The sequence below is a fragment of the Leopardus geoffroyi genome, chromosome D1 (genome assembly GCF_018350155.1).
Source record: "Leopardus geoffroyi isolate Oge1 chromosome D1, O.geoffroyi_Oge1_pat1.0, whole genome shotgun sequence".
Lineage (NCBI taxonomy): Eukaryota > Metazoa > Chordata > Mammalia > Carnivora > Felidae > Leopardus > Leopardus geoffroyi.
Window position 1 is genome coordinate 62,855,536 of NC_059329.1, and position 72,089 is coordinate 62,927,624.

At 37.9% G+C, this 72,089-nt stretch overlaps 3 protein-coding genes and 2 pseudogenes across 3 annotated transcripts; 4 read left to right on the forward strand and 1 right to left on the reverse strand.

Moving 5' to 3' along the window:
- Positions 1-12,975: 12,975 nt before the first annotated feature.
- On the forward strand, positions 12,976-13,954 carry LOC123602548 (olfactory receptor 52E5). The gene has a single exon (XM_045487036.1). It carries the CDS (start codon positions 12,976-12,978, stop codon positions 13,915-13,917), a length of 942 nt encoding a protein of 313 aa, XP_045342992.1. The 3' UTR covers positions 13,918-13,954.
- Positions 13,955-38,955: 25,001 nt separating this feature from the next.
- Positions 38,956-39,909, forward strand: LOC123601276 (olfactory receptor 56A4). The gene has a single exon (XM_045484294.1). It carries the CDS (start codon positions 38,968-38,970, stop codon positions 39,907-39,909), a length of 942 nt encoding a protein of 313 aa, XP_045340250.1. The 5' UTR covers positions 38,956-38,967.
- Positions 39,910-50,581: 10,672 nt separating this feature from the next.
- On the forward strand, positions 50,582-51,511 carry LOC123600461 (annotated as a pseudogene).
- A 14,046-nt stretch (positions 51,512-65,557) lies between these two features.
- LOC123601267 (olfactory receptor 56A3-like) lies at positions 65,558-66,626 on the reverse strand. Its single transcript, XM_045484286.1, has one exon. It carries the CDS (start codon positions 66,624-66,626, stop codon positions 65,679-65,681), a length of 948 nt encoding a protein of 315 aa, XP_045340242.1. The 3' UTR covers positions 65,558-65,678.
- A 1,402-nt stretch (positions 66,627-68,028) lies between these two features.
- LOC123600462 overlaps positions 68,029-72,089 on the forward strand; it is an 18,728-nt pseudogene continuing 14,667 nt past the window's right edge.

A 72,089-nucleotide genomic window follows, 5' to 3' on the forward strand; every position in this document is an offset into this window, starting at 1 on the left:
ACTTTCAATCTATGTCCTATTTTATCTCCAATTGATATGATGACATGCTTTCTTGAGCCAATGTTAAGTAATGTCAGATGAGGTAGGGGCATTCCTTGTATGAATGGGAAGGTTCTCACTCTACCCACGTGCCTCACCTATACTCCAAGCTGGTGACACTGTGTAAAAGGGAGCAATGCAATCAGAACTGAAAAAGATCACTTTCTAGATATACAGTGATTAGGGACTAAATATTTCAGGTGTCTAAAAGATGTGTTTTTCTAAATTAATGTTATAAAATTCAAAAAAATAAATTTAACATGAACATAAAAAAACTATCATGCACATTTTCCTGAATGATCTGGTTAAGCCTGACATTTATGTTCATCACCTTGAAGGACAAGACAAACCTTTGAGAGATCATTAGAAGCAGCTATTCATAAGTAGTACAGTGAGTGATGCAGCATCTTAAGTAATGGTGCAATTAGTATTAAATAATTAGAATTGGAAATGCCAGAAGCAAGACAATCTATATTGTTTTGAAGAGCCATGGCATTGTAAGTAATAACAGTGTTAGTACCTTACCTTTGTGGCAGGAGAAATTAAATGGTCAGAATTGGTCTGTTTGACAGTTTAAAAAACATGAATAGAAAGTTAATGTAATGGAATAGAAAGAAGAAATTATCTGGAAACTATAAAGGATCTCCATGTGCAGTGATTGAACAACCAAGAATATATATATTTTCTACCCATTATCCTAAATCTTCATCAATAAATTATTATATATCACATATGTACATGAATTTTATAATAAATTTATAGTCAAATTGTTAATATATTCAGGAGCCTTACAAAAATATTTGTCCAGGCACTGCACACAGTGTAGGACAAGTCCTGCACACATTTTTATATCTAGTCTTAGTTTGCCCAAATTCTAACTTCCTTTTGCACTCTTGTGATGGGTGTCAAAATAATAATGCGCTGGACCTGGAGCATGATCCCAATGTCTTGGGAATAATCTGTATGCAGTTTGACTATTGGTTTGTGGATGAAACTATATGTATGTGTATGAATGTACACATGCTTATGTTTGTGTTAAATGTGGCATAAATTTACTAGTGTCTGTGATTATTAAATGCATTTCCACATAGGCTTAATATTAAATATGACATAAGAAGAAAAAAATATACAAAAAATAAAAATAATTGAGGAAATGATGAAAAAATACAATAACTTCCATGTTTAATGATATTTTATCAGATTAAATGTTTCAAGACAAAGCTGTTTTCTATAAACCTCCTCTGCCCTCCCAGTCACTCCTTCTTCTTGGGAATCCTTTATGCAACACCCAGTACTTTACAGAATATAGAAGCCAGTCTAGCTCATTGAATATCAGTACTGTTTATCTTCAATACTGTTATCCACCAAGACCTTAGAAGCAGACATAACTCAATCTCACATAAAGAAGTAAACGTTCATGAAATTTAAACCATATACAATATCTTCTCAAATCTGTTTCAAAGTTGACCTACTAAGTGGTTTTTCGATCCATAGATCATGATAATTTAGTCAGAGCCTTGATATTATCCTGCTTCAAAACAAAACAAAACAAATTCAAAACACACACACAAAAAAAAAAACACAAAAAAGCTCAACCAATCAAACAAACAAAAAAACCTTGTAAAAATTCCAGATGCCTGCAGACCCTTCCATTTTCCACATGCCAAGTTTTAAGAAAATTTCCAACAGTTTTCCTAAGTGGTTTCATGATTTTTACACCTGTACCAACAAATATGAGGGTTCCAAGCACTACATTCTCACCATTTGGTCTTTTTGGCCTTTTGAATTTTAGCTACTCTAGTGAGTGAAAATCAGTATATCATTATAGCTTCAATTTCCATTTTTCCCATGACAAATAATGTTGTTCATATGTTAGCAGAAACCATTTTTTCAAACTTTTGTGAAATGTGTTAGTCTTTTCCAAGAACTACAAAATAAACTACTTTGAGAAATATTTCAGTGTAGTTCAAAAGTCTTTTAGAAATTGGTGTTCAAATGAAAAATTGCTTATGTTAAAAGTAAAATAAGACCAGTAAAATTATATATAGCGTATGTAATATGAAATATCATATATTACATATGGTATATTATATAAAATAAAATTAAGTTTAAATAGAGGAATCTTCAGGAAAAGATAGGGCTGCCTGTTGGCTATATTAATCAGAGTTTTGGAAAAAGCGGTTGGCAAACACAAGCCGGGCCCCTTATATTACAACAAACTATTGGCACAAGGAATGATAAGGATAGTGCAGGTGAGGATATGTACAACTTCTTGGCCTGAAGACCAATTTAAACTCAGAGACTCAGAGAGCATTATGAAAAAGGCTGCCTGATAGGAGCTGAGATTTGTTTTGAAGGACTCACCCAGCGCATGATGACCTTCATGTCACCTGCAAGGAGAGAGGAGGTTGAAACCAGAATATCCTGACTTTACTTCTGTCCTATCCTCTTACGGCACTTTCTATTTTTTTTTTTAATTTTTTTTCAACGTTTATTTATTTTTGGGACAGAGAGAGACAGAGCATGAACGGGGGAGGGGCAGAGAGAGAGGGAGACACAGAATCGGAAACAGGCTCCAGGCTCTGAGCCATCAGCCCAGAGCCCGACGCGGGGCTCGAACTCACGGACCGCGAGATCGTGACCTGGCTGAAGTCGGACGCTTAACCGACTGCGCCATCCAGGCGCCCCATCACTTTCTATTTTTTTAACCCAACCAGATGCCAAAGGACAAGGGAGGATATGGATGCGGCGCATACTTGTGAGTACTCTAGGATACAGAATATGGAGTGCTCCTGGAGCAGCAAAGAGAAGATATCCAGCACATTGGCCCACATAAATGAAAAGCTGGAGGAAAATTCTGAACAAAATCTTCAAAGCCTGCATTCATATATATTTCCCTTTCAATTACTACTCTATATTCGTTTTTCAGGATTATATGTGTGTCATCAGATACTGTCTCTTTCTACTTCTTTTCAAATTTTTATTTAAAATATAGTGCACATACAGTGCACTACTGGTTTCAGAAATAGAATTCAGTGACTCATCATTTACATACAACACCCGGTGTTCATCATAACAAATGTCCTCCCAAATACCCGTCACATCACCCATCTAGACACCCCCACCCACCTCCCTCCATCAACCCTCAGTTTGTCCTCCATCATTAAGAGTCTCTCATGGTTTGTTTCCCTTCTCTTTTTCCCCCCTACCCTATGTTCATCTGTTTTCTTTCTTAAATTCCATATATGAGTGAAATCATAAGGTATTTTTCTTTTTCTGACTTATTTCACATAATACATCTAGCTCCATTCACATCGTTGCAAATAGCAAGATTTCATTCTTTTGATCACTGAGTAATATTCCATTGTGTGTGTATATACAGAATAGAATACTGTGATTGATGTGTGTCTGTGTATATACCACATCTTCTTTATCCATTTATCAGTTGATAGACATTTGGGCTCTTTCCATAATTTGGCTACTGTTGATAGTGGTGCTATAAACAACAGGGTGCATGTGCCCCTTCAAATCAGCACTTTTATATCTTTTGGATAAATACCTAGTAGTGTAATTGCTGGGTCCTATGGTAGTTCTATTTTTAACTTTCTGAGGAAACTTCATACTGTTTTACAGAGTGGCTGCCCCAGTTTGCATTCCCACCAACAGTGCAAAAGTGTTCCCCTTTCTCCATATCCTTGCCAACATCTTGTTTCCTGAGTTGTTAATGTTAGCCATTCTGACAGGTGTGAGGTGGTGTCTCATTGTGGTTTTGATTTGTATTTTCCTGATGATGAGTGATTTTGAGCATCTTTTCATATGTCTGCTAGCCATCTGAATGCCTTTTATTTCTTTTTGTTGTCTGATTGTTGAGGCTAAGACTTCTACGCTAAATAGTAATGGTGAGAGTGGACATCCCTGTCTTGTTCCTGGCCATATAGTAAAGGCTCTTAGTTTTTCCTCATTGAGGATGGCATTAGCTGTGAGTCTTTCATATATGGCCTTTACAATGTTGAGATATGTTCCATCTACCCCTACTTTGTTGAGGGTTTTTATCAAGAATGGATGCTATATTTCATCAAATGCTTTTTTTGCATCTATTTACAAGACCATATGGTACTTATCCTTTCTTTTATTAATGTGGTGTATCACTTTGATTGGTTTGTGAATATTGACTCATCCCCGAAGCCCAGGAATAAATTCCACTTGATCATGGTGAATAATTCTTTTAATATATTGTTGAATTTGATTTGCTGATACTCTCTTTTATTGTTCTCAGGGTTCCCTTAGAAGAGATTTAAATTTCCTTTTATGCTTTTAGCAAGACCAAGAGTTATGCAAAATAATGCTGATTTTAAAAAAAAATCATGTGGCCTAATACACTTTGAAGTCAAATATGGTATGTTTACCTTAAGGGTTAAAATTTAAAAAAAAAAAAAAAAAGAAGGAATGAAATAATCATGTAATTGCCACCCATGTTCTATGTTTGTGTTCCTAGGTATTTCCACATAATTTTAATACCACAGTGAAATTTAAAATGTAGGTAGGAAGCGTTAAGCCTCTGACTGGCTAGTGAGCTGGGACCTGTTTGAGGACAGTACTTGATGGAGGATGCAGATTGCTTATCATCTGTAACTAGAAGGTATTTCTAACCAGGAAACATAGAGCTCTACCTCAAGGATATGGAAAATTTCCATCCCATACTCCAGGCCCAGGGACATGGCCCATTGTGGCAGGCCCTTCTCAGGGGACTAGGCTCTTATATAACTCCTTGGCCCTGGCTATTGAGACTCAGTCACACGCAGCTTGCAGTCTGTGACATCCAGACTGCAATGACTTCTCAGATGCTGGGCAGAGGTAGGTGAGTCAGCTCCTGTATATGCTGGAAGAGGGTTCACAATGGCAGTAACAAAAGTGTTCGTGTGATGAGGGAGGTCTGCTGGCTCAGCCAGAGTCTCTGTAGCTGGGGCCATCTCCAAGCGGTGCAGCAAGAGAGAGAAGTTGTGGTGAGAACAACATGGATTCTTAGCTACACATCAGTCATTCCCACAGAATGACACTGCAAAACACTCACTAATAAATAATAAATAATAAACTGGTATCAACAAACCCAGGATCCCTATATGTATATACAAACATATAACAAAGAATGTCATATTCAAACATGAAGGAAAATATCAATGGTAACTCTCATTAGCTGGCCCAAATGAAATCTTTCCTTCCCTGCATCCTTCTATATTGTCATCTCGGAAGCGAATCTCTTACACTGGGCACAGCTATCCTAGTGAGAGAAGGCTACAGCATATCTAAGAAAGGGGAACAGATAGGTTGGAAGATGGAAAGCCTGGGAACCTGCTACAGAGGTTATTTAATTCTGCTGCAAAGAATGGAAGCCAGTCTAGTAGAAGTCCAATAGTTTACCAGAAATTTGAATGTCTGAAAGGAAAGAGAGAGGTTCAGAAAAGGAGAAGAAGAGAGAGCCCCAGAGAGTTATGTGAAGACAAACTTAGGAAATATACATGGAAGTGCTTATTACACAGAAAAAAATCAGTAAATGGGGAAGATGACTATGTAAGTAATCATAATGGTTACAATAGAGGCAATGATCTAAACAGACAATTTTTGCCAGTTATGAAAAGCTTATTGACTGGGGACATTGTGAACCTATAGTATATTTAGAATACCAAAGCACCTTTTGGGAAGTTTCCCTATAAAGACTGGTAAATAATGGAAGGATAACTATGACAGTAGAAAGCAAAATACTGGAATTAGTCGAATTTAAGATCAATGAAATTGGAGACTTCAAATGCATCCCTGCTGCATGCCCACATTTGGAATAATACTTGGCAAAGAGTAAGCACTCTATAAATATTCATCAAATGAATTAAAAGATTCATAACTGAGAACTTCTATAATAGATTAAGGCAGAGGGTGGTAGTAGTGGTAAGTTTGCAGATGATAATAAGTACAGAAGGTGAAAAAGTTATTGGGAGAAGTTATTAGAACATGTAACAATCTATAAGATTTTAGAGCTTTGATACGTGAGCTTAATATTTTATTGCAAGAATAATATAACAAACCCAACCAAGTGAAATAACCTCCACTCCCCGGCTCACCCTAAGTTACACCATGAGAAGTGAACAGAGGACATCTCAAACTGTTTATGAGCCCTCAATCCCTCTCCCCTGGTTCTGCACAGAGTCCCTTGCTCCTTTCTCTTAGGATGTGAATCGCTGCTTCTCAATCACATTTTATTAACAGGATTATATCGATTAGATATATGTTTTTCAAAAGAAAAAAATATTGAGGGCCATTGGTGAAGAGGGATAAATTATAGAAAATGTTAAGATAAAATATTATGGAAGTCTTAATTTACTCAATTATTGTAAACAGGAAGAAAAGTTAAATTTGACAGCTATTTCTGAAGACTAACCCTATTAAATTGTTATAAAGTTGACCTACTGCAATCCTTCTCCATCACTAATAGCATGGTACAGGATAACATCATCTCCAACCTGGATGTTTGTGATAAGTTTCTAACTGATCTGATTACAAATGCACTTCTTGCCCTGAATACATTTTGACAGTGAACCAGAGTGATTTTTTTGAAATGTAAATTGCATCATGTTACACTGTACCTTATAATCTTACAGTGTCTTCTCATTGCTTCTAGTATGAAGAGAAAATTCCTTAAAATTAACCATAAGTACCTACACAATCCCATCCCTCAGTTTTTGCACTTCCTGTTCCCATTAACTAGAAGTATTCTTCTCCACTCATTCCTCTCTTCCACTTACTGTTACTGGACTCTTATCTTTCAGCTATCAATTTAGTTAACACTTCTTCAGGAAAGCATTCCCCATGAACTCTGGTCAGGCTAAATGAGCTTTAGTATACAGTGACTCTTCTTTGTAGCCCAGTTGTTACTTTACACTATTTAAATGTATTTGGTTAAAATTGGTCTCTCTCACTAGACTAAATGATCCTGAGAAGAAGGCCTGGATTTGATTGAATTTGCCCACACAGTACTTTAAACACTAAGACTAGTCACCTAGTGGTTGCCCAATTACAGTTAACTGTGTTTAAACGGAGAATTTCCAGGATTTAATGCCTGTTTGGATGTGAAGCTTGAAGGAATATAGAGAAGAGAAAAGTACAGATGATGTCTCCAAGGTTTCTTGCCTGGGATACTGTGTATATAACACCATCAACTAAAATTCAGGAAAATGGAGAAATGGTTTTAGAGTAAAGATGATCAACCTACTACAGAACTTGGTGGATAAGATGTGCCTTAGTTATAATCAAGGCAGACATTCTGTAAAAGTATTTGGAGATGTATAGTGAACTGTGAAAGAAATGTTCTAGAAACGTACTTTGAGAAGCACCAGAGAAAAAATGTAGTGCTTACAGTTAGGAAAGTGAATGAAATCATTCTTAGGAGGCACCTGGGTGAGTAGAGACTGCAGACAAGGACAGAACACTACTTAAGAGATAAAGAAAGACAAGAGTAAGCACATTTCAAAAAGTATTCTGAGAGTTAGATGAAAAACACAAAGAAGTGTTTTAAAAGCCAAGAGAGATTTCTTGAAGAAGATTTCATGGAGATGAGGACATTAATAGATGATGAATTTACCATTCCTTGCTTGTAGGCATGCCACAGCCAGTTAACTTTAGTTATTTCTAGTCTCCAGGTAACAGGAAAGCTGGAGTTATAATGACTGTGTGAGATTCAGTCTCAAGCCCAGAAAAAAAAAAAATCAGAGCATGTATTCTCAAGTGACAGTTACTTAGAGTGAACTTAGATCTATAAGCTTTTCTGTAGTACACTAAAGTGTGTGTGTGTGTGTGTGTGTGTGTGTGCGCGCGCGCATGTGCCTGCATTGGAAGTGGGGATTATGTCTGATGCATCTCAGAAAGGTTGTTTTATTGAACTAGGAGTAAACATGAATTTTATTCAAAGCCACAGAGCGTAGCAAATTAATGTTTTGCCCCAACCATAGAGTTACAGAGAATATTTGCAAGTAGAGAAAGAAGACAGAGTGAGATGTGAGGTTTAAATGAAGAAAAATAAGTAAGGAAAGAATGTTTCCCAAGACTAAAGGATAAGATAAGGCCAAGGGAGAACAGAGACACAATGCCATCTGTAGCATGTACTATCGTATCTCTCCCAAATCTGCTTTTTAGGACCTACCCATCTATCCCTCGGCTGCTGGGGATATCAGATTCTGAGAGCTCACATCTGCACCCCGCCCTGGAAGGAACTACCTCATCCAAAGCTGTGCCCCATCACACAGGGTGGCCCATGGTCAATGACTAGATACCACGGGAATACAAATAACTGGCTTCCTTGCCTCATTGTGGGATAATTTAGAAGGGCTATTCCAGCTCCAAAGCTTCCCATTTTATCATGGGAGGTTTCAGATGCAACCTCACAAAAGGTCAGTTTCTCCTTTGAACAGATCCTACCTTATTGACATTTTCACAAGTATGTTTCCCCAGAAAACTCAAAATTCCTTCTGCACACCATTCTATATCCCAGTTCTGTTCCTATGGAATTTAATCTAAGACACTGTATATAACAGGAAAGATTGTTATTTCTACTCTATTTTCATTTGTTAATTATTGCTTGCCACTAATTAATGACCACAGCCTGTCACTGTATAAAGTATCATGATATCATGGAGATAAATCTGACACTGGCTTTGATGCCAAGGAAATTATACCCTAGTGGTAGATGTCTACCAGTTTCTCAAGCTGGAATGAGCATCAGAATCACCTGCTGGGTTTATTAGCAGATTATTGGACCTCACCCCCAGAGTTACTGGTTAGGTGGATTTGGAATATTGTCTAAGAATTTGCATTTATAACAAATTACCACATGATGCTGATACTCCTGGACTAGGGACACACTTTGAGAACCAGTGATAACTAACATAACAGAGAGATAGATAGACTTCTGGAAGAAAATAACAAAAAGTATAAGTAATCCTGAAATAAGTCAATTAGGGAAGGCACTGTGGATGGTATATCATTAAATCTGGGCTAAGAACTATTTTGTTGATTGGAGTTGTAGAGAAGATTTCCTCATTGAAAGAAATAAGAAGACATGAAGAAGAAAGTATTCAGAAAGTATGAAGTTCAATTTAACCGAAGTGTAGAGGTAAGACTATATAAGTGGGTCATAATTAGTGTTTAAGAGTCTTTGGTGTCATTTTATAAAGTATTGACTTTTTTTCACATAAGGCACTATTGCTGGTTTTATTCCTGTATGTCAGAGTTGGCAAACTTTCTCTATAAAGGGAGAAAGAATACATATTTTTAGCTTTGCTGGCCAGTAGTTCTTGAGCATAACTGCTCAACTCTGCCACTGTAAGGTGGAAACAGCCATAGAACACATGCAAATTAACAAGAATGTTTGTGTTCCAAAATATCTCTATTTACAAATGCAGATGGTGGGCCAGATTTGGCTCATAGCTCAGAGAATGGAGATCTCACTTGCTTATGATAATGAATCTGATAAAAATAAAATTTTTATTTTATTGGCACATTCACTAAAAAGGAGAAGCTAGCTTACACTTTGAGTCTGGAAATGATTTTTTTCACTCACAGGAGAATCTACACAATTCTTCAGTTGTTCAGCTTAATTATGACAAGAGCATTTAAGTCATTGTGAGACAATTGGTTAATTGTGACAATGTTAGTGAATACATACAAGAAGTTTAAAACTTCAAGAGAACAATATAACTCTTCAGAGCTAACATTTTAGAAAACGTAATTCCTGTAACAAACACATGATCTTAAGGTTAGAAATAACAGCCATCAAGTTGGAAGCTGCATATCACAGAAGAACCTGTGTTTATAGTCACAGGAACCGGTGAATATATAAAATAAACTTGAACACAAACTTTGTTCCTTTTGCTAATTCTTTCCCATTGAATTCTTATTTCCACCAAATTTAGGTATTCCATATTCTGTCCTATTTCACTGACAGATTAAATCATTTAGCCCTGAAGTTTAAGTTTTGTGCCAATGAAATGTTGTCTATAGTTTCCTAGTTAATACTATTGTGATTTATTATAACCTCTATTTTTCTTTTATCTTTCAAAATGGCCATGGACGAATTAAGTATTTTAAATGGTTTTTTTAATGTTTATTTATTTTTGAGAGACAGAGAGAGACAGAGCACAACTGGCGGAGTGGCAGAGCGATAGGGAGACACAGAATCCAAAGCAGGTTTCAGGCTCTGAGCTGTCAGCACAGAGCCTGACACAGGGCTCAAACCCTGAATGGCAACATTATGACCTGAGCCGAAGTGAGACAGACGCCCAACCGACCAAGCCACCCAGGAGCCCCAGGAATTAAGTATTTTAAACTAGTAATAATTATATCCCACAAGTAGGGGTGTGATTATCATATTGGCATTTATCATCGGTCCCTCTAGAAGCAGTAGATGGGAGGAAACACAAAAACTGAAAAACCAAGTAAGACAATTTGGTAATAGATCAGTTTCACAATGTTGGTCAGCCAAGATATATTGGCGAAAATAAAAATAGAAAAATATGAAAAAAATGAAGATAAAAACATAAATAGTATAAATTTCAAAAACAGAGCCAACAGTGCTTAATAATTAATTAGAAGAAATAATTAGGATGAATAAATTATTCATAGTTTTCAACTATTTGTTACTGAAAAGATACTACACATTAATAGAAATAAGTACATCGCATGAGAAATAATAGGGAATTCATGGCAGGAAGTGGCAAGTGGAATGGAAAGAGGTGGTCTCAGGAAATATTTCTCCTTCTTCTCCTCAGTGCTGACATTTACATAGAATCTCTATGCAGGGTAGAGTAGCAGCATCACGTGTCTACAACTTTGAATTCTCAGACCAGCCCACATGATCCGTGTTGTCACTCCCAATTTCCAATTTTTACAATTTGATGATTAATAGAAGCAATTATTAATTTGGATATAGTTTTTAATTCTTTCGCCTGAGCTCCATTTACCCTCTCTTTAAATGGGGACAATAGTGGTACTGATCTCAGACCTGTTTTAACCTTTATGCACAATAATACTTGCAAAGTACTGAGCGAGTACTTGGTGAATAATGTAGAGCTAGACTTTTTTCATCATAACACAACCTGAGTTATTTTTCTTCTTATTAGAAAGGAAAATGAAAAGAATTCTCCGACATATTAAAGGGTGCATAGACAGCTGAATCTAGTTAAATGTAATAGGGGGGGTGGAAGGTGTGGATATTGATTTTCATGGGATCAGACCCAATTAGAAGGAAAAAACTGGGGGCACCTAGGTGGCTCAGTTGGTTAATCGTCCAACTTCGGCTCAGGTCATGATCTGGCAGTTCATGAGTTTGAGCCCTGTGTTGGGCTCTGTGCTGACAGCTGAGATTCTGGAGCCTGCTTCAGATTCTGTCTCCCTCTCTCTCTGTCCCTCCCCCACTCATGTACCCCTCCCCCACTCATGTCTCTCTCTCTCTCTCTCTCTCCCTCTCTCAAAAATAAAATAAAAACATTTTTTTAAAAAGTAGGAAAAGACTGGACCAACACAATCCAGAGAGTGAACATCTCATAACGTATTTTCCCTCCTCCAGTAGGATTATAGCACATCTTTGAAAGCAACTCCACAGTACATTATTTTTAAAAATTAGACACAGTATGAACAAATCCCAATCTAAATGAGATATCATTATACCTCCAAAGCAGTTTTTGAGGCCTCTGTTAAAGCCACGTCATGGGAATTTCTGTAAAATTGGTACCACCATATCAGAACTCATTGCACTCTCAAAGGAACATCAGGGCAAAACATATGGCACTGCCTTAGATGTAGCACTGCCCACACTCAACAAGCCGAGTCACTGCAGGTATTTCACCCATGCCCCAGAGCACCCCACAGAACACACCCTGTAACAGAACAGTTTCTAATGGTTGGGCACATCCAAGAATCCCACAGCTCCACCATGTTACAGGTTACATCCATGGCACAGGGCCAGTTACAACACAGACTCAACCACAAGGCACACCAGACGGAGTCCATTGTTAGAGTAAATAAGCCTGATGCCAGCTTCAACACATAAGCTTTCATCACTATATAAGGGAAACTAGCGAAAGCACTAATATAACTTAACCTGTTCCCAAATGCAGGCAAGTATCTGGCCTTGGTACTGCTCTAACTGTAAAAAAAGATAGACATATTGTCACTATCCAGGCAGCATGAAGGATTATCCATTAATACGATGCATCATGAAGAAGGCAGAAAAGAAGATCAAAAATCACAAAAGGCTCTTCAAAATATCTGGGAACAACCAGTGTTAAACTGTTTAGGAATGAGAATGTGATTTAACCTATTGAATGATAAGACTTCTAGTAGGGGTATGACTTTGCTTGAATCACATAATAGTCTCCCAATGTGTCTAAATTTCTTAATCCATTCCTTAGCTCAGATCTAAGCACCAGCTATCCAGTCCCTCTATTTTGCAAGTATCATTTCCCTGAACCATCCATCTCATTCCAAGTCCTGTGATAGTACACACACACACACACACACACACACACACACACACAACATCTTGTTTATGCTTTACATCCTTGTTTATGATTAACAGACAAAACTGATAATAAATATTTGCATATGCAGATTCTTCCTTACACACGGAAGGGAAGAAACATGCAGGACTGCTGTATTTGGAAATTTTTTTACATGGTTTTCTACGTAGATGAGGCAAATACTTTGAAGTAAGAGTGCCTTTTTAACTGTGCTTCACATTGCCTCTTTAGGCTTCCTCTGCTGTATTATGGAATTAAAGAATGGATTTTCTGTTTCTCCAGAAAGTAGGCAACATGCTATGAAAGAGGTTAGGGTCTCTCCCTGGAAGTGAGAAAACTCCTGCAAGAAATGAGTCTATAACCAACTCCCACCAATATGCTGCATTCCAACAATACACAGTTTCACCCCTCTTCCTTCCTTCTGGTGGGGATTCCAGGACTAGAAGATGTGCACATCTGGATTGGCTTCCCCTTCTTTGCAGTGTATCTGACAGCCCTCCTAGGGAACATTACTATCCTGTTTGTGATCCAGACTGAACACAGCCTCCACCAACCCATGTTTTACTTCCTGGCCATGTTGGCCTGCACTGATCTTGGCCTGTCTACAGCCACCATCCCCAAGATGCTAGGAATTTTCTGGTTCAATCTCAGGGAGATTGGGTTTGGTGCTTGCATCACACAGATGTATACTATCCATATATGTACTGGCCTGGAGTCTGTGGTGCTGACAGTCATGGCTATAGATAGATACATTGCCATCTGTAACCCCCTGAGATATAGTATGATCCTCACCAATAAGGTGATAGCTATCCTGAGCATAGTCATCATAGTCAGGACTTTGGTGTTTGTGACTCCATTCATATTTCTCATCCTAAGATTGCCTTTCTGTGGTGTCCGGGTTATTCTTCACACCTACTGTGAACACATGGGTTTGGCAAAGTTGGCTTGTGCCAATATTAGGATCAATGTTGTCTATGGCTTGATTGCTTTCTCAGTGGGATACATCGACCTTTCTGTGATTGGATTCTCCTACGTTCAAATCCTCCGAGCAGTCTTCCATCTACCTTCCTGGGATGCCAGGCTCAAGGCACTTGGCACATGTGGCTCCCATGTCTGTGTCATGGTAGCTTTCTACCTACCAGCCCTCTTCTCCTTCATGACACATCGCTTTGGCCACAACATCCCTCATTACATCCACATTCTTCTGGCCAATCTGTACGTGGTTGTTCCCCCCGCTCTTAACCCTGTTATCTATGGGGTCAGGACAAAACAGATAAGAGAGCGTGTACTAAGGATGCTTAACCCTAAAGGCTATTGACATTTAGCCCTATAAGGATTTTTTATGACGGGTTAGGGAAATAATAATAAGATCAAAGCAGAAGTAAACATTGGGAATATTTTTGTAAAACTCCAGCACTCCCACACAGGACAATCACAATATATTTCCCCCATTCCTCCCAATTTGCAAAGCCACTGGAAGGAATATCTCAGAGATTCTAAAACTATCTCTTTACTTTGCCACAAGAAAAATACAAACAAAACAAAACCACTCACATTTAAACCCCACAGATATTACAAAATTCCTAAAGAGAGAATAAGATTTGCAAAAAGGTATGGCCCCAGTAACTGCCTTGAATAATTTCCTTCCACATTGAACTTCTCTTCATTCACATGTCAGAAGGTGAAGCTCATGTCTTAAAATGATGTGGGATTTCATCAATATCAAGTAGGATATAGTTGCAAAAGAAATTAACTTAGAGTCATAAGAGCCAGGTTTAAATTCAGGCTCTGCCCTTGACTGAAAGTTTTACCTGAGAATCTCACTTAAAGCTCTTTGAACTTCAGTATACATGCCAATAAAATGCTATAAAGCAATATTAATCTGGCACTGTGAACTCAAAAAAATGTTGAAAAAATCTTTGAAGTTTGTAAAACATGAAAAGATTTGGAAATAGTAAAAAAATGTATTTGTAGTGTGGTTGTTACTTCTAGCATATGTAGATTTAGCTTACTAAACCCAATTCTAGTATATAGTCACTGGTATGAGGTGAGGGGTCCGTTCTGGGTTACCTCAGTGCTTGGGGCTCTTAATGACCCTCATCCCTTACCTTGGTCAGAGGGTCTGTCTGTCAGGAGACTAGAAAGCCCAAAGAATTGTGAGGGCCCTATCTAGAACCCTCTTACCTTGTTGTTAAGAATGCAAACTGGTGCAGCCACTCTGGGAAACAGTATGGAGGTTCCTCAGAAAGTTAAAAATAACACTATCCTACAACCCAGCCAATTGAACGACTAGGCATTTACCCGAAGGATACAAAAATACTGATTTAAAGGGGCACATGCACCCTGATGCTTATAGCAGCATTATCAACAATAACCAAATTATGGAAAGAGCCCAAATGTCCATCAACTGATGAATGGATAAAGAAGAGATGGTATATATATACCATGGAATATTACTCAACCATCAAAATGAATGAAATTTTGCCATTTGCAACAACATGGATGGAGCTAGAGAGTATTATGCTAAGCAAAATAAGTCAGTCAGAGAAAGACAGATACCATATGATTCCACTCATATGTGAAATTTAAGAAAAAAAACAGATGAACATATGGGAAGGGAAGGAAAAATAAAATAAGATAAAAACAGAGAGGGTGGCAAACCATAAGAGACTCTTAGCTATAGAGAACAAACTGAGGGTTGATGGAGGAGAGGTGGATGGGGGATGGGTTAGATGAGTGATGGGCATTAAGCAGGGCACTTGGTGTGATGAGCACTGGGTGTTATATGTAAGTGACGAATCACTAAATTCTACTCCTGAAACCAATGCTACACTATATGTTAACTATAGAATTTAAATAAAAATTTGAAAAAATAAATAAAATAAAGCCATTTTGGTAAATTGGAAAAAAAAAAGAAGGCCCTATCTAGATTTGAGGTCTCAGGGAAACCCTGTTGCCCACAGTTCTTATTAGGGTAAGCTTTAGGACAAACTGTAATACAGTGGCTATTGACTTAATATAAAGTCATTCTTATTAGAGCATGTGAACTAGGTAAGGCAATTGATTTCTTTGGGTATTCTGGGAGCTCCAAAAATATGAAGCTGGCTTCTGTTTAGAAATGAGACTCTGGCTGAAACTCAAGGTAGGGGGAAGAAGAAATATGCAGAGAACTGGGATAAGGTGATGATAATGTAACTTAGAGAGGAAAAGAATGGAAAAAATGATATTTTGTGTCAAATATACTCAAATACATAAATAAATGGAAAAAGTGATCAGGAGATCATTTTCTAAATAGAAAGCATGAAATTGACACAAATAAGATTTAGAAAATTGACAGATCAAAATTGTGGTGAAAATGACATAAAAGGCATCACAGATTTTCTCCCAAGTAAGATGCCAGACCACAATAGCTTTTCATATTTCTTATGTTATACTAACTGCTTTGCAATACTAAATAAATTTGCAAAGCTTTCAAGATCATTTTAGAAAGTTAACATTATCATAATGGCAAAGTCAGAAAATAGAGAAGAAAGAAAATATAGAAGAAAAAATTCAGAATAAAGAAAACTACAGATCAACTACACATACAAATGCAGGTAAAAAAAAAGTGTAAATAAACTTGAAAAATAAATTTGGTTATATATTTTTAAAATGAAATAATGGATATTATTAGAAGAGTACATACATACTGAGTGCCAAGTGTTTTATTTTCATTACCTCATTCATTTTTAATAATCCTAAAATACAGACACTAGTATTAATATCAGTTTGTGTAAGTGAAAATTAAGACTTCAAAATGATAAATTTTGTCAGTAATTTCATGTATCTACTAAGTGTAATCTCTCCAGGTTCTAAGCCTATATCATCAACTACCCATATGGGACAATTATAGACAAGAACAATGGTTCAATATTAGAAAATATACAAATTAAATCCACTATATCGATAAATTAATGCATAAATATTATATAGTAAACTCCATAAATTTTGAGGCTAGTCAAAAAGTTCAAAATATTAACTCTTTTTAAAAAGGGGAATAACAAAAGTAAAAAGGCAGTCTATTAATGTGGAAGAAAAATTCTTCCTCTTTAAGTATATAATTCCTATTAAAATCGGAAACTAGTATAGGTTTCTCTAATAAGCTTTTTGAAATTATTTACTAAAACATTGTTTATATATCAACTTGATACAATGAAACTCAACTAGGAAATTAAAGAAACATGTTTTGTGTTGTTTTAACAATTTATTAAGTTTATTTATTTATTTTGAGAGAGAGAGACAGAGAGACAGAGAGGGCAGGGGATGGGGCAGAGAGAGAGGGAGAGAAAGAATCCTAAGCAGATTCCACACTGTCAGCACAGAGCTGGATGCAAGGCTCCATCCCATGAACCATGAGGTCATGACCTGAGCCAAAATCAACAGTCAGACACTTAACCGACTGAGCCACTCAGGCTCCCCAAGAAACTTGTTTTTTGAGAAAATTAAAACTCATCATTTTTTGTAGGTAATACAGTTTCCTTCAATTTTGACAGAATGATATGAAAAAAAAATTGTTAGTAACAAAGTCTTCAGTGTTACCAACTAAAAAGTATATAAAAACCCAGATATATCCAATGAAAAACAGTTACACATAATACCCAAGGTTCACATCAGGGTAACAACCACAAGCATAAATGTACATACTGTTGGAGGAAGTCATCAATAGGATGTGGCCACTAGTTGATCCATGAGCTAGACCTGGGCAATCAGAGGCTTCCCATCCCCTTCCTTGTCCATGGAATGTATCTTCCACTTATCTTCCCCACTCTCCTGCTCCAAGGACATAACCTTGAGATAGTAAATGTATTGTTGAGACCATCTGGATGGCATACGTGACTGAGCCCAGTAAGGTCTCTACATAAACTTTTAAGATTCTGGCAGGTGGGTACAGAGAGGTAATCTTACAGGACTCAAGATAAGCCCTGAATGTAAGTTCCCTTGCTTATTAAATCTGCCACCTATTGATCTGGATTGGTCTGCCTCTTTCTTCAGTCTCTCTTTGCTCTCTATGTGTGGGGACCAGTTTCAGACTTCACCTGGGGAACTCCCAAGGTTGCAAACCTAGACACACACACACACACACACACACACACACACACACACACACGTAGATGTAGAAGTAGAGGTAGAGGTAGAGGTAGGTATATATCTATGTTCTCATTGACCCTAGGAAAATGATGGCTGCTTTATTGTGAATCTTACCATACATACTCCCAAAAAAACATAACATCAGAAAGAGCATGAATAAAGTCACAATGGCCCATTCCTTCAATACTAATAGAAGACATAGGGTGGCATGATTTCAAATCATTTTAAGAAGAGAAAAAGAGTTATGGCTACAGATCCCACAGCTGCCACTGATGTTAGCTTCAGAGTACAGGTGGAGGGGAAATTAAAAGGCTATTTAGAAAAGAAGTGAGGGTGTGAAAGACATACACATGGAATAAATAAGAAATAAAGGGGAAAAAAGCTCCACTAAATCCTAAAATATTAAACACAGGTCAGGGATGTTATTGAAAACAGCACTGGATACAGGAAAGTAGTTTAAAAGCAAGAAGGACCAGAAGTGGCAGCCTCAGAAATGTACTGTGAAGAAGGAGGATAACCGGAGGAAAGGGGGGTCCTCCTTAGAGATATGGTAATAAAAAAGAAAGGAGGAAATCAGAGGGGAAATCAAAATCCTAAACAAACCAAGGAAAACCACAAGACATGGCAACATTTCCCTGCTCTCCTGGCAATGTTTTATTCCTCAAATAAACTGATCATGAAACTGACAACAGGGTGCTCTTTCAGCAAAATAATGAGAAATAGGAAAAATCAGTTCAAATCTATAAAATGCTACAGTAAGAAGTAAATAAAATTACACCACAAAAATTAATTAAAGATGTATCAAAAACCTAAATGTAGGAGCTAAAACTATAAAACTCCTAGGAGAAAACATAGGGATAAATCTTCCTAACCTTGCATTATGCAATGTTTTCTTAGTTATAACACAAAAAGAACAAGTGATTAAAGAAAAAAACAGATAAATGGGACTTCATTAAAATTTAAAACTTTATACCTCAAAGAACAGCATCAAAAAAGTGAAAAGATAACCCACAGAATGAGACAAATATCTGCAAATCATATACATGATAAGGTTCTAAAACTAGAGCATATAAAGTCTCTTACAGGTCAACAATAAAAACCAATTAACACAATTAAAAATGGACAGACATATTGTGGTTTAACCTCACAAATGAAATATTATTCAGCCATAATGAAATACTGACACAGACACAAATGGGTGAACCTTGAAAACATTAGCCCACGTGAAAAGCATAATGGCCATATGTTGTAAGAAGTCCATAATATACAAATCTACAGAGATGGAATGTAAATTAGTGATTACCAGGGACTGGAGCAGAAGAATGAGGACCTTACATTTGGGTCATTAACTTAAAAGGTTGGTGGGAGGGGGGGGGGTCTCAGATATTTGAGGACGGTGCTGCCTTGAACTGGTACTAGTGTCACAGTGATGTGGGAAACAAAGGCAGAAGGAAATGGCAGAAAAAATTAAATGTCCTTATAACCTGCAGCCCAGTGACAAATACTTGAGGCAGGCAGAGTAAAACTTTTCTCCAGGAACTCCCTACTGTCTTAATTCTAATGATTTGCCAGAGGGAAAAACAAATTTAGCTTGAGGATAGCTAGGCTTCCCATATCCTATGAGTTTTCTTTAGCATATGAAAATCTCATTGGAAACCTCCCCTGGACTTGACCTCCCCAATCCATAGTATTTGACCAGTCTCTCCTCAAGGCCCAGTGGCAGCTATTCCTGCCCATGGGTCCTGTCCCTGTACTTTAATAAAATCACCTTTTTGCACCAAAGACATCTTCAAGAATTCTTTCATGGCTGTCGGCTCCAGACCCCACGAACTCAACTATCACCACAAAAATCTCATCACAAACCAAACACAAACCCAAATCCCAATCAAACTCAAACCCAACACCCAACCAACGCTGGAGCCTAGCATCAACTCCACTGCCAGGTGAAGAATCATTGCTCAGGGATACTGACAAGATAGAAACGGACAGGAAGAAGCAAGTATCCCTTGCCCTGCTTCAGCTTTCTAATATTTTCCTGTTGTTCTCTGTGGGTGGAAACTAACAGGGAGCCAGCTGACAAAGAAGAGTGCCAGAGTCCAAGTCCCAGCATCCCAAAGCAGATCTGGATGGATGGGTTTGGGGCTAAGAGACAAGAGTTAACGACAATGAGACTCCTATCAGTTCTGACGGCTTATGACCACACAGAATCAAGTCCTCCTATGCAGGTACATGCAGAGACATGACACTAATTACATAATGTTACAGGGGAAGCTTTCATAGCTGTGAAAGAATTTGGAGTTAGCTGTCACCAGGAATAGAGAGTGATTTCATCACATTGTGGGGATTCCACAGAGTAACTGCAACTCAGTGCTGCTGTGGGCTCCAGAGCAGACTTCTACACTCAGTAATGGCAGGAAAGGAAAATGACATCCATTTGCTTACAAGAAGGGGCTCTTAATACCCTCAGGCTTGGCTCTCTTTTCCTCAAGCCCCAGCCACAGGTGTGACTCAGCATTTGTCATTTTCCACAAGAGAATTCTCTCCTAGGGCTCCCTCCATCTCATGGCTGTTAGAAGAGTTTTATCCACCACCACCTTCCTACTGTCCCTCAGAGGACAGAAGGGCCAACTTCAAACACGATGGCCTAAAATGATACTAATAATCTCAATGTTCTTATATACTGATAATAGTGATAGTCATGACAATGAAAATAAAAGCTCAAATGTTTTGAGCACTTGTAATTTGCCAGCATCTGTGCATAACATTAATTTTCAGAAAACACTTCTGTGGATGATAATAAAAACAAGCTTCTAAGAAAATCTAACAGAAAGGATACAATTCATAGGAACCTGATACATATTGTCAGGTGATATTGATGTGGAGAACAAGGGCAAAAGAAATGTAGATAAAATTAAATTTCCTTATAACCAGCAACCCACTGACAAATACTTGAGGCAGGCAGAGTGTAAAGTTTCTCTAGGAACTCCCAACTGTCACAATGTTAATGCTTTGCGAGAGGAAAAACAACCTTAGCTTGACATAGTGAGGTGTCCAGGATCCTGTAAGTCTTCTTTAACATGTGAAAAAGCCCTCTTGGAAATTCCTTTCTCTTTACTTCTCCCAAATCCATAGTATATAATCAGTATATAATCAGTCACTCCTCACAACTCCAGTGCCCCCAAATCTTGTCCCCATGCTTTAACTTTAATAAAAACACTTTTTTTTGCACCAAAAATCTCTCAAGAATTTTTCCTTGGCTGTTGTCTGTGAACTCAAACAGTTCAAACCACATGAATATTGTCCAGCATTTGGTCCACTCTGTTGGTCTCTCTAGGAGTGCTTTCTCTACCTCTGCTATGCTTCTCCCCGGTGCAAACCCAGAAGGGACTCAAAGAGGAATCGCTGTTAGTGGGTCATATTCAGATCTTAATTCCTGCATCAGGTTTCCCTAGATCAGTACAAACGGCCAACATAATTATAAGAAGTTTTACTCAAACTGGGTGTACACAGTTATAGAAACTACAACTTGTGTTAGGGGTTTGTAAGGGATGTAGGGGCCAGCACACCTGTTGCCATTTCTCACAATGATAAGCACAACCTAGGGCACATCAAGGGACTTAGTTTATGATATTGAAATGGCTAAGAGAAGAGTTAGCCAATAGTGTCTACAATTCATCTCTAGTTCCAAGTAGTAGATCCCTAAGTATAAGAACAGACAAGCCACATACTCAGTGTTGGCTCTCCCTTCTAATCCTTGGGAGACAAGTTAAGAGGACCACAGTTTCTCACAGAATTCTCAAGCCCAGGGCAGGTGGCTTAAGGAAGTGGACACAATAGTCCTAAGACAGGTTTTGGGATGAGTCCTCGTACATATAAAGTAGATGAGAGAACAGCATTACCCAAAGAGCCAGATCTTAAGGGGCAGATACACTTTGCCATGAAGTTCTTATAGCAAAAACAAACAAACAAAGAAAAACGTCCTCTTAGTACAGTCTTTGAACATGTCTTCTTGGTAGAATGAAGTAATATAAACTAAAGGCATTTTAAATTGGTAGAGTACAGATGTTTTGTCAGTTTAACTGAGAAAATCTGTGGAGCCGCTTGGCTAACAGAGACTGACTATGGCCAAGTTGTACTGGAAGGGGTTGTATTAAAAACATGAGAAGAGGGAAGGGAGGGGCCAACCAATAGTCACTCACCTCACCTTCTAGTTTGAAGATTAGGCACTTTAGAATGAGGAATATACATAAGGAGCACAGCCTTTTGAGAGAGATCTGTATATTTTGAACCAAATACTATCATTGAACACTGCCATTCAGGACCAGTGCAGACTTAAATCAAAACCCAGTAGCAAAAGGGAGCAAAAATTAAATATCTCTGGGAAAAAGGGAGTATATGCTGGTGACCAGTGCCCAAAACAAAGACCTAAACATTGTTGAGAAAACTAAACTACACTTTCCACATATAGTAATTTTTTTATGTTTTACTTATCATTTTTGAGAAAGAGAGACAGAATGAAAGCGAGAGAGGAGCAGAGAGAGAGGGAGATGCAGAATCCGAAGCAGGCTCCCAGCTCTGAGCTGTCAGCACAGACAAAGCCCGGTGCAGGGCTCGAACTCACCAACTGTGAGATCATGACCTGAGCCATAGTTGGACTCTTAACTGACTGAGCCAACCAGGAACCCCTCATTTTCCACATATAATAAAGCAGAGTTTGGGACCCTCTTAGTACATAGTCATCCTGATACACTATTGCTCTTCATTCTAAACATTTGGGTGTTAATAATGAGATCTGTGACCTGAGAGCTCCGGTGTCAGACATCAACACTGCAGCCACAAAGTCTACACAGCCTGGAGTTACTGCCATGAGTAAATAAATGCTTCATAGCTGCAAGTCAACACTGCTCTCTTGTGGTTACAGACAGGAAAAGCAATACTAGGGTGAATTCAGTTCTCAGCCTCTGCTTGGTGTGTGAAAGGGGGCTGACAATTCTGTTATGAAAATTCCTGGGATTTCGAACACATATAATGCAGTTAAACTGACAAAACATCTGTACTCTACCTATTTTATTTTTTTAACGTTTATTTATTTTTGAGACAGAGAGAGATAGAGCATGAACAGGGGAGGGTCAGAGAGAGGGAGACACAGAATCGGAAACAGGCTCCAGGCTCTGAGCTGTCAGCACAGAGCCCGACGCGGGGCTCGAACTCACAGACTGAGAGATCATGACCTGAGCCGAAGTCGGACGCTTAACCGACTGAGCCACCCAGGCGCCCCACCCTACCTATTTTAAGTGGCTTCAAGAAGAAGATACTGTACTTCTTGCTCATTAGGTATGTGGGGATTTGAATGATTGATTTAAAAATAAATTAATTGTCAATGATATCTAAGATCAATATCAAATCAATGACATGGGCCAGGTATTCATATTTACCTATATCTCTATATTTAATCAGAGGTTACTTTAGCACTACTGGCTAAAGACTATTTGTAATAATAACATTTATTAATACCTTTATCTACTAAACCAAAATTAGTTATTGGGTCTTTATATGTGATCAGCACAGAACGGATTAGCATAGATAATTACCAAAAGGTAACCTACTCTCAGAGTGATTATATTCAAAACAGCCCATGAATTATTATTATTCTCATTTTTGGAAATCAGATAACTGAGCAAAAGATAAATACTAATGGTCATTTAGCTACTAGGGACCAGAGACAGGAAAGAGAAATCAGGCATGTTTGCTAACTAAATCCATTTTGCCTATCACATTGTCTAGGGATTTAGCTATGTTTTTGGACTTCACCTGAACGGCTTTGTTGTTTTGTTTATTGTTTTCTGAAGTTTTTTGTGCTCTAGATTATACATGGCAAAGCCAGTGCACATCAAAATCCATCATATATTGAATTAGTCAATGCAGGCAAGGTTGATTACTACAACAAAGATACCACAGTAACATAACACAATAAAACTTTACTACTCATTCATAACCCATTCTAGTGCATAGGGGTTTGACTTCATGTCAACATTTAGGGACCCAACCTTCTTCCATATACAGATCCTTCATGTATCAAGCCCCTAGGGATCTCCTAAGGTACTTATGAATCTGGCTGACATAGAAGTGAAGGGATAAAATGTTCAGGATCTTGTAAGAGGTTTTAGGGGTTCAATCTGGGAAAGATTTACATCATTTTTTCTATCATCCCATTGGCCACATTCCTCACATACATCCAGCTGCCTACAGACAAGGCTGGGTCACTGAATATTCATTTCCTGAGAGAAATGATACAAGAGAGACTCTTGAATGTAAAATATACTTACCCTCAAGGAAGACCATCCAAGATCTCCTGCAGTCACTGTATGCAGCCCAAAGTCCAAGGTCTCCATCAATGAGTGCCTTCTGCATCAGGTCCTGATGTGATTCCTTGTGGACTCATCATTTCCCCCCTCACCACATATGTAATGGTGGAGCAGACACTGGTACCAGTCATTAAGATTCCCATTTGGAAGTGAGGTATGGGATTCATTTAGCAGGAGCTTGTCCACAGTAATGCTGGAATACATTGGGGGCAGGCACTGTAACATTTTTATCCACTGAAGTGGTGGAAGTACTCTGACTAGACACTGGTTATGTTCTCTGAGATGAACTTGCCATTGTTTCTATGACCCCTTGTTCTGCCTTTGGAGGGCTGCGTCTTCTTCATTGCCCTTCATGGCATTATGTCATGCTGTCATGCAGGCATTGGAACACGTGACTTCTTTCGTGTTACTACATTTGGAGCCTGTTTCCAGCTCATAAAATATTAAGATGAATAATTGTTTTAATTCTTGATCAAAAACTTTCTTTAAACGCCAGGATCAGGTGTCTTTGACAATAACCACCAGCTACACACATAATCTGTTCTCAAGGCTGGTTTCTATAAATCCTCATTTTTCAAAGACAATTTAAAACTTTCTCTTAACCTGTGCTCTTCCAAGGACAATTCTTCAAGACTCTGTATTTGTGGGTTTTCTCTATTATCATTAATTTCTGCCTGAAGACCAGCCAACTTTCTACTAAGTTCATTTGCTTATCATAATAACTTATCAATGGAAACAATTGTAAACACACATAATTATTTTCAATTGTACCTACCATTTCCCTAAGACTTACTATTTAGCACACATATCAGCTTTCCTAATTGTGTGATCTTTCTAGCATTGTCTGTCAATTTTCTCAGTGTCTGCAGCATTATCAGGATAGCTTTTTGGCTGTTGAAACAAACAATTCCAATATGTCAGTGGTTAAACACAACTTTCTTTCTTTCTTTCTTTCTTTCTTTCTTTCTTTCTTTCTTTCTTTCTTTCTTTTCTTTCCTTCTTTCTTTCTCTTTCTTTCTTTCTTTCTTTTTATTTTTTTCTTTCTTTCTTCTTCTTTCTTTCCTTCTTTCTTTCTCTTTCTTTCTTTTTCTTTCTTTCTTTCTTTATTATTTTTTTATGACATCCACCTAATGCACATGGAAGCGGAAGCTCTCCTCCATGCTGTCTTTCAGGGACCTAGTTTCCTTTTTCATTTCTAGGGCTTCATGTCTTCAGTGGATTAAGTGAAACTGGCCAGAGGTCGGGGGGAAAGAGTATAGGAGACATCAAGGAGGCTATAAAGGTTGTACCTGGAAGAGATGCATGCCACCTCCTTGGCCAGATTCAGTCTTACAGCCCCATCTAACTAAAGGGGGGTCCTGGAAAATGTAAGTTTATTTGTGTATCTAGAAGGAGGAAGAACTTTGTTTGGTAAACTTAGCCTTGTCTCTGTCATTTATACACATTGATTGTCAGCGAAACTCCAAGCTGTGCAGTGGGAAGGGTGAGAAGTGGTAGGAGACCTCCAGAGATTTTGTGGTTCTCCTGGTCTCTCTGAGACACTGTCAGCCCTAGAGCCTGGTCTGCTGTTTGTTTGCCTCCTCCAGAAGCCTCATTAAGTGGATCATCAGGTTTTCTTTTAGATTCATAAGAGAGAAGCAAAGGGACCTTTCAGGCCCCTTCCATTTTTTCCAGTCACTCCCATATCAGTGGTTAGAATGAAGAGAGGGACATTGATACGCTGCATCTCAGGACTAGAAGCTCAGTTGGACAGGTGCAGAAATTTGAACCCAGACCTAGTTCCTAGTCCAGGACTGTCCAAACATATTCCTGGAACCTCCTTGAGATTTCTTAGGATAATATCGGGGGCCTGACATGGGATTCAAATGAGCAGTGCATTTTCTGCTCAGTCCTTAAGTTTATGCAGAGTTCTTGTGGTCTATTAAGAGAGATTGCTGTTAGGACACAGGGGGAAGCGGCTTGATGAGTTAATATTCCAGGAAAGGGCAGACCTTGGTGTATTTCCTCCATGAAGTCACTGAATTTATTGCATTTACTTGTATGTTTATAATAGAATTGAGAACTGTGTCCTGTTTGAAAAAGAGGCTGTGAGTTTCCTTAGACCTATACTTTTTCCTGAAAAAAAGTAAATATTGATTTGTCTGTAGATGGATCCAAAAGAAGTCTGTTTATGGTCCATGTGCTGTGCTTCCACAGAGCTGCGTGAGAGCAGTCTCCTTGACTTCCAGAGTATGCTGCTGCCTTTGGAGGAGTCTGAGGAAGTCTGTACACCATGTTTATCCTGCCAACTACTATCAGCTAGAACATATTTCTGAGACTGTAAGATTACACTTCTCTGTGTGTTTTTTTTCCCTGTTGTGGAGCATATACTGCCTTGGTTAGTATCATCACCTTCACTTTCCTTTTGCTCCATGTTGTAATGACCACCGTGCCTCATTCTTCCTGGTCCCTGGTCCCCAGAGAGTGAGGAAATGATCCATATCCCTAAATGCTCATGAAAAAAAAAAAAAAACCTCTGACACTCACTTTTAGCATACAACATCCTAGAGTTCAAATGTGAAAGTCAGGTTTAGTGTCTTGGCTAGACTACTGCTAGCTGTTTGCACTGGGTGTATAATTTTCCATTTCATTCTCCATAAAGATAAGACAATTATTTCACAGTGAGTTCTTACTCAATTATATACATAAAAACATTATAGTCACTCAATATCTTTGTTCTTTTTTCTCTGTCCTATCTATGTCCTCCTTTATTCTCTCCTTTCTTCTATTCTTTTTACAAGAAACTCAGGTAAGTTATTCTGCTCTAGACTGTGACACCAGGGCTTTTACCTGTCTTTTCATAATCTGTTCCTCCAAAGTGGGTCACCAGTATAACATAATTCAGGATCAGTGGTTGCTGTGGATAATCTCACTACATGTTTTCAACACAGGTAGATAAAGTACAAGTAATTAGCTTAATTACCTGTCCAGCCAGATCCAGAAGGAGAGAAGATAATGACATAAACAGAACTAACAAGTGTATAGAGTATAAACACTTGTCCTTTATGAAATTTTCTCATGTTCCACACGAGGGTTTACTCCATACACAACATGCGTAAGTGAGTCGTGTTCTCCCTATAAAGAACATTTCTGACTTCCATTTCATGGCAGACCATGTAGCCTAGAAAATCCTCATGTTGCTAAATAACATAGTAAAATATAGTGAACCTTCTCTTAAATGCATATGTTTAAAAGAAAGTAAAGAAATTTGCAAGTGGACAAAAAGCAATGGGAGATGTAAAAAGACTGCTCAGTACATTTGAATCTATGGCTGTCATGGGATCATTTATCAGTTTTTACAACAAAGGCGTTCGAATTTTAAATGATCATACAAGTAAAGAACACAAAATTTGGATATTCATAAGGGTATGAACAGAATTGAGACATACAGGTCCCCAGAGTACGAGGGATCTTGAGGGGCTATAACTTTAGTGAAGGAGCAGACAAGAAACACACACACACTTTGTCTTGAACTAGGCTTTAGGGAGAATAAAACAAGTTTCCCTCACATAGGTTTGATTTAGAATTTACAATATGTGCCAAGGGGAATCCCAAGTAGAGAAATTAACATATTGTTAGGATGCTCTTAAGTAATCCCATAAAAATAGCTTCATTGATCATGAGCTCACAATCCAAAATGATAAAACATGAGCAAGAATCACAAGAATTAGATAAAAGAACTTTGAAAAATGGGATTTTCAGATATAAGTTGCAATGGCTATGCTTAAAATGGTTAAAGAAATAAAAAATGGAATTAAAAACATGAAAAAAGAGAATTAACCTATCAGAAAACCAGCTATATTTGAATAAAACAAAACTATACCTTATGGAAAATTTTAAAAGTATAGTGAGTGGTTTAAAAAAAGAAAAAAGGGGGGGTCACCTGGCTGGCTCAGTCGGTTGAACTTGCGACTTCGGCTCAGGTCATGATCTCTTGGTTCATGGGTTCGAGCCCCACATTGGGCTCTGTGCTGACAGCTCAGAGCCTGGAGCCTGCTTCAGATTCTGTGTCTCCCTTTTTCTCTGCTCCTCCCCTGTTCATGCTCTCTCTCTCTCTCTCTCTCTCTCAAAAATGAATAAACACAAACAAAAAATTTAAAAAAAGAAAAAAGAAAAAAAAGATAACAATGAGCACTGGGTGTTGTATGTAAGCAATGAACCATGGGAATCTACCCGCAAAACCAAGACTACACTGTACACACTGTAGGTTAGCCAATATGACAATAAATTATATTTAAAAAATAAAAAGAGAGAAAGAAAGAAAGAAAGAAAGAAAGATTACACAAGATTGACACAGCTGAGTTAAAAACTGGTAAAATGAAGTTGAAGTTGCAAAGCTTAATCTAAAGCAGTGCAATTTGAAAGAGAATAGAATGTGAAATAGAGGTGAAAAAATACAGGCAATTGAATGAGAAGGCCAAATAGACACCAAACTGGATTTGCATAAGAAATATAGAAAATGGGGGAGGGGAGGGAATATTCAAAGGGATCATGTCTGAATTATCTTCAGATTCAAAAAGTTTAATTAATCATAAGCAGAATAACTTTTTGAAAAAAAATCTATACACAATTGCTAACACTCTGAAACCTCAAAGACAAAAAGAATCATAGTTACTTCTCAACAACAAGAGATATCAGAAAGTTATGGAAATATATATATATATATATATATATATATACACACACACACATATTTAACATCCATGTGATATATAACAAATATAATATATATTGTTCCATTCATATATGTAAAAAATACTTGTTAATATTCAAATCTTACCAAGCAAAATCATCACTAATAAAAATATATATGTAAATATATATATATTAGAAACACTAAGTAGTTAAGGAGGAAAAGTCAAAATCTAAGAGAAGGTAAAAACTGAGAGATAAATCCAGGATTTAAAGCTACTTCTGCTCTGAGGACTTTGCCTATCCTGAAAAAAAATCAGTATAAAATCAGTATAAAATAGAGCACAAACAAAAGTTTGGCACTTTCCTGGCATGAGGAGATAAAAATTAAAGCCTGAGGCTAACAGAAAATAAACTCTGATAATCTTCCTCCCATAGACACATTTTATTTTTTCTAATCATTTTCTAATGTTTTTTTTGTTTTGTTTTTGTTTTTGTTTGGTTTCAGGAGTAGAATATAGTGATTCATCATTTACCCATAATACCCAGTGCTCACAAGAAGGGCCGTCCTCAATACCCATCTCCCATTTAGCCCATTCTTCCACCTACCTTATTCCATCAACCTTCAGTTTTTTCTCTATGGTTAAAAGTCTCTTATGGCTTGCTTCCTTCCCTCTCTTTTTTTTTTCTTCCCTTGTGTTCATTTATTTTGTTTCTTAAATTCCACATATGAGTAAAATCATATGGTATTTGTCGGTCTCTGAATGACTTATTTCACATAGCACACAACATTCTGGTTCCACCCACATCATTGTAAATGACAGGATTTCATTCTTTTTGATGGCTGAGTAATATTCCATTATATATACATATATATCTTCTTCTTTATCCATTCTTCATCCTATGGACCTTTGGGCTCTCTTCAGAATTTTGCTATGTTGATAATACTGCTACAAACATTGGGGTGCGTGTGTCCCTTCAAATCAGTATTTTTGTGTCCTTTGGGTAAATACCTAGTAGTACAATTGCTGGATTATAAGATAGTCTTATATTTAACTTTTTGAGGAACCTCCATACTGTTTTCCAGAGTGGCTGCATCAGTTTGCATTCCTACCAGCAGTGCCAGAGGGTTCCCCTTTCTCTGCATCCTCACCAACATCTGTTGTTTCTTGTGTTGTTAATGTTAGACATTCTGACAGATGTGAGATGGCATCTCATTGTGGGTTTGTTTTGTATTTCCCTGCTGATGAGTGATGTTGAGCATCTTTTCATGTACCTGTTAGCCGTCTGGATATCTTTAATGGAAAAATGTCTATTCATGTCTTCTGCGCATTTCCTAATTGGATTATTTGATTCTTAGGTGTTGAGTTTGGTAAGTTCTTTATAGATTTTGGATACTAACTCTTTATCAGATATGCCATTTGCAAATATTTTCCTCCCATTCCATAGGCTGCTTTTTAGTTTTATTGATAGTTTCCTTCACTGCCATACACAAATTTTGAAGTGAAACCTTGGGATATACTCTCAAGGCGTGGTTGAAATGAAGTTTATCTGTTTTTGTTAACTGGTAATTCTTTTTTTTTTTAAATATTTTTTAATGTTTATTTATTTTTGACAGAGAGAGAGACAGAGCATGAACTGGGGAGGGGCAGAGAGAGAGGGAGACACAGAATCCGAAGCAGGCTCCAGGCTCTGAGCTGTCAGCACAGAGCCCGACGTGGGGCTCAAACCCACAGACCACGAGATCATGACCTGAGCTAAAGTCGGACGCTCAACTGACTGAGCCACCCAGGTGCCCCTGGTAACTCTTTATCATATCTGCAAAGACCATATTTCTAAATAAGGTCACATTCACAGGTACATGAAAGGGGAGTTAGAACTTCAACATATCTTTGTGGACACATTTCAACGCATAATGTGTATGTTTTTTTTAATCAGGAATTGTCAACTATGGTTGTTGCCTATAATAATTAGGCATCATTAGGGTATTATAAGAGTTGAAGGAAATGTCAGATAATCAGAATAATGTGACACATTTTGAGCTCTGGATATTTATTATTACTGTTACTAGTGTTATTCTTGGTGTAACTTTATGTAAAGTTTGAGTCTCCCTGTCTATGGTGGCAGTAACCATTCTTTGATTATGTGTTTTGAATATGTGGTGTTTTCTACAAAGTAGGGTCAAAATGTTTTTTCAATGAAAAAGTAAAAGTAATTTTATCCTTGCAAAACCCTCTGTCAGAAAGTTTATTATGCCCATATTTCAAATGAGAAAATTGTGGACTTATGAAAACTGTACAGGAAAAAGCGATCAGGCTGTCGTAGAACAAGAGTTCAAACTTAAGCTTCCAATTATCTCTTCCCAGCATCATTATGACCTGACAGTGAAAAGAGATTAATAATTTATAAGAAATTCTTGAGAACAAGGATATTTTGCTTAGAGTAAACTGCATGCTTTAGCAACATTCTTTCATGGAACAATAATTCACTCATGAACTAATTTTCTTCATTTGGTGTGTCTATCAACCCTATTTTATGCTGAAAAGATCTTTAGTGCTTTACCTATACCTGCTAGGTAGCAAGGCAGAGGTGGGGCAAGGAGAGTAGTTAGTGCATGTAGGGAACAAGATTATTTTCCAGGTACATTCCTGCCCTGATGTCTTCTTCAGCAGTTGTGGGTAAGAAGTGTGAGACCTAGAACCAGACTCCACTTGCTCTCTTCTTACCAAGATTGCTGTGCCCCAAACCCCAAAGATCCTACATTTAGCTGGAAATTCCCTATCCTAAGACATATCTGGGAAGGTCCACAGGAAAGGCTATTTTCTAAGTCCTACTGTGCATCAATGCAAAGTGGTGGCTGCAATGGTGGAAGTTCCACTTGTTCCCCAAGGAAGCAATGCCAAGTGTTGCCCTGTGGAAGGTGAAAACTGTAAACAGTTGAACTTTCTGCAACCATACTTATGCGACAGAGTTTAAACCAAGCACAGCCATGAAGGTAAAATCTTGGCCATGAGACCACATGTGTGTAAACAGGACCCCTCCCAGGGATGTGCTTGTGTCAAGACCACTGGTGCTCCCACTGCAGGAGAGGGGCTCACAGGGAAAGTGCTCCTTGGCCCCTGGTTGCCCATGATCCATGGTCTTCTGAGGTCCATGCTCCTTTGATTGCTGGGGATGTTCCTCTGTTACCTCCTCCATGGAGTTATAGGGCTGAGGAGAGTTTACTCACTTCTTCCCCTCAGGTGCATCCGTATAAATTTTCCCTGAGAAGATTCTCATCATGCAGTTTCCTTACCCTTCTTTTCCCAGAGCTTCTTTATTTAGACTCCCCAAGAGCCCCCTGCCCTTACTTTATTGAAAATGCTAAATTAAGCCTTTTACAATACGTTCTCTTGGGAAATAGACCATAGGGCCTGAGGGCCCAAGTGTTTAACAAGGGCACCGACTCTGGTGAGCAATGGAAAGAGAGGGGGCTCAGTGGAGCCAGAGTTCATAAAACCAGCCTCCAGAACTCATGGAGGGGTCAGTTTAGTGCTTTCTCTGGCAGCCAGAAACAGCAGCAGTGTAGCTTTCTGAAATTGGTGAGTCTCAAGCTGGACCAAGCAGGAAAACTGTGAGGAAGGAGATCATGAGAGGAGAGAGAAATCCAGGAACCTAGTACATAAAGGAAAAGGAACTCTTTCAATAGGGTCTGGTGTACATGCTGACCCTGCTAAGATGCTTAGATCTGGTGTAAGGCTGAGTGGCAGGGACTGTCCTCATGCTGTTATTTCATTCAGGGATGAGGCTGAGTCATTTTGTGTCCATAAGGGTTTGCAAACTTCCGTAGACTCCAAGGCCCCCTCCCATACCATGGCTGGGTGACCAAGGCCCTGTGCCTGGCTGGGTGAGAATCTTCCTTTCTGTCCTCGTCTAAATTCATCTATGAGTCAAGGTGGTCACTCCGTTTTCCAGTCTTGGCTTGAGTCTTCTCTTGTAATTTTGTTTATTCAAGACTTGTCTGACCTTTACAGACTGTCAGTATATCATCATCACAGACCATGTTTGGTCAATAGCACTTAGCACAAGGATCACCCCTTTGTAAATGTCAGTCCATCAGTACTGGAACTGGATACTGAATATCAGAACAATGTCCCAGATGCCCAGCAAGTCCTCATTGCTCACATTAGGAGGCCTCAGTTTCACTGAGGACAATACAGAAAGAGAGGAAAAATGGTCCCAGCTCTTATGGAATTTACTAAAACAGAGCCAAAAGTATATTGCTACCTGGGAGAAAATACCAGTGTTATAGGAGGTCTGAAAAGGACATTTTTCCCTGTATCACTAAAAGGTGCTTGGCGACATTCTGGACTCCAGTCTCTCTGCCTGCTCATCCTTTCTTTCACTAAATCCTGTAGTTCTCCCCACACCTCGAATACATCCTTCTTCTCCACCTACATTCAGATCTTCATCACTTTTCCTTTGTACTGTTCAGGACTCTCTGAAAGCCTCCCTCCCTGCTGTGTGATTCCCTGTGTCCCATCTACAGCACATCACTTCCCTGTTTCAAGTTTTCTGTGCTTCCTTACAGTGTATGTGATAATGCCTGCCCTCAGGTGGACCTCACAGGGCTGCCCCTGCACACCTTAACCATGTCTCCTGACCCTCTGCTCTCCTGCTTGCTTCCCCCAAAGAACTTAGGATCTATCACCCCCTAGCACCTCACCACCAATCATACTGATCATCCACATTGATGTTTCTTCTCTTACCATTCCCTACACAGAGAGTCCTTCTTCTCCCCCAGGTGGATTTGCCTCATTTTTGTATCCTTCTCTGATGCTCTTAACTCCTTGTGTCTCTGGGCCTAACAGGACCTCCGGAGATCATAGCCCCTTTTTCTCTCCACAACACCTGAAGTTAAATATTATTTATCCATTTCATAAATGAGGAATGTATGTATCATAGAGTTTAAATAGCCCACAGTATCATACAATGAGCATAAGAGCCAGACTTGGAATTCACTTGTAAGAGGCCAACTTTTCAACCATATCACATTGCTTCATTCTTCTCTTCCCACTGTTTGTATGATTAACTTTTTTAAAAAGTTTACTTATTTATTTAGAGAGAGAGAGAGAGCAAAAAAGAGCACAAGCAGGGGATGGACAGAGAGAGATGGAGAGAATCCCAAGCAGGCTCTGCACTGTCAGCACGGAGTCTAATATGGGGCTTGAACTGACAAACCACAAGATCATGACCTGAGCCAAAACCAAGAGTTGGACACTCAACCAACTGAGCCACCCAGGCACCCCAGATCAACTTTATTAGAGCCACAACTATACTGTTTTATAAGTGCTCTTAAGTCAATTTTCCTCTATTACTTAAGCTCTCAGAAAATACCTGTATTGCTTAATCTATGTGGTACATTTGTATGCCTAACATTATAATCAGGTACCGACAAAAAACTGACTGATTTCTCGCTTATTAAATAGATCAAGTCACTGAGGATCCAGAACTTGAGGTTATTGGAAACCAGAAGTCCTTCCAAAAAAGTGGGTATGTTTTCTATCTTATTATTTCTCTAATTCATAATGAAGGTCATCTTCCTGATTACATATGTAAGTATATGAAAGAGCTAACCCCACCCCAGTTAGAACTCCTGAATCCTTGATTTGTCTTGCAGATCTACAATGGGTAGAAAGGTGTGTGTGTGCATGCGTGCATGCGTGCGTGCGTGTGTGTGTGTGTGTGTGAGAGAGAGAGAGAGAGAATAATCTGTATTTGGAAAATCTGGGATATTCAAAGTGAAAGTCCTTAGACCAAATCAATACCTTCATTTTGTTCTCTAGCAATAGAGAAGATACTTCACTCTCATAGAAATAGGACAGGTAAGCAGGATCAGTAATCCCAACTATGCTAATTATTTGCTTCCTGAGCTCCCTCTCTCATCCTGCCATGACTCCCCACTCTTTTCTGCTTGTTTGGCTATGACAGCCCTTACTGTCACCTTTCTTAGTACTTGGCCACTTAGCTCTTTGTTTAGTAGTGAGGGAAAAAAGACAGTTGCCAACAAAAACAACAAACAACAACAACAAACAACAAGAATCAAAGCAGATGAGTTTATAGAACATAGATTCCACATGCTAGGATAATTGGATCTGAGCCACAAGGAATCACAGATAATTCTGCTTACCATGTAAAAAATTCCTACATAGGTTTATATGCCTAAAACTGACTTTTTGGCTAGCTTCTATTTTCTTTTTCTTTTTATTTTTTTTTTCAACGTTTATTCATTTTTGGGACAGAGAGAGACAGAGCATGAACGGGGGAGGGGCAGAGAGAGAGGGAGACACAGAATCGGAAACAGGCTCCAGGCTCTGAGCCATCAGCCCAGAGCCTGATGCGGGGCTCGAACTCACGGACCGCAAGATCGTGACCTGGCTGAAGTCGGATGCCTAACCGACTGCGCCACCCAGGCGCCCCGTTTCTATTTTCTACCTTTGGTGAACTTCAACTATTTTGAATACTTTTCCTAAAGACACGTAGCTCTGTTTCTCAAAGATGTCTTTTATATGACAGTTATGGTCTCATTAGCATCTTTTTTAAAATTAATTTTTTATTTGAGTATAGTTGACATAGAATGTTACATTAACTTTAAGCGTACAACACAGTGATTCCACAAATTTAAAATTATGCAGTACTTACAAGTATAGTTACCATATCACTGGAAGCCTGTTATCTCCCACTCCCTTTCACCCATTTTTGCCCATCTCCCACCCTTTTCCCCATGCAGCAACCATTAGTTGTACTCTGTGTTTACAAAAAATATATTATTATATGTATTGTATGCATGTATATTGCATTTTACTTATAATGTGCATATTACATATTATATATTTACATATGTATGTACAATATATGTTGTTCATTTGGGGCCATTGTTAAAAGGGAACAGAAAGAACTCATTTTCAGGATGCCAACCCAAGAATATTGGCTGCCATATTTTTAATAGCAAAACTGATGATGCCTGTTAAGACACAAAGCAAGTGAAGAAAATGTTTGGCTTTCTAAAGACTAGGATACCTGGAAAGTAACACCATTTTGTACAAAACAGAACAAAAAGAACTTTCCACTGACCTCCAGAAGTATCCATGAACACAGATAATTTCCTCCTACTTTAGTGGGAAAAGCATTTCTCCTCTAGGCAACAGGATTTTCTCTCACCCTGTAATTAGAAAACAATGATGGGTATGACTGTTTTTTTTGTTTTGTTTTGAGTATTCTGTAAGAGATCCAACATCATTTTTTTTCTTCTGTTTTGTTTCATTACCAAACTACTTAACCCAAGGCATACAGATTTTTTTTTAATTTTTTCAATGTTTATTAATTTTTAAAAGAGAGAGAGAGAGAGAGTGGGGGAAGGACAAAGAGAGAGGGAGAGACAGAATCTGAAGCAAGCACCAGGCTCTGTGCTATCAGCACAGAGCCCGTTGCAGGGCTCAAACTCACAAGCTATGAGATCATGACCTGAGCCGAAGTCACTGACTGAGCCAACTAGGCAGCCCAAGGCCTACAGTTTTGCCATGTGGATAATACTTATCCTTTTTATTTTCCAGTATAGACATTTTCTTCTGTGAATAGAGGAGTGGAAGAAGCTAGAATAAAAGTCATTGTTTATACTATTGAATTAACTCCCCCCATTCTCTCTAGAAACTTACTGTATCAAATATTTCCATTTTCTCCTAAATCTACAACAAAATCTACTTGAAAATTCTTATCAGTCTAAGTTTTAGATTTTAAGTCATTATTAGGTTTTCTTCAATTATTTTATGTGCTAATACCTCTTTAACCTTATTTTTTAATGCAAATACATCTTCATTTGTATACTTGAATTTCCTACTGAATTCCAGGAATATTGTATTTTCAATGATAGCTTAAAAACTGTACCTGTATATTTTGCAAATATCTCCTGCATAACAATTCAAATATAAATTCATATTCTTATTCTGAAAACTCTATCCTTTTTTTTCCCATTCCCTTTTCTAATTTTGCAATAAAGATTTTATTTTTTCTGTCACTCAAGTTCAAAAACACAAAGTCATTGTGACTCAAGATTCAAGACCTTGTTGAAATATGGCCTTTTGTAGCAAAGTGGATGGAACTGAGGAGTGTGATGCTAAGTGAAATAAGCCATACAAAGAAAGACAGATACCATATGGTTTCACTCTTATGTGGATCCTGAGAAACTTAAAAGGAACCCATGGGGGAAGGGGAGGAAAAAAGAAAAAAAAAAAAGAGGTTAGAGTGGGAGAGAGCCAAAGCATAAGAGACTGTTAAAAACTGAGAACAAACTGAGGGTTGATGGGGGGTGGGAGGGAGGAGAGGGTGGGTGATGGGTATTGAGGAGGGCACCTTTTGGGATGAGCACTGGGTGTTGTATGGAAACCAATTTGACAATAAATTTCATATATTAAAAAAAAAAATTAAAAGATTCAAGACCTTGTTTCATTCATCTTTCTTCAGTTTGTTACTTATCACCTTGCCCAATAGTGATCAGTAAGTACACATTTGGACAATTTTTGAATAATGAATACTCTAATGTCTTTCTTTACTCATCCCCTACATGTAATTCTTACTGATTCTGATTTTGAAAAGTTTGTCCAATCCATTGTTTCTTGTCCATCCTGAAACAAGGAATGGCTCTTTGTATAAAGGAAAGATCACTATCCAAGGAGCAGGTAGGTGGTTAGTGCAGTTTCAGCAATACAGGACAACTCAGAGGACTCTATTGACTCAAAGAATAGAGCAGAAAGTGGCCTCCAAAATGATCCATGATGCTCTTGGCCTAGTCTTTGTCAGAGTGAATCCTCCAAACCTGGACTCTCTCAGAGTGGGAAAAGAGTTAACAGTGCATCAGTCAATGCCCCATGATTAGAATATCTCATCTTTGGATAGAATTCCTATGACAGGTTAGTTTATAGCCTGACTATATATCGAGGGATCCCAGAGTCCTTCTAGAATAGTGCAAGTCAAGGAACCCACATGAGTGAGCTGAAAATAACACCACAGTATTCAATGCTCCAGGCATAAAATGGCAGCTGCTCTTAGTCCCAAACTCTGGATGTTGCTGCAGTCTCCAGGCCTCTCTCAACTACCTGCCCAGGCTAACAAGATACTTCTCCTACCTTCTAAGTTTCAAAATGTGTTCCTCTTTTGGACTCCTTCAAAGACTTGTTTTCTCTTTTATTTAAAAAACTGTCATAGCACTTATAATTTTTTAAACTTTTTGTTCACATTCCAATATACTTAACATATAGTGTTATATTAGTTTCAGATGTACAATACGGTGATTCAATAATTTCATACATCACCTGGTGCTCATCACCACACGTGCACTCTTTAATCTCCATCACCTATTTAACCCAGAACTTACAATTTTTATATCCTCCTGGTGTACCCCTAATTACTGACTGTCTCTGTCACCAGAACATAAAATGCAGTCTCATCTAAAGGACCCAAACCAAAGAAAACACTCGAAACTTCCAAAGACAAACAATAGCAAATAATCCAGTGAGACAGCGATAAATACTATGCCTTAGAATAAAATCTCCTTTGGGGCAGTAAGAAATTATTGCTGTTGGGTGCAGTCAAGAATACTTTACCTATAATTCAATTATTTCCTGAATAAAAGTAAGGAACCCTGACAAGCCCTGTCCATATCTATAGAGGCTGTTTTAGGACCTCCACATAGTTATTCCTTGTAAACTCTGAGGGAAGGTAGGACTTAGTTAATTATGTTTGTTGAAGCTATATAATGTGTGGAGGCTGGAAGCAGAAACTCCAGTCAGACTCTTGTCACCGTCCTGATCTCACCACTTAAACTGATTTGCCAGTTTTGATTAAACCACTCTGCTCCTCTTTGCCTGTATCCTTTCATTATCTGTGAAATTAAGATAACAGTATTAATTACTCTCAAGATTTTTTGTAAAGGATAAAATAAGATAATAATTATAAAGCATTCAGCTTAGAGTTGGCACATAGCAAGTGTTCAGTTAAATGTCAGCAATGATTGATGATGATGCTGATGATTTGAAAAGTTCATTGGGACAGGTTAAGTGTCCCAATGGAAACCTGAGTTTTACAACATCTAGAACACATATTTTTTGTTAATATATTTTGTCCTACATTTTTAGGAACTCTGGATTTCCAGCGTGATCAGGACACTTTACATGGCCTCACCCAGCAACTACTCCACTGCTCCAGTCTCCGAATTCCTCCTCATCTGCTTCCCTAACTACCAGAGTTGGCAGCATTGGTTGTCTCTGCCCCTCAGCCTCCTTTTCCTCCTGGCCATGGGGGCCAACGCCACCCTCTTGCTCACCATCCAGCTGGAGGCCTCTCTGCACGAGCCCATGTACTACCTGCTCAGCCTCCTCTCCCTGCTGGACATCGTGCTCTGCCTGACTGTCATCCCCAAGGTCCTGGCCATCTTCTGGTTTGACCTCAGGTCCATTAGCTTCTCTGCCTGCTTCCTCCAGATGTTCATCATGAACAGTTTCTTGACCATGGAGTCTTGTACATTCATGGTCATGGCCTATGACCGCTATGTGGCCATTTGCCACCCACTGCGATATCCATCCATAATCACTGACCATTTTGTGGTTAGAGCTACCATATTTGTTGTGGCCCGGAATGGCCTCTTTTCTCTTCCTGTTCCTGTCCTGTCTTCTCGACTCACATACTGTGCAGAGAACACCATCAAGAACTGCATCTGCACTAACCTGTCCGTGTCCAAACTCTCCTGTGATGACATCACCTTCAACCGGCTCTACCAGTTTGTGGCAGGCTGGACCCTCCTGGGCTCTGACCTCATCCTTATTGTTCTCTCCTACTCCTTCATCCTGAAAGCTGTGCTAAGGATCAAGGCTGAGGGTGCTGCGGCCAAGGCCCTGAGCACGTGCGGTTCCCACTTCATCCTCATCCTCTTCTTCAGCACCGTCCTGCTGGTTCTGGTCATCACTAACCTGGCCAGGAAGAGAATTCCCCCAGATGTCCCCATCCTGCTCAACATCCTGCACCACCTCATCCCCCCAGCTCTGAACCCCATTGTTTATGGTGTGAGGACCAAAGAGATCAAGCAGGGAATCCAGAAGTTACTGAGGAGGTTGTAAGAGGTAAAAAGGATCAGATCCACTTTTGGAATTCCTAATAAAAGTCAGCAATTATTTTCATGTTGGAAGGGAAATTTCATTTTTCAATCCTGGAATGAGTTCTGATTCTCTTTTTTTTTTGGTATATCAGACAGCAATGAAAACTTTCTTCTGTGAATCCTTTTTCCTGTTGCTTCAAAGGAAGTCTTCCTTGCCTGGATTCTGTGGTAACTTGGGAATTTTCCCTGACTACTCCTTATCTGAGGGTCTTGCCAAGCCTTAGCCAAGTGGAACTGGATTACAGTGGGAGTGTTTGGCAATTAAAGAAACAAACTTTATACTTAAAGAGATCTGCATATCCCCTAGATGCCTCTCCTGCCTTCTGTTTCAGACATGGCTTTTGTGTTGTGGGGGTTGATTGGGTGGAAGTACATGTTACACCAGAACTTTGGCTCTTGAGGTTGAAAGCTTTACTCTGGACATTCTTTTTTAAAAAGGTGTTTGTTTGTTTTTTTACATTTATTTTATTTTTGAGAGGAAGAGAGAGACAGAGCATAAGTGGGGAAGGGGCAGAGAGAGAGGGAGACACAGAATCCGAAACAGGCTCCAGGCTCTGAGCTGTCATCACAGAGCCTGATGCAGGACTCAAACTCACAAACCGTGAGATTGTGACCTGAGCCGAAGTTGGACACTCAACCGACTGAACCACCCAGGCACCCCATTACTCTGGACATTCTTGACACTATTATTTGGCACCTATGGAAGATATGCCATCTTCTGGCTTCTCAGATCCTCCCAGAACCTGTTAAGATTTCCCATCTGTGCAGCCTCTCTGGGTGGCTTTCCTTTTTCATTCTCTCTCTCTCTCTCTCTTTCTTTTCTTTCTTTCTCTTCTTTCTTTCCTTCCTTCCTACTAAGATTCTTTTTTAAGTTTTTTGTTTGTTTGCTTCTTTGCTTACGATGGAGATTGAGAATTTTTAGGGTTTTTGCAGTGGAGGGGGAGGAGTTGTACTGTTTGAAGTGTTATGTGTTATTTTCTTCATTATCTTCATCTTCATGACACTGTAATCCTCACATTATCCCATATACCTCCTATAAGGAACCTAGAAATTTCCATCACATTTCTGGCACAATCCCTTCCCAACTCTGTTCTGCCTATTAGGCCTCTATTCTGAGCTGTGGCTGGCATAACTGTCAACAGTTTTCTAGGCATAGAAGCCTTAGGGTTTGACTTTCACATATAAGTGCATTGAACTATTTTGGGATCCCCTCTTTAATGATGTCATGCATTAGTCCAATGTTTCCAAGGAATATTTTACAGTAGCAACCTGAGACTTCTCTTTTGAGACTTTGAAGTCCATAATTTTTCCAAACATCATTTGAATAACATTCTCAATTGGACTATCCTACTATCTTTTGTGTTGAAATGTATCTTTGGTGAATAATTTATATTGAAATTTAATATTTCTACAGTATTTTCTTTATGTATCATTTTGTCTTTTATTTTTCCAGTTTTGTTGAGATATAATTGACATATAACATTGTATTAGTTTAAGGTATACATCATGATGATTTTATATAGATGTATTGCAAACTGATTACCACAATATGTTTAGTTTATATCCATCAACTCAGATAGTTACAACTCTTGTGACAAGAACCTTTTTTTGGGGGGGGGGGGTGCGGCACTAGACATCTGGTTCTTGTCTATATTTGGGAGGTGCATTTCTGCATGCACTTTTGAAGTGTTGGGTTTTGAAAGAGCCTTCTTTGGGGTCTATTATATCACATTTCATAACATTGATCTCATCAAAATATCAAGATATTGAGTTAGCTGAGCTCTGTGTCTTTTGCTTTCATACTTTCCAATCCCTCATTTCCATGTGTCTACCTAATGTGCCAGACACTTTATATACATTCTTATTTTACCTATACATTTGCCCTGAGGAGTTTTCCTGTTGGCCCTAGATGAAGAAACTAAAGCTCACAGAGTCAAATGATTCCCAAGATTACAGCAATTGAGCCAAGATAAATCTAAGTTCAGGAACTTGGGTTCCTGAAACCTGACCTCTTTCCACACTACTGATCCCAACTTTGGCTGTGTAATAGCATAACCTAGTGAGTTACATAAAACTCCTGAGTTACATTCCAATTTTCTCATATCCCCAGCCCAAGCTTGGTATCTGGCACTTAGTAGGCATATTGTAAATATTAATTTGATGCCCAGCATTTTGTGGCAGATAGAAAGCAATCTATAATACATTTGAGTCATAGAATGATCATACATTTATAAAGAAGCATCAGTATAGCTGTTGAGATGTGTCCTTATTTAGTATATTACCACATTTAAAAATCATTTTACTAATTTTATATATTTGTTTTATTTAAAAATTTTTAACTTAAAATTTGACCACCTTTACCCATTTCCATGAGCCCTCCACCCTCCACCTCTGGCAACAACCAATCTGTTTTCTGTATCTATGAGTTATTGTGTTTTTTTTTCTATTCCACATATAAGTGAGACCATACAGTATTTGTCTTTCTCTGATATAGATATGTAGAGAGATAGATACAGCCTCAGATGAGACTGGAGCTCTGGCCAACAATTGATTGCCTTCTGTGGAGACTTCTGAAGCAGAAAACCAAACTAAGCCATGCCTGAAGTTCTGACCTATAGAGCTAAGCTTACAATTAAAAAAAACTAAAAAAACAGCAAATCAGAAAAATTAAGCCCTAAAAAGATAGAAGACAAGAAATAGTACAAATATAAGCAAAAAACGATAAAACAAAGAATATATATAATAGAAAATATCAACAAGGCTGAAGTTATATTTAGAAAAATGATGAGATAAACTTTTAGAAAAATAAAAAACACAAATTTAAATTATCTAGTATTTAAAAAAAAACATTGAAAATTACAGATATTTTAAAATATAATAAGACTACACTATGAACCACTATGATAATTAATTTGACAATGACACAGTATAAAAATTCCTTGATAAATACAACTTTCCCCCCAAAATCTGCATTATTCTATATCTGTTAAAGATGATGAAATCATAATTAAAAGAGAAAAGCCTGGGCCTAGTTACCTTCGTGGTAGTCTTCTAAAGAGTGAAAGAAGAAATAACATAAATGCTTTCAGAAAACAGAAAAAGAGTGAACACTTTCCAGTATATTTTTTTGAACTTATCATAAACCTGGCATAAACACTGGCAGGAATTACATACAAGAAAATTACGAGCCAACATCTCTCATTAACTTAGATATACAAATTCTAAACAAAATATTTGAAATTGAGCCCAAGAAAACCAAAAATATATTATGAATAAGTGAGGTCTATTATGGGAATCAGAAGTTGCTTTCAACATTGAAAATTGATCTATATCTAATTCACCTCATTAACCTTAATAATGGAGGGAAAATAAAAATTTCTCAACAGATCTAGGAAAATTATGCAAAAAAAATTCACCATGAGCTGGTAGTAAAAATAATCTCATAAATGTAAGAATATAAGGGAATTGCTTTATCTGTTAAAGGTTATCTTCCTCAAATCTACAGTGAATATCAATCATATGCAGTGGTGAATTAGTAAATGCTTGGAAAAAATGTATAAAGATTGAAAAGAAGTAAATAAGTCATTATTTGCAAATAACTTTCATTCTGTGGATAGAAAAATTGACAAGTATCAATAAATAGAATATTTGAATTTATAAGTAAATTTAGTAAGATCGCTGCATAGACCTTCAATACACAAAAATCAATTGCATTTCCAAACTCTAGAAAAAAATGGAAAATGAAATTCGTAAGTCAATACCATTTACAATTGCATCAAAAAATCAAATACCTAGGAGTGAAGATGTCCCAAGTTGTTTGCATTGAAACTAGAATACGTTGGTGAGAAAAAATAAAGAAAACTTGAATAAATCGAGATATATTATGTATGTGGATTAGAAGTTTCAGTGATGCAATGGTGTTAATTTTCTCCAAATTGATATATAGATTTAATGAAATTCCAATAAAAATTTCAACAGATATTTTTGCATAAACTGGCAAGCTGATTTTCAAATGCACAAGGTAACACAAAGAATCTCACAAATAAGACATATGACTACACACTTCAAGAATTTTTATGAAACTGCCTAATTAAGATAGTGTGATATTTGTAAATAAACCAATTGATCAGAATGGGTAGTACAAGAAAAAACACATGATTATATTGTGATCTGATTTATGACAAATATGATATTGCAAGGAATTTCCTTTTCAATATATGGTGTTGGAGCAATAGATATCTGGATGCTACTGATTTTGATTCTGAAGGCCATTTCCCTAGTTTTTGCATTCCACCCAGGGTGATGGTTAATTTTATATGTCAATTTGATTGGGCTATCAGGTGTTTGGTTAAACATTAATTCTTTGTGTATCTGAGTGTGTTTCTGAAAGATGTTAGCATTTGGGGTGCCTGGGTGACTCAGTTGGTTGAGTGTCCTACTCTTAATTTTGGCTTGGGTCATGGTCTCACAGTTTGTGGGATCTAGAGCCTCCGTGGAATTCTCTCTTCCTCTCTCTATCTGCCCCTCTCCTGCATCTCTCTGTCTCTGGCTCTGGCTCTCTCAAAATAAATAAATAAATAAACATTAAAATAAAATGAAAGCAGTTAGCATTTGATTTGGGAGACTGAGTAAAGCAGATTGTTTTCCCCAATGTGGGTGGACCTCATTCAATCCATTGAGAACTTGAATAGAACAAAAAGGTAAAGGGAGACCTCTCTCTCTCTCTCTCTCTCCCTCTCCCTCCCTCCCCCTTCCTGCCTGTCTGCCTGAGCTGGACATCAGTCTTCTCCTACTCTTAGACTGGGACTTATACCATCAGAGGTTTTGATTCTCTGGCCTTTAGAGTTGGACCTGAAATTTACCACTAGCCTTCTGTATACTATTAATATGATCATTGGGCTAGAACTCATCATAGATATTTAAGACATCACATGATAGTAAACTGCCTAACTAGCAGCCTCTGCTTCATTGTTATTATCATAGTTTGTGGCACAAATGCGGAGATCAAATCTGCACAAATAACCTGTGAATAAAGGGGAATACTCTGAAGTATTCATTAGAAAGAGTGCTGGGTGAGGAATTCAGTAGTCTTTGATTTTAGTTTCTTTTCTGGCACTGATTGCTATGACCTAATTCTGTCTCTTGATTTTTCTGAGTTTTATTTCCTATTAAATGGTAAATGGCTTCTATTTCTGATATCCCAGAGTCTACTGCAGAGACTTGTAAAAATGATGAAATGATTTATAAAATAAATCAGAACTCCTTATTGCATTTGGACCACTATGTGTTGCTCTCATGAAGTGACCTCACCCAGTGTCATCTTGGGCAGTATAAAGCCCACAAACAATGCGAAACCATGACTGGACTACTGAACCAAACTAACCCCAAGGAAAGAGTCAGCTTTAGCTTGGCAATGCAGGGACTCCTTTTTCTCATCCTCCAAGCTCTTGGGAGCCCCAGGGAACAAATGCAACTGGGAAGTATAAAAGTATCACTAAAATTCTTGCTCACTATAAATATTACTCCACAAACCCTAGAGGTTGTAGCATCCAAACAGTGACCCTTTTGGAGATGGCAGAGCTACTAAAACTCTGGTGAGTTGGCTCCCCATGGTATAATGGAGTTTCTATAATGGTAGAAACTAAGAGCAGAGAAATAAAGGACAGAAGATGAGATCGTGGAAAGAGTAAGATGACTTAGAAGCATTTATTACAAAGTCCTTGAAAGAAGGAAAAGGGATAAAGGAAATTATTCTCAATGGATGTTTAAAATAGGAGAGAGGGGTGCCTGGGTGGCTCAGTCAGCTGAGCGTCTGACTTTGGCTCAGATCATGATCTCACAGCTCTGAGTTTGGGTGCCATATCAGGCTCTGTGCTGACGGCTCAGAGCCCAGAGCCCGGAGCCTGCTTCAGATTCTGTGTCTCCCTCTCTCTCTGCCCTTCCCCCCACTCGTGCCATGTCTCTGTCTCTCAAAAATAAATAAACATTAAAAAATTTTTAAAAATAAAATAAAATAGGAGACAATGGCATAGAGCATCCCAACTGTTATGAAAACCTAGGATGTGTCCATCTGTTTTACCCTACACCCAACGACTAAGGATAATGTAACTCTTATTTTCTTTATTCTCACCCCACCCTCTCTCTCACACACACTCCAGAGTGGAATTGCCAACCATAATCCTATGTTTTTCATCATCACTTGGTGAACCATAAAATATTGGTACACCACCTCCAGAAAAACAATAAATTAGGATATCTATTGCTAATTCTTGTTTTTATAGTTTTTCCTCTTCATTCTTCCATCCATATATACAATGCAGACGACATGTGTCAAACACACTAATTACTCCCAAATGTATATAATCAGCTATGTCCTTTTTCTGAGCTTCAGGCATATATATCTAATTGTCTTTTTGACAAGTCTACTGGATATTTATTTCCTTTGGTAAATATCTAAGAATTAAGGTGCTGAATAATAGTGAAAATGTATTTTTAACCTCATAAGAAACAGGCCAAGTGTTTTCTAAAGTCGTTGTACATTTCACATACTTATTAGCAATGAATGAGAATTTCTGTTATTTCACATCCTCTTCAACCAAAGATAATGTGAATCGTTTTTACTTTAGCCATTCCAGGAGTGTCAAATGGAATCACTTTGGATATTAATTTTCATTTCCCTGGTAACTAATGATGTTTTATTTGCTATTGAACATTTGTTGTCTTATATTAAACGTTTTCCCTATTAGGATTTTTTTCCTTTTTAAATTGATGTGTTTCTATTCTTATTGTTGATTTTTAATTCTACTTAATTTTATTTCCATAATTATTATTATCTAGAGTCATTTAATTATTTTACATGCTTATTGTTTTCCTTGCTAACTTAGAATATAAGCATTACAAAAATAGAACTGTTTCTTTATCATCAGCATATACCATAGCTATTCCTACCTCTAATAACAACAGCTACAAAGTAAATAAGTATTAAATAAATAAATACTTGAAATATTTATGTCTCAAAAGCACGTAGAGTACCCGAGGCATCCAGTCTTTCTATTATAATAACTTTGTGTTCTCCTAAGAATTAAAATTTTAGCTGCCTAATTTCATGGACTTCTTATCATCACAACTTAAGGATATGCAGTAAATTCTTTTAAATTATTTTAATATTGAATTATAATTTAATTGCTTATTTGATGTTTGAAAAAAATGTTTTCAATGTTTATTTATTTTGGAGACAGAGAGAGGGAGACATAGTGCAAGTGGAGGAGGGGCAAAGAGAGAGGGAGGCAAAGAATTTGAGGCAGGCTCGAGGGTCCAGGTTCCAAGCTGTCAGCACAGCACAACGTGAGGCTCAAACCCATTAGACATGAGATCATGACCTGAGCAGAAGTCAGATGCTCAACCGACTGAGCCACCCAGGTACACCCAAAACAATATTTTCAATTTTGTTCACTCTACACTTTCCAAACATGTTTATCCCCCACCACCCCTAACCACTCAATTTTGGTATCATTCATTAACAATTGCTACTATTTAAAAGCTTTCCTGCTGCACTGTAGATTTTCATTTCTGAGGCTTTGCTAAACGTCACTTAGGTAGAAAGTGAGTAATCCAAATAGAAATGAGTGACAGAGTGACATCAGTAAGACTAATTTCTATGTAGCTTACAAGAAAATGCATGCAAAAACTCCATTCATCACCAAGTGCATGGTCCAAAGCTATAACATGAGGGGCATGCTTAGAAAGAGCAGGGTGTACTGACAGCCTTCCCAAACAGGCAAAATTGGTTAGGTATTTATTCAATCTTTAGAACTTTTTATAAACTTAATTTGTACAAAGTCATCAACACTGCAAAGCTTAGAAGGAGTAGTTCTGCCATTCTGTGCCCAATGCTGTGTTGAGCACTGGATATTGGTCATAATAGCTGAGATCATTGTCTGTGAAGCATTAGCATGCTTCAAGCCAATTGAAAAGGACCAACTTGTCTCTCATTTCAAAATTCTAGGCTTACTGAAATCTGGCTCTTTGTACACAGTCACCATTTTTGCTAGATGAATATTTTCATCAGTGGCAATTCTGATGCTCTCTAATCATTTGTATGAAAATAAGATATTTAACAATTTCATCTCAGAAAACAACTAAAGAAGCCAAATCCATATAAGCACACCTGCATTAAAGGGAGTGCTTATTTAACCACAGTAAGTATACTCTCAATATCTATGTATGGGCTAATATATGATCTATTGTTCTCTTTCCTGTGTTTATATGATTACATATAAATCATAAATCTATATGATTGCCCAACTGTGGGACATTCTTCTGTTATTTTTGTAGCTAGGCGCAATTAAGAAACACTCAAGCCTTGCTTTCCTGAATATTGCTACACCCCATTTAGGTGTCTTTAGATATCTCTGTTCTGATCATAGTATTTATTGTATTGTTTAACTCTCGTATGACAACATTATTCCCCCTTTCAAATCTTATGCTTTGATAAGAAAAACACCTCTGGAAGAGATTTCTTAAATTTAACTTTGGGTTTATTTCATACTAAAAGTAATAAAATAAGAGCAACTACCAGTGTTTATAGATGGCAAATAAACACTGAGAAAAGGAAGTGAAATAAACCAGTTTGCCTTGGGTAATCATGAATAATCATCCAAATGTTTTAAATCTCAGGTGTGATTAGATTTTATTTCAACATACAAAACAAAGCATTTAAGCCCATAAAAATTAGATCACCTTTTTTTAAGTTTATTTATTTATTTTAAGAAAGAGAGAGAGAATGAATGAATGAATGAATGAATGAATGGGAGAGGAGCAGAGACAGAGGGAGAGAGAATCACAAGCAGGCTCCACAATGGAGCCAGATGTGGGGCTCAAACTCATGAACCATGAGATCATGACTTGAGCCAAAATCAATAGTCAACACCTAACAGACTGAGCCACCCAGGCACCCCAATTAGACCACCTTTGAAATAAACTGATTTTAGGAGTATGTATGTCAATGAGAAGTAAACTCCTTCTTCTGATGTAGCAACCTAAGGAAATCTACTGAGAAACAAATTCACACCTATGGTGGAGGGAAAGTAGGAAAAGTACTATAAGAAGTTTGATGCTGCTGTTATCTTGTGTTCTGCTTATTTAGATGACACTTTGGGACTGAGTCTGACTTCTCTGACTTTCCATTAAACAAATAATTGAACTGCTGGGGGTGAAGAATATCAGCTAAGACATACTCTAAGAGGAGACACAACCATAATTGTCCTGTAATGACATCCACTCCAAGGAAGAACACTCAGACATTGAGGTCAAAGAGGGGATTTGGATGACATGAATGATGTGGGTAGTTGACATTGCCACACTCTCATTTTACTGAGTAGGCACAATAAAACAGGCTCTTTTAAAACCCCAGTGTTGAATTCTTATTCAGATCTCAGCTTGTAATAGTAGCTTAGAAAGGAAAGGAATATAGCAGATATGCTACACAGAATAATGCCCACACTAAAATATGTCCATGCCTTAGTCCCACAGACAATATTTAACCTGCTGTATTATTTTGTTTGATTTAGTCAATATTATACAATATATTTTAACACAGTTATACAGGCAGTTGCACAAATAGAGAAAATACATGAATCCCCATATAACGTATTTATGAGATTATTTTTCCTGAAGATGTTTGATTTGTCATCTTTGAGAATGGCTCTTGTCTCTACCTCTTTCTTCTTTAGTTACCTGAGGGGGCTTTGAAGATACAGACATTCATTTACTATTGTGATATTCTCCCCAGTATGACTCTCCAGAGATTAAATATTATGAACATGGGGAAAAAATATGATAGTTTTAATCACAACATGAATCCTATGGTTCCTACAGGCACATGCATAGATTTTTGGTACTTTATAAACTCACTGAAGCCCTAAAACTGAGTTTCAACAATAGTGGGAACTTAACTGATATTCTGTCTATTGAGAATTGCTACTTGATTCAATACGAACTTCATATCTATTTATTTCAGGACTGATGTCAACACCTACTCTCATAAACTAAAGCAAACAAAAATCACTCCCATTATGTTCTCTATCTCACTGAATAGCAGCAATATTTGCTCATTTGCCTAACACAGAATTCTGGAAGTTAAACGTGACCTATTGCTTTCTTTCATCCCCCAAATCACTTCAAATACTGTTCTCTGTCAATTTACTATATACTCCTTCACCTCTCCATCTCCATTATCATTTATTTAGATCAGGCTAGCATCATCATTCACCCTACTTGCATCAAACTCCAATTGCCCCTGCAGCCCATTCTCCATTGTAACATTACAGAAGTTCCTCTAAAATGTAAGCACATCATTTTACATCATTACAATGATGTAATTTTACATCATTCTTAAGACTATTTGCAGAGTATCAAGTTTGGGATGTATCTTGGACAGAAAAACAAGATGTCCAGAATCTGGTGAGTTCTGTATTTGGGAGCTTTTAAAATCATTTATCACTTTTCACTCCAGGGTCTTCTACTAAGGATTAAGGTGAAGAATTAATTCCACGTCTCTCCGTGGCCTGAAAGAATGACATGAATGAGATCGGAGTCCTGACACAATGTGAAAAAACTTACCAGCAACCATGAAGATGGCCTATCATAATACTACTCAATCCCATCCTTCTTCCTTTGTCCTGCTGGGGATTCCAGGCCTGGAAATTTTTCACATCTGGGTTGGTTTCCCCTTATGTATTGTATATCTGATTGCACTCCTGGGGAATGTTATAATCCTCTTTATAATTCAGACTGAGCCTAGTCTCCATGTTTTACTTCCTGGCAATGTTGGCCTTCACTGACCTAAGCCTGCCCTCTGCCACTATTCCCAAGATGCTGGGCATCTTTTGGTTCAATTTCAGGGAAATTCTTTTTGGTGCCTGCCTTGCACAGATGTTTATGACTCATCTGTGCACTGGCCTCAAGTCTGGGATACTGACAGTCATGGCCATAGGTCGCTATGTTGCCACCTGCAATCTCCTGAGATTTACCATGACTCTCAAAAACAAGGTGGTGACCATTCTTGGTATAGTCATGATCATATCTTTAATCTTTGTTATTCCTTTTGTTTTCCTCATCTTGCTGTTGTCATTCTGTGGTGCCCATATCATCCCCCACACTTACTGTGAGCACATGGGCATTGACCGTCTTTCCTGTACCAGTATCAGGACCAATAATTTACTTGGTATGGTTCCTTTTTCTGTGGGATTAATTGACCTTATTGTAATTGGGTTTTTGTACATGAAAATACTCTATACAGTCTTTTGTTTACCATCGTGGAATGCCCGATTCAAAGCTCTCAACACCTGTGGCTCCCACATCTGTGTCATGCTCATCTTCTACATCCCAGCATTTTTCCCTTTCTGACCCACTGCTTTGGTCATAGCATCCTTGGATATATTCATATATTTCTTGCCAATCTACATATGGTTGTACCACCTGCACTCAACCCTGTTATCTATGGGGTCGGGAAAAAGCAGATTCAGGAGCAAGTCTTAAGAATTCTTAACCCTAAATATGTTTGATCCTCAACTTCCCAAGTCTTGATGAAATATATGATATACATAAATATATATATATACGTTTTGTGTGTGTGTGTGTGTGTGTGTGTGTGTGTGTAGTGATTGGATTCAGCTAGAAGGAAAAACCAAGGCCCAGCGCAGAGCTTATATTCTAAACACTATCAAGTACTATTGTATTATACCTGTGCTTTAACCCCTATGGACTTTCTAAACCAACTTGACAAAATCATCTCCACTGACATCACTAATTATGTTCTTTCCCTCACCACATGTCATGACCACTGTTCCACTATATGGCTATATTGTATGTATGTTATTCAACCTTACTCTTCACAACTGACTAAACTTGCCAAAGGCTGCCATAAGTTGGCATGACTTAATAGGAATATCTCTGTTATTAGATTTCTATAAGATGATTCTGGATTCTGAAATCTAACAGAATTAATCAGTCCACAAAAAGAAGTTCTGTGAAACTTTCTAAAAGAAAACAGCTAGACTTTATCTTATTTTTCCTTCTCTTACCCTATGTTCATCTGTTTTGTTTCTTAAATTCCACATATGAGTGAAATCATATATTTATCTTTCTCTAATTGACTTATTTCACTAAGCATAATATATTCCAGTTCTGTCCACATTGTTTCAAGTAGCAAGATTTCACTCTTTTTGATCACCAAGTAATATTCCATTGTGTATGTATATATATGTATGGAATATTATACACACACACACACACACACACACACACACCACCTCTTCTTTATCCATTCATCAGTCAATGGACATTGGGCTCTTCTTAATTTGGCTATTGTTGACAATTCTGCTATAAACTTTGGGGTGCAAGTCCCTCTTTGAATCAGCATTTTTGTACCCTTTGGATAAATACCTAGTAGTGCAATTGCTGGGACATAGAGTAGTTTAATTTTTAATTTTTTTAAAGAACTTCCATGATGTTTTTCAGAGTGGCTGCACCAGTTTGCATTCCCACCAACAATGCAAGAGGGTTCCCATTTCTTTGCATCCTTGCCAACATCTCTTGTTGCCTGAGTTGTTCATTTTAGCCATTGCGACAGGTGTGAGGTGGTTATCTCATTGTGGTTTTGGTATGTATTTCTCTGATGATTAGCAAAGTTGAACATCTTTTCATGTGTCTGTTAGCCATCTGGATGTCTTCTTTCGAAAAGTGTCTGTTCATGTCTTCTGCCCATTTCTTAACTAGATTTTTGTTTTTTGGGTGTTGAGTTAGATAAATTCCATATAGATTTTTAATACTAACCTTTTATCAGATATGTTGTTTGAGAATATCTTCTCCCATTCAGTATGCTGCTTTTAGTTTTGTTGATTGTTTCCTTAACTGTACAGAAACATTTTATCTTGATGAAGTCCCAATAGTTCATGTTTGTTTTTGTTTCCCTTGGCCTCAGTGATGTGTCTAGTAAGAAGTTGCTCCAGCTGAGGTCAGAGAGGTTGCTGACTGTTTTATCCTGTAGGATTCTGATGGTTTCCTATCTCACATTTAGGTCTTTGATCCATTTTGAATTTATTTTTGTGTATGGTGTCAGAAAAGGGTAGAGTTTCATTCTTCTACATGTCACCATTCAGTTTTCCCAACACCATTTGTTGGAGAGATTGTCTTTTTTCCATTGGATATCCTTTCCTACTTTGTTGAAGAGGAGTTGACCATATAATTGTAGGTCCATTTCTGGGTTTTCTATTCTGTTCTATTGATCTATGTGTCTGTTTTTTTGTGCCAGTACCATGCTGTTTTGATAACTACAGCTTTGTAATACAGCTTGAAATATGGAATCATGATGCCTCCAGTTTTGTTTTTCTTGCTTCTTGATATAGGTATGAATTACAATATACTTCCCTCTTAGGACTGCCTTTGCTGCATCCCAGAGGTTTTGGACTTGCTGGTTTTTTTTTTATTTTCATTTGCTTCCATGTATTTTTTTAATTTCTTCTTTAATTTTCTGGTTAACCCATTAATTCTTTATTAGGATGTTTTTTAACTTCCATATATTTGAAGGCTTTCCAAATTCTTTCTTGTGATTGACCAATTCTCATAGCATCATGATTGGAAAATATGTATGGTATGATCTCAACCATTTTTATAATTGTTCAAGGCTGATCTGTGACCCAGTATGTGATCTCTTCTGGAGAATGTTCCATATGTACTTGAGAAGAATGCATATTCTGCTGCCTTAAGATGGAATGTTCTGAATATATCAGTTAAGTCCATCTGGTACAGTGTGTCATTCAAAGCCATTATTTGCTTGTTGATTTTCTGCTTAGGTGATTTGTCCCTTGCTATAAGTGGGGTGTTAAAGTCCTCTACTATTATTATATTTTTATCAATGAGTTTCTTTATGTTTCTTATTAATTGATTTATATTATTGATTTCTTCCAAGTTTGGGGCATAAATATTCATAATTGTTAGATCTTCTTGATGGATAGACAGATCCCTTAATTCTGATACAATGACCTTCTTCACTTTTGTTACAGTCTTTGTTTTAAAATCTACGTTGTCTGATACAAGCATGGCTACTCCAGCTTTCTTTTGATGTCCATTAGCATGACAGTACTCTATCCCCTTACTTTTACTCTGTGGTTGTCTTTACGTTTAAAATGAGTCTCTTGTAGGCAGCATATAGACAGATCTTTTTTTTTAACCATTCTGTTAACCTATGTCTTTTTGTTGGAGCATTTAGTCCATTTACAATCAGTGATTATTGGAAGATATGAATTTAGTGCCATTGTGTTGCCTGTAGAGTTGGTGTTTCTGGTGATGGTCTCTGGTCCTTTCTAGTTGTTGTTGCTTTGATATTTTTTGTTTGTTTGTTTGTTTGTTTGTTTGTTTTCTCCACTTAGCAATACCCCTTTAAAATTTCTTGCAGGGCTGGTTTAGTGGTCATGAACTCCTTTAGTTTCTGTTTATCTGGGAAACTCTTTATCTCCTTCTATTCTGAATGACAATCTTGCTGGATAAAGAATTCTTAAGAAATAAATAATATATTTATATATATAAATATAAATATAAATAAATAAATAAATAAATAAAAATATAAATAAATAAATAAGGATTATTATTATTATTATTGGCTGCATATTTTTCTGATTCAACACATGGAATGTTCCCTGCCACTCCTTTCTGGCCTGCCATGTTTCTGTGGATAGATCTGCTGCTATGATCTGTCTTCCCTTGTAGGTTAAGGACTTCTTTTCCCTTGCTTCTTTCAGGATTCTTTTCTTGTCTGTGTATTTTATGAATTTGACTATGATATGCCTTGGTGATGGTTGGCTTTCATTGAATTTAATGGGAGTTATCTATGCTTCCTGGATTTTGATGTCTGTGTTCTTCCTCAGATTAGGGAAGTTTTTAGCTATAATGTGTTTTAATAAACCTTCTGTCCCTCTTTCTCTGTTTTCATCTTCTGGGACTCCTATGATGTGACTATTAGTACATTTTAATAAGTCACTGAGTTCCCTAAGTCTGATTCCATGACGTTTATTTTCCCTCTTTTTTCCAGCTACATTATTTTCCATAATTTTATGTTCTGTATCACTGATTCACTTCTCTGCTTCATCCATCTTCATTTTTATGGCCTCCATTTGGGATTGCATCTCAGTTACAGCATGTTTAATTTTGGCCTGACTAGATATTAGTTCTTTTATCTCTGCAGTAAGGGATTCTCTAGTGTATTCTATGCTTTTTTCAAGCCTACCTAATATCCTTAATATTGTTTAAAATTCTAATTTAGGCTTATATATCTTACTTATATCTGCATTGATTAAATCTCTGGTCATCATTTCTTCCAGTTCTTTCTTTTGGGGTGGATTCCTTCTTCTTGTCATTTTGGAGAGAAAGGGAAAAAAGCAAAATAAAACAAAATAAAAATTTTTTAATTGAAGAAAAATTTTAAAAAATAAAAGAAAATACATAGCTAGATCTTAGCTCTGTTTTATTTTGCTTGTTACAAGAAGCTTGATAGAAAAAAGGTAGAAAAAAAGAAAAGAAAAAGAAGAAAAAATTAAAATTTAAAAAATATGTAAAAATAAAAAATAATTTAAAAAAAATTTTAATAAAAAATAAAATTTTAAAAATTGCTCTTTTTGTATCAAACAAAACAAAGACAAAAATAAAAACAAATGCCAAATGACACAAGATCATTTTTCTTCTAGAGCTGAAGCTCTACAACACTCTATGATCAGTAGACTTGGTGTAGGCAAAGGGTTTGTGCTGGTCTTTTGGGGGACATGCATGTTCTGATTCTTAGATGCAATTGTCCTAGTGGAGATGTGCCTGCAGGGTGCAGGGGGTGGGACCTGGTGTAGCAGCTCCGTTCTCCATTGGTGGTGCTGTTTAGCTCACTGAGGTGGATCAAGCTGGAGGGTGCAGAGAGAAAATGGCTTAAGGGGATGCATGCTGCCCCTCTTCAGTAAGCTATCACAGATGCTCAGTGATGAGCCCATGTCCCTGGTTTCTGTCAGATCCCCACCTCACCTCATCTGTGTCTGAGCTGTCTGCCTACCAAATGGCACAGTACTTCTGTGTTTTATCTCAGGTATGGCTGTGTTTCAAAACCCCACACTTCAGAGGCCCGCACAGCACAGAACTGCACTCGTCATCTAGGAGAGGGGCTCTCTGCATTGTATCCAGTGACAGCTTGTCACAGAAGACAGCCACATGACCACACAGACGGTCAGTTTACGGTAAATTGCAACACACAACTGGGGCAAGGGATTGCTGCCTTCAACCAGCATCTTTTTTCCTAAAATGGTGAGTGGCACATCTCGATGGTGCCCACAAGGTCCTGTGTCCACGGAGGGCTGCATCACTTATCCTGAAAGCACTCCCAGCAGGGGAACTGCTTCTCTCTGTTTGACCCCAGGGATCCTCAGGCTGCCTACTGCAGGGCTCAGGTCTACTCTCCCACTGCTCAGTTTCCCAGGTGCAAACCTGATAATTTTGCAGGCCTCCAAAACTTCAGAATCTGTGTTCCACTGTTTATAGAAAGCTGGAAGTACACTAACCCTCTCCTTTTTCCCTGTCAAAGGTTTTGGGGAGTAGTTTTCTTGTGCAGTCCCCTGAGTGTGTTTTCACTTTTTTTTCCCCAGTGCTTTTTCTCTCTCTCCTCCTCATGTGCTACTCCCACCTCAGTCAGGGTTCCTTTGCCTGGGGAGTGCTCCCAGCTCTTTTCTCTCACAAATTCTACACAGTTCCTACCTTCTGTGGGTCATTTTTCTGATTTGTAGATGTACAGCCTTGTTCTCTAAGACTTCTGATCAATTTCTTGGGTGTTCAGAATGATTTGATAATTATCTAGCTGTATTTGAGGGAGGAGGCAAACTCATGGTTGCCATCCTCTCCTCTGCCATCTCCTCTGCCATCTTACCTCCAAAAAATTTCAGTAACATCTAAAATTAATATTATTCTCTTAAGTCTAACCTCTGATGTTTCTTAGGTGCTCCCTAGTGATTTACATACTTCAATACCTATAGAGGTAACAATTGAATCCAATGAGACCTCACTAATATCTCAAATATCTTTACAGCATACATGCAGGGATCTTATGTAACATAACTTGCTTCTAGTATCATTATTAAAGCTATGTCCACCAGGATAAATCAGGACAAGACTGTGGTAGCAGACAGATACAAGTGATAATTCAAAGAACTGGAAAGATATTGCCATAACTTTTATCCATCATTATTTGAAAACTGTTTCTCAAATTTTTAATCCCCCAATACTTTTGGTCCTGCCCAAACCAGGAATCTAGCATGCTTCCACAGCCAGAGGGCACTCCCAGGCAGAGTCCCAGGTGTCTGCAGAACAGTGTTGGTGCGTAATGAAAGTGCAGGGCACCGACCATGTCTGCATTAGTTTACCCCCGTGCTGGTCAGATATTCCCATTCCCTATGCAAGTTAGCTCTGTTCTGCCACTGATTCTTCTAGATAATGCCTGTTACAATTTCTAAAGAGGGATTTAAGATATTCCTGCTACTGCAGTTGGTCCAGAAACTATAAATCATGTACTTCATCTCCCTCCTTTACCAGTCATTCTAGATATCTCTCACATACAATCAAAGTTTCTAGAAGTCATGACTTCTAGCTGCCTGGTTGTTCATTGCCCCCTCTTCTCTGACACATGCTCTGAGGTGGGCATTAATGTGAACTGTGAAGATCTGCATGCTTTGTGCCAAATCCCATTAGGGTATTCATATACTTTTTGCCTCTGATTTTCAAATCTTACTAATCCTCTCTTTATACCAAGTCGATGACCAGATGTACTGCTCAGAGCACTGTCTCCATCTTTGCAGTTAACCCATGATTGAGGCTGCAATGAGGTAACAGTCCATTTCTACCTTGCACATCATGAGCTAACTCACTCATTCATACACCCAAGCTTCTTCCTCCCCTTTTATCTAATCAAAGGGAGCTTTCTTGAAGCCACAGGTGTTAGGAGAGGGAAGGACATTCATGTAAATTAGATAAGCCAAATAAGCTCTGAGACAAAAGCTAGCGTAATTTGTGCCCTCTGTAGTTGCTCTAGGCAACTCCAAAAATACTATTCTCTTAATAGAATGGATTGCTGCTCTGCCTGTACAAGTTGATTATTTCTTGCCTCAGACAGTTGGAGCTGTGTTTTGAATTGTGACTAGCTCTCTGAAGAAGTCTTTGCTGCAAACTTCATGGGTTTATCCTGGGACCCTTATATTATGACTTGTCAGAGTCCACATAGATTCTTTATCTACCATTAATACCATTGTATCTCCCAAACACAATTGTATCTCCAAAATCCTATGGTCTGAGAAGTGGGGCTGCTGAACTTCAGCCTAAATGTGCTGCAGAGTTCTGTCTTGCTCTTGGCCCCAGTAAAAATTGTGAGCCTTCAAAAAAAAATTGTTAACCTTCAATGTCACCTGTTGAACAGATCATGGATCATATCAGAATTCTCAATGGTGTTACATGTTGTCTCCAATATCCGAAAAGGCTTCTTTCTTAGTGATAAGAGGTGAAAGATACAATAGTTTGTTCCTATAGATGACGGTGATGTCTGAGCATGCTCCTAACCAATGGAAATGTAAAAACATCCTGACTAAGGCAACCTCCTGAATCTTTTTGGCATTTCTCTTCTACCCTGTCATGTGCATGTGTCTTATCAGATAATCTAGGGTTCTTGACATTTTCTGTGTAACCAAACTGATTAATATGATGTTGTCCATATAGTGGATCAGTGAGATTGGAGTATCAAAATGCTCCAGGTTCTATAGAGTGATGGAAGGGATAAATGAACAGAAGCAAGATCCATCTATATTCTGCATACAAGATCCATTTTAGACCTAAAGACACATGCAGATTGAAAGTAAAGGGATAGAAAACATTTATCATGCAAATGGAAGTGAAAAGAAAGCCAGGTAGCAATACTTATATCAGACAAAATACACTTTAAAACAATGATTGTAACAAAAGACAAAGAAGAACACTATATAATCATAAAGGGAACAATCCAACAATTACATAATTACAATTACATATATTTATGGCTCCAAGATGGGGGCAATCAAATACAAAAAGCAGATATTAACAAACATAAAGGACGTAATCCATACTTCCATAAAGGAGGTAATCCTAATTGCATAAAGGATGCAATCCTTTGTGATGCAGCAAAAGCTGTTCTAAGAGGGAAGTTTATAGCAATACAGGCCTATTTTAGGAAGCAAGAAAAATGTCAAATGAACAACCTAACCTTACACTTAAAAGTGCTAGAAAAAGAACAAACAAAATCCACAACCAGTAGAGGGAAGGAAATAATAAAGATTAGAAGAGAAACAAACAAAAGAGAAACCAAAAATAAAACCATATAATAAATCAATGAAACCAGGAGCTGGTTCTATGAAAAGATCAACAAAATTGATAAAACTTTAGTTAGATTCATCAGACAAAAGAGAGATAGGAGTAGGGAGGAATGGAAGGAGGGAGAGAGAACACAAAATCAGAAATGAAAGAGGAGATATAACCAACATCACAGAAATATAAAGGATTATAAGAGAATATTATGAACAACTATATGCCAACAAATTGTACAACATGAAAGAAATAGATGAATTCCTAGAAAATATCCAAAAGCTGAATTAGGAAGAAACAAAAAATTTGAATAGACCAATTCTCAGCAATAAAATTAAATCAGTGTTAAAAAATTACCAACAAACAAAAGTCCAGGATCAAATGCCTTCAGAGGTGAATTCTCCCAAACATTTAAAGAGTTACTGCCTATTCTCCTCAAATTTTTCCAAAAGAAAAAAGAAGAGGAAGAAAAGCTTCCAAGTGTATTCTACAAGGCCAGCATTACCCTGATACCAAAACCAGAAAAAGACACTACAAAAAGAAGAAGAAGAAGAAGAAGAAGAAGAAGAAGAACAACAACAACAACAACAACAACAACAACAACAACAACTACAGGCCAATATCTGTGATGAACAGAGACACAAATATCCTCAACAAACTACTAGTAAACAGAATCCAACAATAAATTTAAAAAATCATCACCAGAATCAACTGACATTTATTACTGGGATGCAAGAGTGGTACGGTATTTGTAAGGCAATCAATGTGATGAATCACATCAATAAGAGAAAGGATAAAGAAGATATGATTATCTCAACAGATGTAGAAAAAGCATTTGACAAAGTATGACATCCATTCGTGAAAAAAACCAACACAGTAGGTGTAGAGGGAACATACTTCTAGATGATAAAGTCCATAAATGAAAAATCCACAGTTAAGATCATAAAAAATGGTGAAAAATTAAGAACTTTTCTCCTAAGATCAGGAACAAGACAAGGGTATCCACTCTTGCCACTTTTTGCTCAACATGATTATACAAGTCCTAGCCACAGCAGTCAGACCAGAAAAAAAATAAAAGGCATCCAAATTGGGAAGGAAGAAGTAAAACATTCACTATTTGCATATGGCATGATAATATCAAAATAACACCAGCATTCTTCACAGAACTACAACAAACAATCCTAAAATTTGTATGGAACCACAAAAGACTTCAAATAGCCAAAGTAATGTTGAAAAAGAAAACCAAAGCTGGAGGCATCACAATTCTGTACTTTAAGCTGTATAACACAGCTGTAGCAATCAAGACAGTATGGTATTGGAAAACAAGAAAAAAAACAGACACAGAGATTAATGGAATAGAGTAGAGACCCAGAAATGGACCCACAAATATAGGGCCAGCTAATCTTTGACAAAGCAGGAAAGACTATCCAATGGAAAAGAGACAGTATCTTCAACAAATGGTGCTGGGAAAACTGGACACTGACATGCAGAAGAATGAAACTGGACCATTTTCTTACATCATACACAAAAATAAATTCACCTAAAGGTGAGACAAGAAACCACCAAAATCCCACAGGAGAAAACAGGCAGCAACCTCTTTGACTTCGGCTGTAGCAACTTCTTATTGACATGTCTCCAGAGGCAAGGGAAACAAAACCAAAATGAACTATTGGGACCTCATCAAGATAAAAAGCTTCTGCACAGTGAAGGAAACAATCAACAAAAGTAAATGACAACAGACGGAACGGGAGAAGACATTTGCAAATGGCATATCTGATAAAGAGTCAGTATCCAAAATCTGTAAAGAATTTACCAAACTCAACACCCAAGAAAGAAATAATCCAATGACAAAATGGGCAGAAGACATGAATAGACATTTTTCCAAAGAAGATATCCAGATGGCTAACAGACCCATGAAAACATACTCAACATCACTCATCATCAAGGAACTACAAATCAAAACCACAATAAGTTATCTCACACCTGTCAGAATGGCTGAAATGAACAAAACAAGAAACAATAAGTTTAGTGGGAGTGTGAAGAAAAGGGAACCCTTTTGCACTGTTGGTGGGAATGCAAACTAGGCTAGCCACTCTGGAAATCAGCATAGAGGCTCATTAAAAATTAAAATAGTACTATCCTAAGACCCAGCAATTGCATTACTAGGTATTTATCCAAAAGATACAAAAATACTGATTCGAAGGGGCACATGCACCCCAATGTTTATAGCAGCAATATCAACTATAGCCCAAGTGTCCATTGAATGATGAATGGATAAGGAAGATGTAACTACACACACACACACACACACACACACACACACACACACACACACACTGGAATACTACTTAGTGATGAAAAAGAACGATATCTTGCCATTTGCAACAATGGCAATGGATGGAACTAGAGGGTATTATGCTGAGCTACATAAGTCAGTCAGAGAAAGACAGGTATCATATGATTCACTCATATGTGGACTTTGAGAAACAAAACATATAACAGAGGGGAAGAGAAGGAAAATAAGATAAAAATAGAGAGGAAAGTAAACCATAAGAGACTCTTTTTTTTTTGTTTAAGTTTATTTATTTTGAGAGACAGAGAGCAAGCTGGAGAGGAGCAGAGAGTGAGAGAGAGAATCTCAAGCAGGCTCTGTGCTGTCAGCACAGAACCTGACTCAGGGCTCAATCCCACAAATTGGGAGATCATACTTGAACCAAAATCAAGAGTTGGACGCTCAACCAACTGAGCCACCCAGGCGCCCCTAGAGACTCTTAAATACTGGGAACAAACTGAGGGTTGCTGGAGGGGTGGTGGGTGGGGGAATGTCTAAATAAGTGAAGGGAATTAAGGAGGGCACTTTTTGGGATGAGCACTGGGTGTCATTTGTAAGAGATAAATCACTAGGTTCTACTCCTGAAGCCAAGACTACACTGTATGTTAACTAACTTGAATTTAAATTAAAAAAATAAAAAGAAAACCCAAAAGACTCTACCAAAAAACTACTAAAACTGATAAATGAATTCAGTAAAGTCAAAGGATAAAAATCAATTTATGTATGGAAATCATTGCATTTCTATACACTAATAATGAAGTAGCAGAAAGAGAAATTAAGAAAACAATCTAATTTATAATTGCACCCAAAATAATAATATAGCTAATAATAAACAAGGAGGTAAAAGACATGTACTTTGAAAATGATAAAACATTTATGAAAGAAGTTAAAGATGACACAAACAAATGGAAAAATATTCCATGCTCATGGATTGGGAAAACAAATATTGTTAAAATGTTCGTTCTACCCAAAGTAATCTACAGATTTAAAGCAATTCCTGTCAAAATACCAATAACATTTTTTTTCAGAACCAGAACAAATAAACCTGAAATTTGTATGGAACCACAAAAGACCCCGAATACACAAAGCAATCTTAAAAATGAGAACAAAACTGGGGAAGTATCAGAATCCTAGATATACAGATATACTACAAAACTGTAATAAACAAAACAGCATGCCACTGGCACAAAAATAGACATAGATCCATAAAAGAAAATAAAGATCCCAAAAATAAATCCACAACTACATGGTCAATTAATCTATGATAAAGGAGGCAAGTATATGCAAAGGGAAAAAGACAGTCACGTCAACAAATAGTGTTGGGAAAACTGGACAACTACATCCAAAAGAGTGAGACTGGATCACTTTCTTACACCATAGACATAAATAAACTCAAAATAGATTAAAGACCTAAATGTGACACCTGAAATCATAAAAATCCTAGAAGAGAGCATAAGCAATAATTTGTCGACATCAGCAGTAGTAAAATTTTTCTATATATGTCTTCTAAAGCACAAGAAACAAAAGCAAAAATAAACTCTGGAGACTACATCAAAATAAAAAGCTTTTGCATAGCAAAGGAAATAATGAACATAACTAACAGACAACCTACTGAACAGGGGAAGATATTTGGAAATGAAATACCTGAGAAAGGGCTAATATCCAAAATATATAAAGAACTTATACAATTCAACACCACAAAAAAAAAATTAATCCAATTAAAAGATGGGAAGAAGGCTTTAACAGACATTTCACCAAAAAAGATATAAAAATGGCCAAGAAGCAATTGAAAAGTTGGTCAACATCACTGATCATCAGGAAAATGCAAAACAAAACCACAATGAGATATCAACTAACACCTGTCACAATGGCTAAAATCCAGAACACAAGAAAGAAGTTTTGGTGAGGATATGGAGAAAAATGAATTATCTTGTATTGTTGGTAGGAATGCAAACTGTGCAGGCACTGTGAAAAAAAGTATGGAGTTTTCTCAAAAAATTAAAAATAGAATTACCATATGACCAAGTAATTCCACCACTGGGTATTTACCCAAAGAATATGAAAACACTAATTTGAAAATATATGAGTGCCAGTATGTTTATGCAGCATTATTTACCATAACCAAATTATGGAATCACCCCAAGTGTCCACTGATAGAAGAATGACCAAGGAAGATGTGGTATACACATAGGATGGAATATTTTCAATCATAAAGAAGAATGAGATCTTGCCTTTTACAAAAACAGGGATGGATCTACAAAGTATAATGCTAAGTGAAGTAAGTCAGTCAGAGAAAGCCAAATACCAAATGATTTTACTCAAATGTGGAGTTTAAGAAACAAAACAAATAAACAAAAAAAAAAGGAATGGACAAAATTAGACTCTTAAATATTGAAGACAGACTGGTGGTTACCAGAGGGGAGGTGAGTGCGAAATGGGTGAAATAAGTGAAAGGAATTAAAAGCACACATAGCATAATGATCGCTGAGTAATGTATAGAATTGTTGAATCACTATATTGTACACCTGAAACTAATATAATTCTGCATGTTAATTAAACTGGAATTTAAAAATAAATGAATACAAATAAAAACAAAATAAATTCATTTAAAAATATTTTTTAAAAAATAATTTAAAACAATGTTCTAGGTTCTTGTGGTCTATATAGTGACAAAAAGCAAAACGGTTAATGTAGCCTAGAGAAAGCCCTTGACTGTATACTGCTGCCTACACCAGTTCAATAGAAACTGCTCTTGGCATATTTTCTGGGTGGGAATTAACTGAGAACACATCAGCCAGAATAATATCTGCATAGTAAATTGCCAGAGACTTTGTCAGCTTTAGTACAGATGCCATATTTGACACAACAATTGTACTGAAACTATAACTTGGTAAAATTTACTTTTGTCCACCTTTATCTGCTGTGAACTCTGGTTTATGCAGGGACTATCCTAGTGAATTTAAATGGATATGTGTTTGTGGACCACCACTCTATACCTTTTCAAGTCTCTGTACTATTACAGCACAGGATGCAGTTTGGGTTCTGACTCACTAAATTGATCATAATAAGGGGAGTTGTTCTTTTTTGGTTCAGGGGCAATACAGGATGCACTGATGAGTAAGTTATTGCTGTGCACAACTGGGGCTTAGTCCCATTGGGAATTCATGAGAGATATTAAAAAACAATATTCTATTTTTGTGTTTTAATATCTAACAAAATTCCCAGAACACAAAGTGTGCCTAGAAACTCTCCAATTAATATGATACAATGTTCAGATAATATGTTTTAAACATTTTAAATGATTATTATGGGATCATGTATTATAATCCTTATAATTCTTCAGTCATTAACAGAGCTATGTTTGCACACCATAAAGTATGATACCCTAGATCCAAAAGATAAATGTCCAAAGCACAAACACAACGGGGAGGAGAATTTAGAAGCCCCTTAAATCTAATCAGATTCACTGCTAATCACTGCACAATGAGAAACCCATGCAAAATCCCAATCCTCTTGCAATGCACATTTCAAAAGACCGCCCAATTTCAGACCAAATTATAGACCACAAGCAACTTTCCATCATTCAGGACTGAAATTTCACCCCTATGTCTTTGTCTCCAAAATGCTCCCTTCGATAACAATAAGAATAAAAATACATTGCATATTACACAACTACCCCAAAATATCCAGAGTTGTATAGTCAAGAACACAAAGACACGGCATATTAATAGCTGTATATTCAAGAATAAAATTCTCACTAAGGTACCTGTCCAAGAAATCCCAGTATTTTGTCAAAATAGGATAATGTGCATGGTGGAAAGGCAAAGGGATCAAGGATATTGTTAAAGTAAAAGTGAGAGAAAGGGAAACATACAATGAAACTTCAGTTTTTTAAAGAAGACACAATATCCAATAGCTATGAATTCCAGCCCACTCACCCATCATTGATTCAAAACTCATCCTATATTAGGAATGCAGAGATCTTGTCCTTATTAGCACACTTTCTTCAGTAATCTCTGGATTCCTTGCTTGATCTCCTGGGTCCGTACTCCATACACAACGGGGTTGAGGGCTGAGAAGATGACATGGTGGAGGACGTTGAGCAAGACTGGAACATCAGGGGAGACCTTCTTCTTCACCACATGAGTGAGCACGAAGACCAGAAGGATGGTGCTGAAGAAGAGGATAAGGATGAAGTGGGAGCCACATGTGCTCAGGGCCTTGGCCACAGCACCCTCTGCCTTGAGTCTCAGCACCGCTCGCAGTATGAGGGTGTAGGAGAGGAAGATGAGGATGAGGTCAGATCCTAGCAATGTCCAGCCTGCAACAAACTGGTAGAAGCGACTAATGGTGACATCATTACAAGAGAGCCTGGAGACAAACATATTGGCACAGATGCAATTGTCAATGACATTTCTCCCACAGTAATGGAGTTGGGATGATAGAATGGGGATAGGCATTGTAACAATACTATTCCTGGCCAAAATAAAAATGGCAGCCTTGGCTACAAATTGGTTGGTGATGATGGATGAGTACCTCAGTGGGTGGCAGATGGCCACATAGCGGTCATAGGCCATGACCACGAATGTGCAGGACTCCATGGCAAAGAAGCAATTCATGATGTACATCTGGAGGAAGCAGGCATAGAAACTGATGGACTTGAGGTCAAACCAGAAGATGGCCAGGACCTTGGGGATGACAGTGAGGCAGACAACAATGTCCAGCAGGGAAAGGATACTGAGCAGGTAGTACATGGGCTCATGCAGAGAGACCTCTAGCCAGATGGTGATCAGGAGAACACTATTGGCCCCCATGGCCAGAAGGAAGAGAAGGCTGAGGGGCAGAGACAACCAGAACTTCCAGCTGGGGGACCTGACAAAACAATTCAGGAGGAAGTCTGAAACCTCAGAGGTGATGGTGCCATTTTGGTATATTGTCATATTTTGTCATATATATTTCTGCAGCTTTCTTTCAGTGATCTGTAAAATTAGGATAAAAATTAGATACTGACTTAAGACACATGAATTTAGAACAATTTGCTTTAGTTAGGTGAAACTCGTGAGTCCTAGCTGATCATCCAGAGCCATGTGAATTAATCTGTTTATCCTTTGTGCCATGCTCCAGGGCCACTCCTATCACTAAACAGTATAGAAGACTGAGGTAATACGGTTTGTTTTAACATGTTTGATTTGTTCAAGGTTTATTTTTAATAGAATTGTAATATGTTTGCAGAAACCAAAGAGGAGAAAATTACTTAGAAAACTATTTTTTGAAAGTTTTTTCCCCAATTTGTCAATTCAACTGTAACCATTTACACAGATAAGGAAACAGAACCTGGAACAAATAGGGACACAGATAAATGTCCCTGGGTCTCATGTCACCCCCATTCTGAGTTTTCAGCTATAGTTTGTTTTAATTACAGATTTAAAAGATGATGCCCTGGGGTGCCTGGGTGGCTCAGTTAGTTAAGCGTCCAGCTATTAATTTCTGCTCAGGCCATGATCTCACAGTTCTGTGTTGACAGCATGGAGCTTCCTTGGGATTATCTCCTTCCCTCTCTCTGCCTCTCTCCTGATTATATGCTTTCTCTCTCAAAATAAATAAATAAAAACTTAAAAAAAAGATGATGCCTTGTAAATAAAGTTAATCTTCATTATCTCTAAACAGTCATTTAATGAGGGAGGTGTGGATCCTGCCAAAAAATTGCTTTTCTCCTTTCTATATATCTTCATATTTGTACAATTCTTAACTTTGGGAAGAAACAATCTTACGAGGAGAAGGAGCAATTCCACATAGCTTTGTGAGACCAATACCTGCCATCAGACAAGGTGAAAACTTGATTGTTCTGGTTGCAATAGTGTGAGGGTGATGAAGTCTTATCTTTAAAGTTTTTGCATCCGCTTCCATTTTATTTTTCCATTATAATTTCCATAATATTTCCATTATTTTTCCATTATTTTCCATTTTATTATTCCATTTTCCATATGATCCAGGTACACATTCCTCTGTTTCCAAGCCCAGTTTGATGTTGCCATGTTCTCTAACATTTGACGTCCTCCCCTGGCATTCTGTTAGGTGCTAGGGTCACAATGTTGAAAAAGAAACTGTCCCTTTCTCAAGGAAGCAAACTAAGATCATTCAGGAAACAATGGGTAAAAATAAGAACAAATGACAGGTCTTGCACAAACAATTAGGAGAATGTAGAGGAGACTGAGTACCTCTGACATGGGACATAGGCTGGTGAAAAATAATTTAAATGAAGTGAGGTGGTTCTCTCCTTTACATTAAGGGTGAAGGGTTCTAAGGTGCTTGTCCCTCTGAATTGTGAATGAGATTTGAAAGATGACTGAAGGCTGGTCAAAGGTGAGGATCAGGTCTTTGTGGGGTACTTCAAATCATGCAGTCCATTGTAGCTAAATCTATCTACATACACCAAGGACTCTGTTAAACCATTACTTTGTGGGTTTAGAAACACTTTTTCATTGGGAGTTTAAATACTTCCCTATTTATTACTCTTGAGGTTCACTATATAAGATAAATTGCATATTGATTTGGAATTTCTAGAATTCCTAGGGCTTCATCCCATTGAATTATTCAGCATCCAATAAGATATGTTATGATATCACATTACCAACAAGGAAAATTATACCTCACAATTGTATTCACTCATTACTGTATTACACTGATCTTCTTGCTTAATACAGTGGGTTGGGTTGGAGTAATTTCTAGGATTCCTCTGCATCTCATGAATAATTATAATGATAATATGTTTGCCCCATCAATTCTATAAAAAAGAAAACACAAACTTCACCAGTGATACAATGAATAGTTTTGACAACAGAATCTGATGGAGGAGCAATAGTTTGGCATAGGGGTTAGAGTAGCAAGGAAGAGAGTTTTATTAAATCATGAACTCAGATCAGAACAATGTTTTCATACCTCTATGATGAGGAAGTATTAGGAAAGCTGAGGGCAAAGCAAAAGTTAACACCACCCTCCCCCACCCCATGGTGGGGGCAGCGGCAGTGAGATATGTGTGACATTGCTCAGGCACTCCTGGCTGCCCAAGAACAAAGGAAAGGGGAAAACAAATGGTTAACTGATAGAGACCACAGTCATGCAGAATATGAGTCTCCATCAGTTCACATAAATCATAGTAAATTATAAGAAAAAGGCAATCTTGTCAACAACCTAATCTCCAGAAACCTATAGATTTAGTTTCCCGGAACCCCAATATCACCCTCCCTTCCACAATGATGTGGGGAACAAAAGCAAGAAGGAAATGGTAGTTATAGTGAAAGGGCGGGCCTACACCAGCTGACTCCATCTTGTTCTGTGTCCTTCACCTAGACCATGCCTCCTCCCCTTGAGTAACCTCCCACTCACCTGTTCAAACTTCCTGATCAAAACACACCCAGCGACCTGTGTAACAGGACTCCGACCCTTCCCCATCCTATCTGCTGAGGCCACAGCCATTACCTCACCAACTGCCCCTAGGCCCCAATAAAACCTTTGTGCTTTTGAAACTCACTCTCTCTCCCTGGTATCTCACCGCTGCATCGGTGCAGGTAGGGGATTGAGCTCAAGCTAGCTCGAATAAAGGCTCCTTTGCTTTTACATTGGACTCAGCTCCCTGGTGGTCTTTGGGGATCACGAATTCTGGGCATAACAATAGTTAAATTCCTTTATAACCTGCAGCCCATTGACAAATACTTGAAGCAAATACACAGTGTAGCATTTCTCCATTAACTCCCTACTGACTTAATGTTAATGCCTGACTAGAGAGAAAACAACCTTAGCTTTACAATAGCAAGGCCTCAGGTATCTTTAACATACGAAAGTCCCTTTGTAAGCCTCCCTTTTGCCTTTACCTCCCTCAACTCCATGGTATATAACTGGTCACTCTTCACAACCCCAGTGCAGCTCTTTCTACCCATGGGTCCTGTCCCTGTGATTTAATAAAATTATGATAGGGAAATATAGAATAAAATTGGCAGAGAGGGAAAGATGAGGACCTGAGGCCCCTGGATGGGGAAAAACACATATTTTGGAATAATGCTGGGAGTGTCTGACCACAGTAAACCCTCTTGGGTGTAAGGTTCCTCTTAAGACTGTAACAGATGCCGCTATTCCCCCTCAGGTTCCCCTCAGGAATTTGACAAAAGACCTGACGAAAAGTGAGTAGTAGACCATAAAACATATGACGCACAAGGAACGGTATGGCCATAGACCACCCCTCATGTAAAAGAAATGAGCCAATCAAAAAGGAATGAGTTGACATTTAGAGTTACCCAGCCAATAAGGGTCGGACCTGAGAAGAAACAAAGGTGGGAGGGAGGTGGTGACCAAAACCTTCTAAAACAAAGACCCTTGCCTACAGTAACAGGCATTCACTTTCAAATGCCCCCTCTCTATAAAGAGAGCTTTCATTCTATTCCTACTTTCTTATATTACTCTAATAAAGTTTTGCCTGCTGCTCATTTTGTGTCTACCTCTTCATTCTTTGAAGTTGCGGGACAAGAAACTCTAGGTATTGAGGTAAAAAAAAAATCATAAAACAAAATCACCTTTTTGCACCAAACACATCTCAAGAATTCTTTCTTGGCCATCAGCTCCAGACCCCCACGACTCCAAAACCCCATCACTTTAGAAACACTCGTTTTCCTGGAGTGGTTCAAATAGTATTTTTGTTTCCAGATATGATTTTCTATTCCCCAGCTGCAGGCTGCTGTTAAACTCTCCCCATCAGGAGACCCTGTTAGTGTCTGGGGCTTGCTCTCAGAGCGGGAAGGAATGGCATTCCCTTCCAGGGCTCTTCTCTTTACTCCTGATCCTCTGCTTCCCTAAGCAAGGGTTTGTGCAGCTGGTGCCTGCCAGGCATGGCTCCCACATGATACGTAGAAGAGATTTAGATGGCTTCCAATTCTTGTTCTCTTTCTAGCAGAATACATTAGTAGTGACTTTGGCAATTTTGGGATGAATTTTAAACATATTTCATATGTGACTCATAACATTCTGAAGTAGGTAGGTTAAGTACACCATTTTAACAATTTATCTTTTGAAATGGACAACTGAGACTCAGTGATATTATCTGTATTTCCAGCTTAATTAGCAGGGTCTGGATGTGGAAGAAATAAAAGTTAGGTCCAAACCACTGACCATATGAATATACCTGTGTCCTGTGTCACCACAGTGATACAGAAATGCATATCATATCTGGCATTTTGTTTTATATGTTTCTAGGTTTCTCTTACCTCCACCCCCATGCACATAAAATCCTTGGGCCATTTTCCAGAAATCCGGAATGTCCCTTGTTTTTGCACTTACAACTCTGACTCCTGCTTTCATTGCTCAGATTACAATTTTCTTCTTGTTTCCTTTTACTTTGTGTCCATTTTTATTATTATTATTATTATGTATTAATTACTAATTATAAGGACCACCTAACTCCAGAAACTCAGAAGTTGAGACATTTCTCCAAAATATTGTTTAGGACATTACTGAGTGCAACCAGTAATAGATACCTCAATGATCTTCTGGGGATAGTTTTCTGTTTTTACAGCATAGCTTTTAGAAATTCTTTAGATGAAGCTTAATCTGAGGAACTACTTTCTTACTCCCACTGACCCCAAATTGTGGTCTCTGTCTTTAACCTCTAATGTTACTTAGATTAAATTTAATTTCTCCTCCATGATTCAAGCATTTGTGTGCTGATTCTTTGCCTTAAAGCCCCTTCAGTATGTTCAGTTGAAAACTCCAAATCATCTAAATTAAGCTGCAGATGATCACTCTTCAGGCTTTCCACCCCACCCCTATTCATCTCCTATGGACAAATTCCTGCATCTCTGAATCTGGCACCACTCAGTAAAAGATCAGAAAAGGCAACAGAAGGGCCAAAAGGAAGGTCCCAGAACACAGGTTCTTACATTTGCTTCCTGACCTGAGACAGGATGAAATCTCTACAACCTGGTTTGCAGGCTGCTTCAGCAGTACTGACTCAGGAATGGAATGGAGCACAAATCTGTACTGAAAAGAAAGGTGTCCCCCATGTTCTGATTAATCTTGGAATAGCTGCCTCTCAGGGGCCCTCTATCCAGACTCACTTACAGAGGATGTGAGCAAGGGTCTGGCTCCACTGATATTGGAGTTCTGGTTAGTTCCTGAACTATCTGGGTGTAGTTATAACTCCAGGGCCTCAGGGACTTTTCCCTCCGGGAACTACTCCATCCCTACTCTATTGTGCCTAAAAAGCCCTCTTGGGACAGACAGGCAGGAAGGAGAAGAAAATGATTTTCTTTCTCTCTAAAAGCAAGGAGCTCTGGTAATCCAGCCCAACATTGACTGTGTGTTCTGTGGACAGTTAATCTCCTGGGTATAGGGGTCTTACATTCATCTATCCATGT

Excerpts from the sequence above, each read along its gene's own strand:
- LOC123602548 (XM_045487036.1), top strand. The coding sequence starts at position 12,976 with ATGCTGCATTCCAACAATACACAGTTTCACCCCTCTTCCTTCCTTCTG.
- LOC123601276 (XM_045484294.1), top strand. The coding sequence starts at position 38,968 with ATGGCCTCACCCAGCAACTACTCCACTGCTCCAGTCTCCGAATTCCTC.
- LOC123601267 (XM_045484286.1), bottom strand. The coding sequence starts at position 66,626 with ATGACAATATACCAAAATGGCACCATCACCTCTGAGGTTTCAGACTTC.